Raw genomic sequence first — 69,642 nt, 5'->3', positions numbered from 1 at the left:
AAGATTTATTTTTGTTTTTATTATATGTATGTGAGAATACCCCCAGAGGCCAGAAGAGGCTGTTGAATCCCCTGGCCCTGGAGTCACAGGGGATTGTTTTTTTTTTTTGTATTTGTTTTCTCTGTGGTTTTGGAGCCTGTCCTGGAACTCACTCTGTAGACCAGGCTGGCCTCAAACTCACAGAGATCCACCTGCTTCTGCCTCCTGAGTGCTGGGATTAAAGGCGTGCGCCACCACTGCCAGGCATCACAGGGGATTGTGAGCTGCCATGTAGTTGTTGGGGTCTGAACTAGGAACCTCTGGAAAAGCAGTATGTGCCTTTAATAGCTTAGCTACTTCTCCAGCCCCATGGTGACTATTTTTAATTGAGAAGTGATGGGAGATGTCATTCTGTATATGTTTCTCATACTGGTTAATGAATAAAGCACTGTTGGCCAATAGGAAAGCAAGATAGGCGGAACTAGGAGACAAGGAGGAAAGACAAAGTAGGTAGGAGGGGTCAAGATGGAGAGTCTGGAGAAAACAGAATGCCGGCCGGCTCCCCGGTAAGAGAAATACATAGATCAGCAGAAATGAGTTAATACTTAAGACAGAGCTAGCTGATAAGAAACTAGTAGCTGGCCAACAGAATTATATCTAATACAGAGTCTCAGTGTGTTATTTGGGGCTGGCATGGCAGCGGGACAAGACCAGGGGGCAGGCGGAAAAAGCCATACTCCTTACAGAGAAGAATCACGAAATGGGAGCCCAATCAGAATGATAATCCTGGGCTGGACCCCTTTACTCATTGGCCCTTGGAAAGTGACATTTTATTGTTTTTTGGCCTTCCTTGATCTAATGTCACTATGACCAAGTCAATGAAGAGCACGTGATTCTGCAATTTAGTCTGATCCATTCATTCCAGAGTGGCCTCCTCAGTAGTGCAACTGACATTCTGCTCCCCTCTACCCCAGTCCACCCTTCCTGTGTCATTGAGAACCAGAGGCTAAGCATGATTTAATACACAGGCAGAAAGATCACAATGAAGTTGCACCTAGATTTTAGTTAAAATTTGTCTTCATAGTTAAGCTCTTTGTTGGCCTCTAATGTTTGTGATGATTATATTTGGTTGGATACTGTGACTTCCCTTAGTTCTGGTCAGAGATTTTATTGGAGAAAATTTAGTGTCACTGCCCTGTGACACCTCAGTTCAATTCTGAGGTCTTGTTATTCCCTACGTTATTGAGGTTTAATAAGGATCAGGAGACACAAATAGGCCAAATAGATGTTTATTCAAGGAGAAATAACTTACAATGTAGACAGATGAACCAGCAGGTTCCTGGTCCCAAAGATGCCTCCAGATGTTCTCCTGACTCTGAGCTGCAAGCAAGAGAGTTCTCGGGGCCCCCTCCTCAGACTTAGTTCCCCCAGGTAACATCCACTCCTGTCCCTACCCCCAATGGCATGGTCTGTGCCACAGGTGTGGACAAAGTGAATATCTCACTACACTACGTGAGTTTCCCTCTTTGCAGTACAAGAATAAGAACAACAACAACGGAAAACTGTCTAGCTGGGTGTGGTGATGCACACTTTCAATCCCAGCACTTGGGAGGCAGAGGCAGGTGGGGTTCTGTGAGTACAAGGTCAACCTGGTCTACAGAGTGAGTTTCAGGGCAACCAGAGATACACAGAGAAAACCTGTCTCAAAACAACAACAACAAAACCAAGAGAACTGTTTTACAAGAATTAATTCAGTTAACACAGGCAAGGCACTTAGGACAAGGCCTGGTGTGTAGCAAGCTCTTGGTGACATGTTCTTACTGGACTTGATGCTGACATATTTTTTAATTCATTTTCTTTCCTTTTAAAAATGTCTTCATTTATTCCTTGATAATTTCATACAATATATTTTGACCACATTTTTCCTCTCCTAACTCCTCCCAGATCCTGCCCCAATGCCCTTTCTTTTTAATTAACTCTTTAACTTAACATACAAAGTAGTGGATTTCCTCATTCAAATGAAAAGACTGTCTAGGGACTGGAGATGGTTAGAATCTACTTGGTGGCTCACAACCATCTATACTTACAGTTCCAGGGGATCTGATGTCCTCCTTGGTCACCAGGCACACATGTGGTACACAGACGTACATTTGAGCTATAAATTCATACACATAAAATAAACATTCTTTCATATGAGAAAATCAAAGGACCTAGAAAATATCAAGGAACTATGGAGAACAAAATTTCGGGTCTAACACTATATGATTTTCAAATGTACTATATAACCACAGTAATCTAGTTAATGTCTCATTGCTCTGAAAACAGTAAAGATCAGGCACGGTGGCTCATGCCTTTTTTCTATTACCCTCCTTCTCTTCTTTAGGCAAGGTCTATTTAGATCTGGAAATAACGACATATGTAGGGCCCTACATGGACCCCCAAGGCACCTTGGGCAAGCCTGAAGCTGTTGACTGGAACTCCTTACCCCAAAGCTGTTTTGGGTACTCTTCCTGTTTTGATAACACACACCTCGTGATAACACACACCTCTTGGGGATGAGCTAATCCTGAAAATCCTGTTATTTTCCACTGTGCTGTATTTAAGCCAGTTCTATTCCCTCAATAAACAGCATTTGGCATTCGGCGTTCTAACATTGCCATTGAACAAATGACCTGCTGTCTTGTCTCTTTATTTCAATCTCTAGGCCTTCTCCTGATTCATGGAACAGATCATAGCGCAGGTGCTACAGATATAGACCAGGCTCTTTTGAACTCACAGAGATCTGTTTGCCTCAAATAAATCTTTAAAAATAAACTTATATGTGTATATGCAATGGATCGATAGAACAGAGCCCAAAAAATAGCACTCCCAAATGTGTAGACACCTGATTTTATACAAAGTTACCAAAGTAATTCACTTGGAGTTGACTTATAGTCTGTTAATCCCTGTATTCCAGAGTCTGATGCAGGAGGATTGTGAATCCATGACAAGTCTAGGCTACATAGTGAGACTCCATTTCAAAAATTATAAAAAGAAGTAAACTTTGACTTACACATTCCATAATATGAAAGCAGTTATTAATAGTTCTCAGACTTGATGAGCCTGAAACTGCAAACATCTCCAATTTACACATTGTTGCTTTCTTTTTTTCTTTCTACTGCCATAGGGTTGTCACTGTATTGTTAATACTTTGGTAAAGTTGATCTGTTCTTAGCATTTTAGTTAGGATTGATAACAGTAGTGTGTTACCTACTCATTTATCTCATCCCTTCCTTCCTCCTTCCTTCTTTCCTTCCTTCCTTTAGTGTGTGTGTGTGTGTGTGTGTGTGTGTGTGTGTGTGCGCACGCATGCACGTGAACACCACCTGTTTATGTTTCCAGGACTGTACTGTGCTCCCTCCAGCTTTTGCGCTCTGCTTCACTAAGCAGTCACCACTGGAAACATATTTCTTCTCCAAATTGCCTTATTTCAACTTCCTACACATTCTCCAAGTTTTCTGCCCACATGTCAACATGAGCCTGCTTGTTATGTTAGTCGTCTTTTTTTGTTGGAGACTAGCATTTAGAACTCGAAATGAACACACTGTAATTCCTTGAGAATTGGTGTTGATGGCTGTGCTGAAGTTCACAGCATAAGCCTCTTGAGCGGGCTCTTTCAGGCATGGTACACGGGTTTTACACCTCAGTCATGAGTCCAGAGATGTTCCTGTGGTGACACTTGCTCGTTTTAAAGTGTATGCAATTGGTGACAATCTGACATCCACTTCACAGTGCAGACAACACTAAGCCAACACTTTCAGGAGTGTGACCAGGGTGTGTCATTGTCACTTGGTGGGAGTAGGAGGAAGTACAAGAAGACCTCCTACTGCTACATCTGTGTATAGGGTTACCCTTCTGTCATGTTCTGCGTGCTACCCTGACGTAAACTAATTTTAAATTTTAAGCCACCCTCTGCCAAGAATCAATATTCCTATAAACCTTGTGAATATTACTCAAGCAATGATCTAACTTACAGTATCACAATTATAAATTCTCTCCACCAGGAGAGGACAAGGGCATTTTCTTTCTTTGAAAAAGCAATTCCCATTATTTATATATTTATTTGTGCGCAGGAAATGTGCATGTGTTCAGAGGACAACTTATAGGAGTTGGTTCTCTCTTTCCACCATGTAGGTCCCATGGATTTAATGTAGGTCATCAGTCTTGGCAGCAAGTGCCTTTACCTGTGGAGCCATCTTGCTGGCCCAAGGGAAGTTTCCTTCACTTTTATTTCTAGCATATAACAACCTTCCCTTTTGTTTTGGAGTGTGTTCCTTACCTATAATATTGGCTTATAATTTGCTATGCTAATTATGATGAATTTTAGCACATGTTGCATTACAGATTCCTTCCTGGGTTTATAATTATTGCATCCATGACAACAAATCGGCCTCCTTAAACACTGCACAACTTTTAGGAGTCAAAATATCTCCAGGCCAAGCCCTCCTTTCAGTAGCTGCATCTTCTAACAACTGCCCAGCCAGGACACAGTGACAGGTGAAGATGGCAGATTGGTTCCGGCTGCTGGATCCTTCCTATTAAACCAGTCTTGAGTAAAACTTGAATGAGAGGGCAGCACAGGCTCCTGGAACTCAGTACTGCATACTAACCTATGCAGAAGCCCCTTCAGAAGCTAGAGTCTGGGATGAGCTAGGACGTGAGGAAAGGGGTAGGAGAAGATATGAAGCAGAGGGCACTGAGGTCCTGGTAGGAATCTAAAGGGAGGATAGGCAGGCAAGACTTCTTTTCAAACGTATTTATTTGTTTACTTAATGTGTACTTTGCCTTCACACATGTATACACACCATCTGCATGCCTGGTGTCCTCAACAGATCCCCTGGAACTGGAGCTACAGATGGTTGTGGATTGTGAGCTGCCACGTGGGTGTTGGGAAGAGAAGCCAAGCACTCTGCATGTACAAGGGTTCAACACTCCACTGAGTCATCTCTCCAGCCCCAAGAGAAGCTTCTCACAGTGCTTTTCCTTGCTGCAAGCTTGCTTTGGGATAGTCACTGCCCGCTCCTTCACAGCAAAAACTGCTGAAAATTAATTCATTGAGATTTCATCATGAAAGGATCTTGTTTGTTTTTTTCCTTATGCTTCTTCAGCATCTGTTAAGATGATCACATGGATTTTGTCTTTCATTATATTAATGTGGCATACATACTGATTTATGTATATCTTGCATACCAGGAGTAAATTCCCCACTTAACCATGGTGAATAACCCTTTTAATGTGCTAAGGAATTCAGCTTACAAGTATGTTGTTGAGGATGTATGCCTCTGTAGTCTTCAGGATGGTAGTATATATATATGTGTGTGTGTGTGTGTGTGTGTGTGTGTGTGTGTGTGTGTGTGTATGTATGTGTGTATATATATATATATATATATATATTGGTGTAGTGTCCTTGTCTGACTTTGTTGCCAAGGTAATTCTGGCTCCATATAAAGACTTTGGATCATGGGAAAAGAGGTAGAAATGATGTAAAGGCCAGAGGATGAAGGGGGTTATGAAATATTGTCCTCTGGACATGCCATAGCTATCACACTCATGAACTCAACCACCATGGTCACTTGAACAAGATCAAGCCAGCTAAAATTCTGGCACAAACGGGAAGAGGTCCTTCAGGCCCACTCTACTGAGAAGCTAGATAAACCCTGGCTTTTGTCAAATTGACCAGAAAACTTACCAGCACAGATATCATAGTGTATTCTCTTGCGTCGTTATTGGTCTGTTTGTATTTTCTATTTCTTCACTTTTTAAAGGGTTATTTTATTTTTAATCATGGATGTATGTATGTATATGTACATGTGTGTGTATGTCTATGTGAGCATAAGCCACATTTGTGTGGTTGCCTGCAGAGGCCAGAGGTATCAGATTCCTTAGAGCTAGAGTAACATGTGCTCTAACGTCTGGCTCCCAGGTCTTTCATGTAATTGCTCACAACAGCCTCCAGACTGTATTTCTGTGGTAACACAGCCTTTACAGCCTTTACTACAATGAAGTGTGAGCTTTCTGCCCCCAGTTTCTTCAGGGCTCCTATCATGAAGACATTTTGAATTTTTAAAAAAGATTTGTTTATTTCATGTATGAATTTCTATCTGTATGTATGTCTTTACACCAGAAGAGGGCATCAAATTCCACTACAAATGGTTGTGAGCCACCAACCATGCGGTTGCTGGGAATTGAACCTGGGTCCTCTGGAAAAGCAGTCAGTGCTCTTAACCTCTCAGCCCCATGCTGAATTTTTGTAAGAAGTTTAAGATTTAGTTTTATTTATGTGTCTCTGTGTGTGTACATAGGCATCAGTAGGGACCAGAAAAAAAGTTGTCAGATCTCCTGGAGCCAGAGTTACATGTGGTTGTCAGCCACCTGATTGATGGGGGGTTCTGGGAAATGAACTTGGGTCCTCTGGAAGACCAGTATGTGCCTTTAACAGCTGAGCACCTCTCTAGCTATAGTTGTTGAGTTTTTATAAGATTTTGTTCTTCATATATGTCAAAGAGCTTATCTTTAAATATAGATTATATGTTTATTATGTATTATTCTATTTCATCTATATTATGTATGTTTACTACATAAAACACATACAGTGATCTATGGGTATAAGCAGAAATATAGAGGGTAGTTTGACACTGTCATTTCAGCAAAACTGCAGTAATTTTTGGAGGAGTTACCCTGTCTTGGGTTTTATGTTTCTTACACTACTGAGTTGGGAGTTATATTTCTGGTGTTACTTGCTTGCTTGGCTCATTTTTAAAAATCAGCTGTATTATTTCAGTGAAAGTATTTGTTGTGTTTATGTGGGACTTGGTTGAGCATGTAGACCAGAGAATACTCCCTCAGTCCAGGAGCTCTGGGTACCTGGTGTAAACTCTATGTTAATCTCTAAGTAGATGTGATTAAGAAAGCAACCACCGATGCTGGATATTCCCAGTACGCAAATGTTGTACTAACCAGTTAGTAACAGTGGCCCCTGCAGCTTCAATAACTGCTGGAAGTTAAACACCTAAGGAAAGTAGGGAGTGTGCTCCCATTTAAGTTAATAAAATCAAAATCAGGAGGGAATAAATAAAGATAAAATATTATATTAACTCTGAAAAGAAAAAGATTGAAATAGCTAAAGTAGCTAGAAGTGAATTTTAGAGATTATTAAAGCTAAGGAAGATTATAGCTAAGAAGTAAAAAGAGGCCCGGCATAGTGGCACACCCCTTTAATCCCAGCAGTCAGGAGACAGAGGCAGGAGGAACTGTGAGCTCGAGGCCAGCATGGTCTACACAGTGAGTTCTAGTCCAGGATAGTCAGGGGGGAAAAGAGCTGGGATGGTCAAGAGCACTGGCAGCTCTTCCAGAGGACCTGGGTTCTATTCCAGCACCCACATGGTGGCTCACAACTGTCTGTCACTCCAGTTGCAGGTATCTTTTTGGGGGTGGAGAGGGGTAGTTCGAGACAGTTTCTCTGTACTGCTTTGGAGGTTGTTCTGGAACTTGAGGCTGGCCTCGAACTCACAGAGACCCTCCTGCCTCTGCCTCCCTAGTGTTGGCATTAAACTGCCAACGGCCAGCAGTTCCAGGTATCTTAGTTGTTTCCTATTGCTGTGATAGACACCATGACAGAAAACGTTTAGTTTGAGGATCATGGTTCCAGAGGTTTAATGACCAGCATGGCTGCAGGCAGGCAGGCACTGGGACAGTAGCTGAGTGCTACAAGCAGGGGCAGAGAACTAACTGGGAATCCTTTGGAACCTCAACCCTGCTCCCCAGTGACAAACTTTCTCCAACAAGGCCACACCTCCTGATCCCCAAACAGTTCCACCAACCTGCCCAAATATTCAAACACATGAGCTTATTGAGGCTGTTCTCATCTACAGGGGATCCAGTGCCCTCTTCCGACCTCCACAGGCATTACATGCATATGGTACATAGGCAAACATATGTAACATAAGTAAACCCAAAAATAGTTTTTAAAACATAACAAAGAGGACGAATTAAGGATGAAAGAGGAGGAGATGTAGTAACAAGAACGAGAATGTGCATGAAGTATAAGAGAAGCAGTAAAACATATGGGGGGCGGTATATAAAGAATGACTTATTACCCAGCGGTGGTGGTGCACACTTTCAGTTCCAGCACTTGGGAGGCAGAGGTAGGCAGATCTCTGAGTTCCAGGCCAGCCTGGTCTACAGAGCTACAGATTTGTCAACCCTGTCTTGAAAAACCAAACCAAAAAAAAAAAGGACTTGTTTAGACTGGTTCAAGACACAGCATTACTAAAACCTAACTGAGCAGGAAACAGACACAAGCAAAAGCATTCCAAGACACATGTTCAAGAGCAGAAATTAAATAACTGAAAATAAGAAATTAAAGGAACGTGTGTGGAGCTGATTGCTGGCCTGAGGTGAAAAGGGAAGTACTCAGATCTCTTTGGCTCTAGCAGGCTGCATGGTGTTGTGCCAGGGAGGGAATAGGGACAAGCTGTCTCAGTGTTCCTGGAGTCTTGACAAGCCAGGAAAGGAAGGTTGCAAATTCTTTCCTGGTAGACCCCTAGAACAACCTCCCACCTACCCTCACCCCCTCAGCACCCCATGGGACCTTTTCCGGTGCTTCAGGACAGGTGGGGTGTGTGGGAGGAACAGCTAGCTCTCTCCGGGTCAGCTTTATCCAGCAAGGGCTGGATTGTTAGGTGTGTCCTGCCATGCTCAACTCAACCACCTGTTCTTGATAAAGGAGCCAAAAATATCCATCAGGAAAAGGTCAACATCTTTAAAAATGATGCCAAGGAAACAGGATATTCACACACAAAAGAGGTGAAAATAGGTTCCTCTTTCCCTGTACAAAAATGAATTCAAAACTTATCAAAGCCCTTAATGTAGGGCTTTGGAAGGCTAGGGGACTCAGGCATAGGCAGGGTTGTGAATGGAGCTCACCCCAAATAATCGCCCAAGAATCGACAGAGGACAATACATCAAATTTGAAAGTTTCTGGTAACAAAGAAAACAATTACAGACAGAAGACAGCCTACCAAATGGGAAGAAATCTTTGTCAGCTCTCCAATATATAAGAACTGGAACTCCAAAAATTAAATAAATAAATAAAGATAAAAAGCAACAATCCAATCAATAAGTGGACAGATGAGACAGTTCTCAAAGGAAGAAAACACAGCTGGGTGTGGTGGCTCACACTGGTAGTTCTTAGTTCCTACACTGCATGGTCTACAAGCATGAGGCAGTCTATTCTACTAGCTAAGCGCAACACCTATCTAGACAACAGCAAATCCTATCTTGAAAAGAAAACTAAACAAAAACAAAAAGGAAAGAAAGGTAAGGATGAGGGAAAAGGAAGAGGAATCCCACCAATAAACCCATGAAGAAACTGCTGCCTTCACCCGCCAGGGAAATGCAAGCCAAACTGTGCCCAGAGTCCAGCTCTCACTAGAAAGGATGACTAACATCCAAGAAAACAAACGAAGCTGGAGAAACGACTCACCCACTAAGAGCACTTGCAGAGGACTGGGGGTCAGTTCCCAGGATATGGTAGTTCACAATCATCTGTGTCTCCAGTTCCAGGAGATCCAATGCCCTCTTTGGGCACTGAACACACCATGCACAGACATACATGTCAGCAAACACTCATACACATAAAAATTAATAAAGAAAAGAAACCGCACCGGCCTAGGATATATTAGGTTAAACGTCTAGCACAAACACACAAACAATACAGGCAAAGAGGAGCCTTAATCTATGTTTCATGGAACTTGTTAGCCATCTGTATGTCTGCTTCATAGAATTGTTCTGGTGGAAGCTCCCCCCCCAGCCCCTGGCATCCACATACCCAAAGAGTCTGGAATGTTCTGATGGAAGTTCCACCCAAGCCCCTCCCCCCATCTTTCTCCAAACCCTTCTGCATCTCAGAAAGCCCATCAAATGATGACCCCTTCCCCAAAGATACTCAAGCCCACTTCCACAGGGTATTAAAACTGTCCCAGGAAACAGACACGTGGTTTTCCATCTCTTTTTCCTGTCTCCTCTCTGGAGGGCTGGAAGGCCAGTCAGGAGCCTCGTATCCATTAAATGTGGGCTTTTTCTAATTCGGATTGATTTGGCCTGATTTGGGTTGCTGCGTCGGTGGAGAGGCTTATCGGGATGTAGAAACTTTTCAAGAATGTCTATTCAATCCTTTGTTCACTTTCAAATTGGATGGACGGTATTGTTTTAAATTAAAATCTTTTGGAATGTATGACGTGTGTGTAAGCAGGATTTGGGGCCGGGTATGTATGTCGAGGTGAATATGTGGAAGCCAGAAAGTGTTCGTGGGTACTGGTCCACACTTCCACCTTGTGTATGGCAGGATCGCTTTGGTGCTTTTCTGCTTCATGCTCCAGGTTAGCTCCATATACCAGGTAAGCTGCATAAACCAGGTTAGCTTCATACACCAGGTTAGCTTCATGTGCAGTTAGCTCCACATGCCAGGGAAGCTGCTCGTGCCAGGTTAGACATATGCACTATATTAGCTTGTGCTCGAGTTTCTGGAGATTCTTCTGTTTTTGCCTCCTATTTCACGGTAGGGCACTGGGATTACACATTTGGGATCACACCCGGTTTTACTTAGGTCCTGGATATTGGGACAATAGTTTTCATATTTATACATCAAATTAATTAACCACTGAACCATTTGCCTTCTTCTCATCATTCAACATAGAAATATACACCTTACTCTCTCATTTTCATCCTACTATATTTTATTATTTATCTTAATATTTATTATTTATTTAAAAATAAATCTTGGGCTAGAGACATGGCTCAGAGGTTAAGAGCCCTGACTGCTCTTCCAGAGATCCTGAGTTCAATTCCCAGAAACCACAAGATGGCTCACAATCATCTGTAATGAGATCTGGTGCCCTCTTCTGGCCTGCAGGCATCTGTAAGGCAGAACACTGTATGCATAATAAATAAATCTTTGAAAACATAAAGAAAAAAAAATAAATTTTGCTGAGCAGCGGTGGTGCATGCCATTAATTCCAACATGCACTAGGCAGAGGCAGGTGGACCTGTGGGTTCAAAACCAGCCTGGTCTACATAGTGAGTTCCAGGACAGCCAGAGCTACAGAGAGAAATCCTGTCTTGAAAAAACATAACGGTAATAATAATAATAATAATAATAATAATAATAATAATAAATAAAATCTCTTGACTTCTAGATATTTACCTTGCCCTCTTATAGCTTTAAAATTAATGCTATAATGTACTTTTCATTAAGCACGTCCATGTATGTATAGGTTCAAGACTGAGAAAAATTTTTAAAAAGCAGAATTTCTAGGGGTAAGTCACGTGTGTGTGCTCTGTGTGTGTATGCATTCTCTCTCTCTCTCTCTCTCTCTCTCTCTCTGTGTGTGTGTGTGTGTGTGTGTGTGTGTGTGTGCATGAGGATGGAGGCCAGAGGTGTACCAGCTGCCTCATTCAATTGGTCTCCTCCTCATTTTTGTTTGTTTCTGATAGGGCCTCTGCTGAAACTGGAGCTCACCAGTTTGGCTAGGCTGGCTGGTTAGTGTGCCTTGGTGATTCTTGCGTTCCCATGTTTCCAGCACCGGGTTTACTGGCCTGTGTCACCATCATGCCTTATCTTTTAAGTAGGTGCTGGGATCTGAACTCAGGTGCTTAAGCTTGTGTAGCAAGCATTTTGCCAGCTGAGTAATCTTCTCAGACCCTGGGTTTTGTTTTTGAGACAAGGTTTTGCTATATAGCTAAGACTGTTCTGTGATTCAATGTGTAACCCGGACTGACCTTAGACTCTATTGTTTCAGCCTCCCTAATGCTAGATTATAGTTTTGTACTTCCATGCATAGGGACAGAGTACATTTCTTAAACTGTAGGCATATGTTGTTAAATTGCTTCTTATTATGGATGCACCCACTTGTTGTCTTTCTATAAGTCTCAAAAAAAAATGCCCATTTCCTTGAATACTTACCAATAATGAGTTTTACATGTTTAAAAGTTTGATAAGCTGACTTGTATAAAATGGCATTTTATGGCTTTAAATTTCACTTTACTTAACACTGCAAATACAAAATTTTCACAGATTATTAGGCATTAAAATTTTTTATTTCTTTTTGATAAATTAGTTGTTCCTTAAAATAATTTAATTTAACTCTTTTACGTGGCGCCTCCTAGGCGGTCGGCTGTGCGAAGATGAAGCTGAATATTTCCTTCCCCGCCACCGGCTGCCAGAACCTATCGAAGTGGACGATGAGTGCAAGCTTCGTACATTCTATGAGAAGCGCATGGCCACAGAAGTAGCTGCTGATGCTCTGGGTGAAGAGTGGAAGTGTTAACGTGGTCCGAATCAGTGGTGGGAATGACAAACAAGGTTTTCCCATGAAGCAAGGTGTTTTGACCCATGGCAGAGTACGCCTGCTGTTGAGTAAGGGGCATTCTTGTTATAGACCAAGGAGAAGTGGAGAGAGGAAGCACAAGTCTGTTCCAGGATGTATCGTGGATGCCAATCTGAGCGTTCTCAACTTGGTCATAGAAAAAAAAAGGAAAGAAGGATATTCCTGGACTGACAGATACTACCGGTCCTCGTAGGTTGGGACCTAAAAGAGCTAGCAAAATCCGAAAGCTTTTTAATCTCTCTAAAGATGATGTCCGCCAATATGTCGTGAGAAAGCCTTTAAACAAAGAAGGTAAGAAGCCCAGGACCAAAGCGCCCAAGATTCAGCGTCTTGTTACTCCACATGTCCTGCAACACAAAACAACGTACAAAAAAAAAAATAATAATAAGGAGGAGGCTGCAGAATATGTTAAACTTTTGGCCAAGAGAATGAAGGAAGCCAAAGAAAAGCTCCAGGAACAGATCGCCAAAAGACATAGGCTGTCCTCTCTGAGAGCTTCTACTTCCAAGTCTGAGTCCAGTCAAAAATAAGTCTTTAAGGGTAACAAATAAATAATCATACATTGAAAAAAATTTAATTTATCTTATGCACATGGATGTTCTGCCTACACATATGTGCAACGTGTGAATGCCTGGTACCAGCAGAGACCTAAAGAGAGCACTGGATTCCCTGGCACAGGAGCTATGAAAAGCTGTGAACTACCACGTGGGGGATTGGAATCAGACCCTGCATAAGTGACCATAACCGCTGAGCCATTTCTTCAGCTCCAATTGCTTTTCCCAGTGTTCCTAGTCTCATCAGTATTAAGATTAGCTATCTTCTAATATAAGCTAACCTTTGCTATCCTGCTTCAAATTCTCTTCATGAGTCATAATCACTAGAGGATGGGGTAGGGTTGCTTATTCGTTTTGTTGTCATTTTTTTTTTTTTTTTTTTAATGTTTCACTACGTAGCATTGGCTAGTCTGGAAATTATATTGGCCTTGAACTCATGTTGATTCCCCGGCCTCAGACTCACAAGTGCTGAGATTATTGATGTATGCCACCACCCTTGACCTTACTGAATTTCTTATTTGCACTTCATCTTTGTGACAATTATTTTGGTACAGGGAATCAAATGAAAACTTTATTTACTTCCTTGTTCATTTTGAGACATGGACTCAAAATGTTGCCCAGGTTGGTCGTGAACTCCAAATCCTTTTATGTCAGCCTCCCCAGAGCCTGGATTTCAGGCCTGTGCCAGCATCTCTGGCTTCAAAGGAAAATTTTAGTGTGGACTATCTCAGTTTTCATTTGGTCTCTTCACTACAGCTGCTTTCCTTAGAAAGCTCTCATCTGAGCTTGGGTGGTAGAGGCAGGCTGACCTCTGTTAGTTCGAGACCAGCCTGGTCTACAAGAGCTAGTGCCAGGACAGCCTCCAAAGCCACAGAAAAACCCTGTCTCAGAAAAAAAAAAAAAAAAAAAAAAAAAAGGATGGGGAACAAGTCAGTAAGCAGTATTTCCCTGATCTCTGCTCAGTTCCTACTTCCAGGTTCCAGGTTCTTGCCTTGAGGTCCTTCCCTGACTTTCTTTCATGATGGACAATGACTGACTTGTTTAAGATAGGAATAATTTGTTAGTCTCCAAGTTGCTTTTCCTCAGGATGCTTTTATCTCAGCAACAGAGGCTAAGACACTGTTAGAGGGTCTGCTTTATTTGATTCATTTGTTGTAGAATAACCATTGAGACCAAGGTAAATCTTGAAATAGTGGCTCTGGAAATTGAGAGCTGCTAACATTCATTCCAGTGAAGCTTCCAGTTCTAATCCAGCCACCTACTGTTTGACTACTTCTTTTCCCAGTGGTGTCATTATCACCAATGTTTAGACATATGCTTGATAATAGTATTTTACACAGGATATTTTATTTGTGTTGCCTTTTGTTTTGTTGAGACAAGGTTTCTCTATGCCTTCCTGGCTGTCCCGGAACTCACTACGTAGATCAGGCAGTCCTCGAACTCACAGAGACCCACCTGCCTCTGCCTCTGCCTCCCTAGTGCTGGGATTAAAGGAGTGTACCGCAATGCCTGGCCAAAAGAATTTGTTAAGTTATATGTCTGGGTCTCTCAAGGGTTCTTTGTGAATCTGTTTTGCTGTAATAAAATACCCAATGCTGAGTATTTTATAAACAACAGACATCTCTTTCTCATTGTTCTGTAAAGTTGGAGGATCCAAGATCAAGGAACCAATAGACTTAGTGTCTGGTGAGGGTCTGTACTCTGCTTTCAAAATGACACTTTTTGGTGTGTCCTCCAGAAAAGATAAAAGCTGTTTCCTCGCATGTCAGAAGCAGAAGAGAAGGCAAAGAGGGTTGCAGAGATGGCTCAGTGGTTAAGCACCCCACATTGGTGGGGATGTTTCTGTGCATGTTTCTCTTATTGGTTGATGAATAAAACACTGTGGCCAATAGGGCAGCAAGATAGGTGGGACTAAGAGATGAGGAGGATGCTGGGAAGTGTAGGTAGAGAGGAGTCATCATGTGATCCCAAGAAGAGAGGATGCAAGTGAGGTGTTCTCTGGTAAGATAAGACCATGTAGAAATACATGATTAATAGTCATGGGTTAATAATTAAGACAGAACTAGTCAATAAGAAGCCCAAGCCAACCACCAACAGTTTCATAATATAGTGTCTGTATGTTCATTTGGGGCTGATGCAGTTGAGGGCCAGGCTGGTGGGAAGAATGTCTGTAACACTACATGGAGGCTCACAAACCTCTGTAACTCATTCCAGGGAATCTGATACCCTCTTCTGACCTCTTTGAGTAGCAGGCACACACAGTACACTTACATGCAAACAAAGCACTCATACATATTGCCATTGTTCTTGATTATCTTCTGGAACCTTATTGCTAAAGACGCTACATACCTGGGTTCTTTTAGAGAAATCAAGCAGGTAGTGACCTGAAATCTTCATTCCAGCTGTCAAGCTTTCATAGTGTTGGTAGTGATATCATACTACTGGAGGAAAAAAGTAATCATCAATCATACCCAGATGTGAACCCTACACAATAATGGCTGGCCTGGCAAAATGCCTACTGGTGTAATAGTGGCATGAATGTCAGGAGAGTGATAATCCAGTTTCTGATCACGCCATAGGATGAAACCACTATCAGGGCCAAGAACCCATGGCTGGAAAGATCATAGGCCTTAGGGGAGAACCTACTATATTATGGTGCTAAATGGGCAAAGCATTAAACTGACTCCTAGTCACTTACCATTGTACCTATAAATGAATGCATCTCTCAACTGAGAAGCCCCTGCTTGCAGTATACCATGACACATACAAGTAGCCAAGGTACAGGGTATAAGAAACTGAAGAATCCTCAGTCCTAAATGGACCATATATACCTCACTTCCTCCTCCCAAGGCTCAGGGACTACTGCAGAGAGGGGGCAGAAAGTATGAAAGCCAGAGCTGGTGTATGACCACAAGGAAACATTATTTTCTCAATGCAGCTGCCCATATAAAGAGCAGTGGTTTCAAAAGCATGTACAAAACCTGTGCAAGCCCAAGGTAAAACAAATCCCAGCATGAAGGGGGGGGTAGTTGGGCACACAGTCTCACTCTTAGCCATGGTGCTATTAGCAATTCTTATCTGCTAGGAAAGGGAAAGACAGTTTTCTCTAAGCATATAGTCCCTGGTAAGCTGGCCACTCTCCAGTAAAAGACCACTATCTAAGAATATCTGGCCTGATCAAACTGGCCTTTATGGGGAGAGAGAGGGACAGACAGACAGACAGACATATGTGAACATACACACATACAGAGAGAGAGAGAGACATGGGTGCACACAGAGAGAGAGAGAGAGAGAGAGAGAGAGAGAGAGAGGGACAGACATGGGTACACACAGACAGACAGACAGACAGACAGAGAGAGAGAGAGAGAGAGAGAGAGAGAGAGAGAGAGTGTGTGTGTGTGTGTGTGTGTGTGTGTGTAGGTAGGTAGATAGTGAAGAGGGTTGGTTGGGTCTGGGAAGAGTTGGGGACTGGAATGTCATCCAAATGTGTGAAACTCTGAAAATGAATAAAAATAAGAAATAAAAGGTAAATTGGGTGTGATGGCATACACTTTTAGTATAGCCGTGCCGTGTGGGTGCAGGGCATCAAACTTAGGTCCTCAGGGAGAGTATCAAGTGCTCTTAGTCACTGAACCATCTCTCCATCCCTCTGGCCTTGAATTCTTAGCCAGGTATGGTAGCTCATTTCTTTCATCCCAGGACTCGGGAGGGAGAGGCAGGTGGATCTCTGTGAGTTTGAGGCCAGCCTGGTCTACAGACAAAGTTCCGGGACAGCCAGGGATACACAGAGAAACCCTGTATCACAAAACCAAAAATAAAATAAAAAGTAAACATAGCCAGTTCAGGTCAACCTGAGCTGCACGGGGAGTTTCTGTCTCACAATAAACAGACAGGTTCTTTCTGTTAGTACATAAGGGGTAATTTTAATAAAGTGAAAGTTTAGAACTGTATCTGGGAGCTCCAGTGGCACAATCAGTTAGCACTCAGTACTTACACAGAACTGTATCTGGAACACTAAGGGGATCTGAGTAGCATAATCATGGTGACACAAGAGGCCACGGGAGCTTCCCAAAGTGGATGAGGACTGAGCAGATGGAACACTGAAGGATGGAAACAGCAACTGCTAACTGGCTAGGACTGGATACAACAGCTTGACTGAGACTTGGAAGTAAACATATATGCAAAGTGAGAATTTTTGAGTCAGCTATTTTGACATGATTTGATTTCCCACTAGTGTTTTGTTTTAACATCTCTCTAATATATGCAACAAACAGTCCTGACCCTGCCCTGCCTCAGCCAGTGGCTGAGTCATTGCTGCCATCATCATTGAACTAATCAAAAAGGGACTGAGAAAAGGCAGAGGTATTTGGCATGCATATAAATAATTTTACAATATTTTTAATCTTCTTTTCAATGATGTGTCCATTTTTCTGTGTGTGAGTAGGCATATGCACGAGCGAGGGCAGAAGCCTATGGAAACCACAGGAGATTATCAGATCCCCCGGAGCCAGGGGTTACAAGCAGGTGTGATCTACTATGCAGATGCTGGGAATAGGTCTTCTGTAAGAGAAGTGCATGCTCCTAACACTGAGCAATCTCTCCAGCCTCCAAACAGTTTCTAATGATTTAAGGTTCTATGTTAATGCTACCTTCTTCAAGTTAGCAAATTGTGACAGTCAAGGAAAGGGGTGTGAGAGATGACATGGAAACTATGTAGGAATCAGATCACAAAGGCAGTGCCCCATTTGAAAAGGGTTGGACTTGATCTTTTGGATGACAGGAAGGACTGAAGGGCTTTTAATCATAGTCACACTTATTTGCTGACATGAAAGATGCATCAGAGGAGAGCAAGTGCACAAGCATAGAAACGGATTCTGAATTTGCAATGCTGCTGGAGCAAGTGCTTCAAGAGCAGGAGGAAATGTTATAAAAATGTGGTTGTGCTTGGCTATTAGAAATGAAGGCAAGGTGTATAACGTTGAGCAGTGTGGCAGATTTGCAACACAAGGCAGAAAACTAGAGAAGCAGTAACTAGAGAGATGGCTCGGTGGTTAAGGGCACTTGCTGTTCTTGCAGGAGACCTGGGTTTGATTCCCAGCACACACAGGTGGCTCACAATAGTCTATAACTCCAGTTCCAAGAGAACTAGCCTCTGAGGGCACCAGAGTGCAGTGCAGATACAAATATATAGGCAAAAAACACCCATATATAAAAAATAAATCTTAAAGGGCAGGAGGGGCTGGAGAGCACTTAAGAAAACTGGCTGCTTTTCTAGAGGACCCAGGTTCAATTCCCATCACCACATGGCAACTCACTACTGTCTGTAACTCCAGTTCCAGGAGACCTGATGCCCTCTTCTGGCCTCAATGGGCATTCTGGTCATGTGATACGCTTTGCAACATGCATGCAAAACACGCATACACATAAAAACACATTAAAATTTTTTAATTAGACAGGCAGTGATGGCCCATGCCTTTAATTTCAGCACCCAGGAGGCAGAAACAGGCAGATCTCTGTGAGTTCGAGGCCAGCATGGTCTACAGAGCAAGCTCCAGGACAGTCAAGACTATACAGAAAAGCCCTGTCTTGGAAAACAAAACAAAACTTTAAATAGAAAACAAACAAAACCTTGGAAGAGGCAAAGGAGGAGCAGCAGAAGCCAGACAGAAGTGTAGACATCTGGGTGCGCTGTTTGTTCTCCTATGCCTCTTTACACACAAGAATCTTTTGTTTGTTTGTTTGTTTGTTTATAAGACAAAAATTTAATGAAAATTGGTAAGTGGGTATATATGATCCATGGTGCTAGTAATATGAAACTGTCACAGAAATGTAAAACAGAAGAGATGATGAAGAAAATGTTACATATTATCATCATCGGATTCATCTTCTTCCTTCAAAGATTCCTTGACATATTTCTCTGCTTCCTCCCTTATATCTTTTGGAACAATTTCATGTCTTCCTTTAGTTAATTCACTAACCCAGGTGAGCTCTAGTTCAAAAGCTTTGTCCTTAACTTCATAATGCACTATATAAATTATTTTTGCATCATCTTTAACTGCATCACGGCAAGTCATTTCTTTCTTCTGAAGCTTTTCTATTTCTGTCTTTGCAGCTTGCCTGGCTTTGCCAATGGCACAGCCCCAGTAACCATATGAAACACCGGAGGGATCAATCATATAAAGCCGTGCACCATCATTCAAACTGTAAGACCCTAACATGAAACTGCAGCCAGAAGGTCTAACAGCACTGTAGAGTGTATAAGCATGTACATACATGGCCACTCTGTCTGCAAGATGTTTTAGAGGAATGGCATAGCCAAAGTTAGACCTAAGTTGGATGCTTCTTCCCTTGCTATGTCTGCTAAGAAATGAGCATCTGCCAGCAGACCTGCGACTGCCATTCCAACATGTCGATCAACATTAAAAAGTCATTTATTGGAATCTTCTTCATAAAGTTTAGAAAGGACTAATTTTTCTACTTCAGACACAACACCATTTTTACATCTGATCCCAATAGCTGTGCTACTGTTTTCCACAGCCTTCATAGCATACTCAACTTGAAAGACTCTTCCATCAGGAGAGAACGTAGAGGCTGACAGGTCATACCCAGTCCCAGTGGAGCTCATGGTTCCGACCCTGGAGACCGTACAGTGCTCCTAGGCATCCTACACACAAGAATCTTGAGAACGGTAACATCTTATATCCTCCTAAGACATGGCATTGCAAAGCAGGGTAGAGTGATTTGCTGCTTTGGGCACTAACTAACTGGCCAAGCTTGGAAACGTTTTTTGGTTGTCACAGTAGTGGGGAGGCCAAGTAGGTAGAGGTGAGTAGTGAGGGCCAGCACACAGCAGCCTTCCACCACAAAAATCCCTATGATCCAAATACAGTAATGTCAAAATGAGAACCTGTTTTGGGAGGATCAGCCACCTCATGTTACAGTTTTGTCCAGGGCCAGCTGTTCTGATTGGAGAGTATGGGCGCATCAACTAGAAAATATTGAAGAGGGAGATGACTCAGCAGTTAAGAGCACTTGATGCTCTTGAAGAGGACCGGTCTTCAGTTCCCAGGATTCACACAGCAGTTCACAGTTATCCACATAGCGGTTCACAACCATCCATAATTCTAGTTCCGGGGGATCTGAAGCCGTCTTCTGGCCTTCTTAGGCACCAGGCACACATGGTAAACATACGTATACACACAGGCAAAACAGTTCCTCTTGTAGAGGAACTGAGAGGCACAGACAAATGGATCTCTGTAAATTTGAGGCTAGTCTGGCTTATATAGAGATTTCCAGATCAGTCAGGATTACATAGTGGAAGCACATTTCAGAAGGAAAAAAAAAAAAAAAAAAAAAAAAAAGACCAACTAGGTATGATGATACACATCTGTCATTCCAGCACTCAGGAGGCAGAGACAGGAGGATCACAGTGAGTTTGAAGACAGCCTGGTCTTCAGAGTGAGTTCTGGGCCAGCCTGGGCAATGATACCCTTTCTTAAAAACTTTAAAAAATAAAATAAAAAATTAAACACTACTGAGGAACCAACAGAGCCTGAGTGTTGAAAGAGAAGTGAAAAGCCACCTAATTCAGCCAGTGATAGTGAATATTTGCTTTAGCAAACTGTCAATGCGTGAGAAGGTGCACTTTGCAAACCCCAGCATAGCCATGTGTTATTCAAAACAAGCCCCTCTTTGGAAATTGGCCCTGTCTCTTACCTTTTTTTGGTTAAAAACTAGCCCCTCATGGGTAGCTTCACATATTAGGATTATGAAGGACAATTTCTCTTCAGCATAATTTGAAATTTACAAAGGCAAAAATCTTGTTTGTCTTATGCCACTATGCTTAGTATTCTTACCAAAGCTTAGAAGTGGACATATTACATCGTACACAAGAGGGGTGCGTAATTATGAAGCTACAAAACAAATTACACCTTGGGATAAGAATCAATAGAGAAACTTTATTAACAATGTACAGAAATAAGGTTGGGGGTAAAAAAAAAGGGAAAGAAGGAAAACAAAAGAACAGATGATACCCATCTACTGGATATATTATTTTTTAATATTATTATTATTATTATTACTATTATTATTATTTGGCTTTTCGAGACAGGGTTTCTCTGTGGGTTTGGAGGCTGTCCTGGAACTCACTCTGTAGACCAGGCTGGCCTCGAACTCACAGAGATCCGTCTGCCTCTGCCTCCCGAGTGCTGGGACTAAAGGCGTGTGCCACTACCTTTCTGCCCCTGTATTATTAGGTAGTGGGACAACAAACAAACAATTCATAGTAAATCATCGCTAGTTATGGCTACTCAGTCCTGGCCAGTAGTCTAGGAAATTACACCAGCAGGCCCTTTCCTCTCAATTATAAGGAGAAAACAGGTTAAGACAGACATCTGTACACACCCACCTTCTGTTTATATAGCCCAGCCTAGGTTTGAACTCAAGGTCCTTCTATGTTAGGCTCATGAGTGCTGGGATTTCAGGCCCATGATGCCACACTCAGCTCCTCTTTTAGTAGAAGGCTAAGGCTGGACATCATGAAGGATGGGCAGTAAGATGAGCCAATGGGGGACAGTTCTAAGACTGTTTGTGTTAGTAACTTTCTAAAAAGCTTTTCATTTACTTGTGTGTCTGTGTATGAGCCTGCCTGAGTATGTATGTACCATGTGCAGAAACAAAGTTACAGGGAGTTGTGAGCCACCATACATGTGCTGGCAGCTGTTATGAGCCTTCTTTTAACCACTAGCACCAGCCCCAGCAACTGGTGTTTTCTGAATGCTGGTATTTTAGATACTATCTGAATATTATAATGAAAACAGAAATAGCACTAACTAAACATCCTTTCCCGAAAGCAAGTCATTGCATGATTGTCCTGTAGTCCTGCTTGGGGTAGTCACCCAGTCCCCTGGTGATAGACCTTAATCACTATTGCAGACCCCTTTGTACTAACTGGCACTATGGGATCACAGCACTACCTACCATCCTGCTCAGCACATTGACAGAATATGGAATCTGAAGTAGCTGAGCCAGCCCAGAAAAACTGGATATGGGCATAGAGCAACAAAAAGCAGGCCTAGACAAGATCATGGCGCCAGACACCACACGGGGGTGCTCTCACAGGAGAATCCCGGTCCAGGCGCGTTAATTAGGCCAAACAGGCAGGTCCACCTTCCACTGGGGCTAGGCATCTGAGTTTACAGATCTAGTGACCAGAAATGTATAGCCTAGTGGAGGTCCAACGGGGTTCGGACGACCAGAAGGTCTAGTGCCTCTTACCGGGAGGCCAGGTTTCCCCGCAGCCCAATGGCTAGGGTAGGGGTGGGGAAATCTGGTGTGGCTTCACGAAGTATAGAGGAAATTCTTTGCCCCAACTAAGCCACTTTCTAACGCCATTTCTAGAAGGAAGACACTTCGCGAGACCTCAACCCAGGCAACATGAGCCCACGAGATGGCAGCAGAGGACTCAACCCGAGACTTAAAATCCAAACCAAAAAACAGGTCGAGAAATGGAAAAGAAGTCACTTGGGAAATATCGTCAGTTGTATTCAATGTATTCAGAGTTAGGATAAACGACTGAATCTCGTAGAAATGAGAATCGAATTCGTCAGAACCCCAACTCTCTCAGGCTTAAGATGCATATGAAGTCACCCAACATGAAATATCTCCTCAATGGGTAAAACCAAGAGAATAGGGGTGTCATGACCTTTAAAAACTGACGTCAGCAGGCGCCTTGCCACAATCTCTTTTTGTTGAGTTCTGATTCAAATAAAATGGGTGACCTCCATAGAGGCTGCCAGATTGGTACTGACGGAGTGGTCACTAGGAGCATGGCAGAAATGCAGAATGCTGTTCCAGAGCAGCCAGGCACTCTGGTCAGTCAGTATGGAGGGAGAGGAATGCAGAAAGCTCAGTTTTGGCTTGCAGCAGGCAAAAGGTACAGGCCAGAGGAGGAGCATTAGTGGCAATCTCCTGATTGATATGCTAATGTACCTGCCATTCCACATTCCCTTACCACCCCCACCCTCAGTTGACCATCAAAAAATCTCTTCAAATATGCGAAATATCCCCAGCAGACAAAACGACCCTTTCCTGAAGAGCAACGCTGTGGAGAGGTGACTTCATGTTTAACCCCTCCCAACACTCTTATATTTCACAAGAGCTACACACACCATGTTGTACACCCTCAAAACAGAATTCTTTTTGTGTTGTTGCTGGTTTTGGTTTCTCAAGACAGTGTTTCCCTGTGTATTCCTGGCTGTCTTAAAACTCACTCTGCAGACCAAGCTGGCCTCAAGTGCATAGTGCTCCTCCTGCTTCTGCCTCCTGAGTGCTGGGATTCAAACCAAATTCTTACAATATTATTTGCATAATGCAGAAACTGACTTTTAAATCTACAGAACTACAGGCTGAATCAGACCCTTGAATTAAAAAATATTTCATTATTAATATTTTAAAATCAGAATATTTTACACACAAAGTCAGAATTTCTGACTCCCATTCAAAAATGTGGCATTCCTACAATCACGTGTGGCAGTAGTTGGTGGAGTTGAGTACACACATCATTCACACCTGTAGTGTGTACTACTGAGTTCCCTCCAGCCCTGTTGCCTGGTCCCTATCCACTTCATTAATATTCACCATTATCTGCCTTCTTTGACTTATTTTTAACCTCTCTAGCGCCTCATAATTTTAAAGTACTTTCCTTGTGTGATGCTATTTTACTTGCGCTGCAGTAAGGGGAAGAGGATAAATAGGCTATAATGGCTATGTGAACAAAGTATAGTCCAGACAGATTTTACTTGCCCATGCAACAGAACCAGCATCTAGGTTTTCCTGACACCCAGTCTTGTTTTTTTTTTTTTTCCCATCAAGAATTTCATGTAGAAGTTTGCTGAACTAAACAAGTAGAAACAGGTATAACTGCTAAATAGACACATTTCAACTATTTGGCGATTCAGGGTTCAAATTCCTAACCTTTTCCTTAAATTATTTCTGCTTTCCCTCATCTTCCACAATACCTTCCCTATGATGACACTGTTGTGATTTGTTTTGATCAATGGACTGTGATGAAAGTTAACATGCATCTATTTGGGGAAAACCATTGCAGAATTCACGAACAATTCTTCATGCTTTGTTCACATTGTTGGTAAGGGCGTGTGTGTGTGTGTGTGTGTGTGTGTGTGTTGTGTGTGTGTGTGTGCAAACTTCATGGTGACACATGCCTTTAATTCCAGCACTCACAAACACGTGGATCAAATGGGAGTTCAAGGACAGACTGATCTACATGGCAAGTTCCAGGCAGCCAATGAGATAAAAAAAGCGATCCTCGGCATCTAAGAGATCTTAATAATTTACAATGAGCAAAGCCCGTTGCCAGTTACTTCGGACAACAAATGAGAAATAAAACCACTGGGATCTTGGCCTTGAGTATTCAGCATTGTTAAAGGACTCGTTCATTGAGCATCTCTTAAGATCCGGAATGCAATTCCCAGGCTTCTGATCACAACAGTAAAGGCTGGAAGACAGCAAATTGCTGATTCCTCCTAATTCCTCCTATAGTTTCTTTGGCCACCACGTTCTGACTTTGAAGAAAAATATTCTTTTCAGGGCCCTCCACACATGATTTCTGCAGTTTGATTGGGGGAGAGAAGAAATGGGGGAGGCCCAGATTGGGTTCTCTCCATTCCAGAGCCTGATCCCAGAACTGTCTCCACCCACTAATACTCACACGTAACTTTGTCATAGGGCGACTATTACCACTCCCAAGGTGTCACAAACAGAAAGGATCTGCAGCTGGCGCCACTGCAATGTCAAGGCAAGCCAGGCAGGCTGCGCTCTAGCCTCACTGGTACCTGGGCTTGCCTGAGCCCGGAGAAGCAGCATTTTCTAGGGGAAAGAAGCCTTCTCAAGTGGGAACAAAAATGTGAGGCGAACACCCATCCCGGGCACTATGTGAATTTGGGGTGAGTTCTCTTAGGCCTAGTTCATTTCTACTTTTCAACGGCTACTAAGCTGCCCCCTGGTGTTATCGGGATCCACCATTTTTCTGGGCTTTCCCCCAAACCACCGAGCCTGTCATCTTTGTACACTCGCAGAGGTCATAAGTGGTGTGGGCTCAGTGCAAGCAGTTTCAGCGACCATATCGCAGCAGGGATCAAAGGCCCGCCGGGGGCTGCTAAGAGCCTGAGCCTGCGCAGTCCTGCTCCCGCCTTGGACAGGGTGGCGGCCACGCGGGCTCGGTCCACCAGCGTGCTCGCTAGAGGCGGGAAAGTCCTAGGTCGGTACCCCGCCTGCCCAGCCAGCCAGCCTGTCCTCTCCAGCGCCGGGTCCTGGGGGGAGGGGGCGAGAAGGGCCGGCGCCACTGACTCATCATCTCCAACCCCCTTCTCGCGCGCGCTCCAAGTCTCAGGACTTTGAACCTGGGCACTGGCGCGAGGGGCGCGGCGGCAGCACCTGGGGAAGCGCGGCTCGGCCAGGCGCCGGCCCCCAGCCTTTGCTAGTGTCGGCAGCTGCAGGCAGGAGGGCTCGAGACCCCCAGCCGAATGCGGTTGCCTGGCCGCGGTGGTGGCACCCCTGTGCGCGACAGCCCGCCCGGCTCCTCCCTGCACGCGGGGCCAGTGGTCGCGTCCGAGGAAACTCGGCTAGGCCCTGCTCCCAGCGCCTCGCGTCACTCAGCAGATGCACAGCGCCCCCGCCGCCGAGGGAAGGCTCTTTATTTTCCAGTAGGTCACGGGGTGGCGGGGCATCCTGGGATTTGTAGTCTCCGTTGTATTAGGCAGGACCCGGATCCAAGGGAGACCTGGAGCACAACCGACGCGGATTCTGGGTTGGCGGGTGCAGCAGCCGGGCTCGGAATGGATGGGATTGTGAAAAGGTGAACAGACGGAAACAGTGAGATGAGGCAGATGTGAAGCTGGATGGAGAGGCAGGGAGGAAGAAGCATGTCAAGTGAGGTGACATCTTCCTCTCATGGGGAAGAAAAGAGATTTGGGCCTGGTTTGAAGGGAAACTGAGGGCACGCCTTCGGCCTTCATGCACATCTCTGAGGAGTTCAGTTACAGTCCGAGGGAGGGACATAACGCAGAAGTGTTTGGAGAATGCCCCCCTTGGAGTAGGAGGACAGTGGCACCTGTCTTACCCACTCACTCATCTGTTGTTTCCTGTGCTAGCCACCACGGGACCATTCTCCAAACCAGAAACCTCCTCCACCTCCGAGAGACCCTGAAACAGATATGAGCAAAATTTAGGGTCAAGAAAGGAGAAACCCCAGGTAGAAGCAAAACCCTCCCAGTTTTTCGTGTCTGTCCAATAATAATAATATTAAGGTAGCTTATTAATGTTTGTGCACTTGTAGTCCCAATCATTAAATACCCAATTTCTTTCCATCCATCATTAGGGGGACTAACGTTCAGTGCCAGAAAGGCAGTCAGTTTCAACCCTTCATTTCTCTACAGCCCCACTGTTTGCCCCTAAGTGGTATTGACTAGTACAGCCAGAAGAAAAGTTAGCAGGAAGCTTGCTGCTTCATGTTTCCTCCCTGCACTCCGTACCTCTTGTAGCTCCTGGTAGTGCAGACTTGATCTTGTGAAGCATCCTGGCTTCCTCTGGCTCAGCAAGAATAAGGCATATGTTGAGACCAGCACTCCTCCTAGGGTGAAGGCCTCAGCACTGAGCTCTAGCACCAGTAACCCTGTCAACTGCAGGTATCAGGGTGAGGATGCTTTGGGAGGTACAGTCCCTACTTTCTCCTGCCCTTTCTTCCCTGTACCGTTCTCCCCCAGCAGTACCTGGGAGGGGGCAATACGGGCAGATCCCAATGCTGTCTTCATCACCTCGATCACCAGCACGATGAAGCCCAAGATCAGGTTGAAGGTGTTGGATATCATCATGGCCCGCACCTACCAGTGAGCCAACTCAGCCCTGCCCAGCCTAGGGGACTCAATACAAGCTCAAACTCCACCTACAGCCTAGCTAAACACAAAACTCAGAGGCAGCAGGACTGGTGGTATAGATAGGCCTGTAATCCTTGACACCTAGGAGGCAGAGGCAGGGGGATCAAAAATTCTAGACCTGACTGGACTCCAGAATATGTTCAAGACCATCCTGAGTGAACTTATTAGGGGGAAAAAAAGCTGGGGCTTTAGCTCAGGGGTAGTGTTTGCCTATTGTGCATGTGGCTCTAGGTTCAATCCCCAGCAACACACACACACACACACACACAGGGAGAGAGAGAGGAGGAGAGAGAGAGAGAGGCTTACAACCTTCTGCTCCTATTTTACTTTCTTGCTTTGGTCAGGACAAACAGCTGAGAGGATAATTGCTCTTTGTTTGAGGTGTGTGTGCACCCATGAGTGTGTGTGTGTGTGTGCACCCAATGAGTGTGTGTGTGTGTGCACCCAATGAGTGTGTGTGTGTGTGTGCACCCAATGAGTGTGTGTGTGTGTGTGCACCCAATGAGTGTGTGTGTGTGTGTGCACCCAATGAGTGTGTGTGTGTGTGTGTGTGTGTGTGTGTGTGTGTTGGGCAGTAGTAGGGGCAGGCCTGTGTTCTCTCCTCTCACCTTCCAGATACAAGGTGCTCTCCGAAGCTCAAGGGTGATAATCCCAGTGAGGAAACCCTAAATGGTGAGAAGAGCAATTTGTGAACTCCAGTCTTATTAGAGAGAGACCCCTAGGACCCTCCTTCCTTTCACCCCTTGTGGTGGATCTTACCGAGGCTCCAGGCCAGAGTGGTAGTGCCGTGGCCATATGACAAGCAGAGCTCAAGCATGCAACGGAGATAGTAAAGGGCACCATGGCTGTCGCCAGCCATAGCTGGCTCACCTGGAGGCCAGAGTTGGGTCATTAGAGGGGACTGTCAGATCCTTTCTCCTCACAAAGTGTTTTCATCTTTTCCATACCAGTAATTGGGATACGTGCCCGGTAGAGGAAAGTTTAAAAAGGGCAGTTAAAAAGGTGAAATTAGATGACGTTTTTTCTTCTGTCTCATTTTATAGTTTTCTTACCTTTATGTTTTCCCCAAAGGTAAAGGCAAGCTACCTTTGGAAATGAATGGTTTTACCTTACTAATTTCTACATGCCTCCTCCCCCCCCTCCTAGGCCTAACACTGTATCTAGTACATGGTATGTATTCACTGAATATGAATGGAATTGAACTGGGTATAGTTCGCCAAAGCCTGAAGCAGGGCAACCTGGCCTCACCGCCACCACCAATAGGTGTCCACTTTGCCTGTGTCTTGCCCAGTGCTGTAGCTTTTCCAGACGGAGGCTGGGTCTCTCCTGCCTTGGCAGGTCAGCAGTATGATCCATGGTTCCCTTGACTATAAGAGTGGTGCTTCCTAGATTGGAAAAATTCATCACGGGACCATTCAGGAAATGAGAACACATAGCATCTCTTTCACTTACCCCTGTGCCGACTGCCAATTCAGAGTTTTCGGCCCGGAACGTTACACCTACCTAGTCTGAAGCAGCCACTCCAAAGTGTTGGATCTCGGCTGGGTCCCAGTACTCCTTAGGGCCTTGGTAGCTCAGTGCAGACAACAAAATTTTCCTGGCACATAGTCTGTCAGAGCTGAGGTGTGGTGGGGCAAAGATCACTATGAGGGCCTAAGGATCCAGGGAGTGGCCCCACGCCACAGACATCAGCCTCGATTCACCCCACAGGCCACCCAGGCCTGCCTTACCCGCCACACTTCCTGTTGTCCTGTTTCTCCCCATCTTCTTCAGGCCTCACTTACTTCATCCCTATGTGCATGATCGCCCCAGACCTCAGTCTCCCCTTATTTCCATCTAGTCTTTGTTCTTTGGCTCCCTCCTCAGATTACCTGTTCTGCCCTAGTGAGATTGTGTGTTACTGTGTGGATTGCTCCTCCTGGAACCGTTCCCGAGCAGTTTGTGTTCTCTGGCTTTTCTGGACAGCTTCTCCCTCCTCTTTGCATCTTTCTCGAAGGGCAGCACTAGGGATTCATCCCTGGGCTTTGTGTGCCCTAGGCAAGCTCTCTACCACCCAGCTAAGCCCTTGCTCCTCCCTTTCTTGAAGGCTTTTTGTGAATTGGACATTGACAAATGGGTTAAATGGAGGGAGAGCCCTGTATATAAGTGTAGTTTGTTTCTGACTCAGGTGCCCAAATGTGATGTGCAGTCTTGAAAAGGATACTACAGCAACAATGTTTTTGAAAGAAAAAGGTTCCTGTAGCCTCAGCTCTGCCATTTTTACAGGTTGGTGACCTTGGGTACATTATTGTGACATTAATTTACCTATTTGAACTTCAGTTTATTTCCTGAGAAAACAGAATTAACAATATGCCCCAATGGGTAGCTGACTCCAGGGTGACTGGAGCAGCATTACAGGTGCTTGCTGAGAAGGCCATGCAGATGGACCTGTTGTCCATTTTCTGTAGGGCTTACTCCGAAGTTAAGGGGAGGATATTTATTTCCACACTAAGAGAACCAACTGGCCTGACTGTATACTTTACAGATCAAATGCAGGAAAGAGCCTGAGGTCTTGAGATGAGACTACCTGTGCTTGTGTCCCTGATCTTTCTGGCTGACCTTAGTGAAGTTGCTTAATCTGTTTCCTTATCTGTAAAGAGAAATTAATAATACCAATCTTGTGGGGTTGCCTTGAGCATTAAGAGAAACGCTTATGAATTAGTTTAACCCAGCACATAGCACATTAAAAAAAGGTGGCTATTATTATTTATAACCACGGGGTGGGGGAGGGGAGACTGAGCCAGAAGATCCCTGGGAGTTGAGGCCCAGGAGAAAGGGAAGAAAAGTGTCTTTCCTCATGAGCCACTTCTGCCCTACCTCACTGCTGAGCCAAAATCACAGGAGCACTGTGTCCACGCTGATTTCTTGGGCACAGGGAATCGCAGTTTAAAGGGAACCAGACATCTGTTTGTGCCTGGTTCTTCTCTTTTCAATCACCAAGAGTGTTGACTTTATTTAATGGCAGGGTTGAGAGGTAGGCCTGGCGGTGAGGATACCTGAATTCGCAGGTCAGTGGAAGGAGAGACTTCGAGCACCTTTGTCTTACCTGTAAATGGGAGCTTATAATAGAGGATTACTGGAAAGATCTCATGCTGCTAAATACGTGAACAAGCATCGAGTAAATATTGACTAAATCTGAGTATGCCACTTAGGAGTGTGCAGCCTCTGTTTGGGCTATAATCGCGTCGGGAGAAAGTATCACATCCCCCTCCTCTCTGCATCTCCCCCAGTGTTGAGCACAGCACGGGTGCTTGGTGAGCACTCAGTAAATATTGTTGCATTGAAGAGCCATTAAAGTGTCTTAAAGAACGGAAAATAGAATTCGTGAGGCAGGAGCGAGAAGTGTTTATCAAGAACGGCAAAGGCGGAAGAGTAACTTTAATAATGTTTCTTGTACGGCAGACATTAACTATCTCTATAATCGCCCCTCCTCCTCTCCCAAAAGAGAGACAAATTGTAAGGGAGAGGCTTTGAGATAAAACCCCAGGAAGAACTTCCCGAGCCTGTGCATGTTGGGGCAGAGGCAGCGGCAGAGCCAACTCCTTCCCTGGTATGTCCGGGTCTAGGGTGGGAGGGGCAGTCCTGCTTGGAGGCTGGGGGAAGGACGAGATGACCTTTCACAATCTCCTCCAGTCCCCTCGAGGAACGGTCTGCGCGCCCCACCCCCGCCCCCTCCTCCTCGCGCGACGCCCCCGGCCCCCCCAAGGCCCGCACCCCCTGGCGGCCGCCTCTTGCCGCTCCGGGGGTCCCCCGGCCCCGGAGCCCGAGCGCGCAGCCCGCCGCGCCGCCCCCCGCATGCTAATGGCCGGGCCGCCTCCCGCCGAACACAATGCGGGCCGGGCCGGGGGCGGAGGGCCGGGGAGGGGCGGGGGCCGGGCCGGGGGCGGGGGGCCGGGGCCCGGCGCATCTCCCCCGGCCCCACGTAACGCTGACGCCCGCGCCGCCGGCCCGCCGCCGCCGCCGCCCGCCCGCGCCGCCGCCCGCCGGGGCTCGTGAGTAGCCGCTCCCCCCGCGCCCCCCCGCCGCCCTCCCCGCCCCTCCCGGAGGGGGCGCGCGGGAGCAGGTGCAGGGGGCGGGGGCGGGGGAGGGGCGCCGCGCGGCCCCGGCAAACTTCGCCCGCAGCTCCGGGGGGCGGGGTGGGGGCGGCGGGGCAGGCGTGAGAGTTGGGGGGGCCCGGGGGAGGGGGTCAGGTGGGGGAGCCGGGAGCCCGGCACGGAGGGGAGAGCCGCGGCGCGGGGCGGGGGCGCGCGGCTTTGTAGGGGCCGTGAGGCCGGGCGCCGCGGCCTGGGGTGCGGGGGGCCTGGGGTGCGCGGTGGGAGAACGGTGAGCAGAGTGGAGGTGCTCCCCGGCCCAGGTGCAGCCGGCGGGGGTGGGGAAGGGGCCCAAAGTCTCCGGGACCGGGCTGGGCACGGGGGGGGGGGGAGGGGAGAGGATGGGGGTGCTTCTCTCTGTGTCCCAAACAAAGTGTCACAAAGAGCTCGGCCCGCGGCAGCCGCGGAGGCGGCTGTAACTCTGCTTTTGTTCTCCTGGCCCGGGGTAGCTGAGCTCTGGCCTCCCTATCTCCCGACCCTGCCCCCATCATCCTGGATTATTTTCCGCGGGTGGAGTGTGGGGTGAGCGAGCTGGTGGAGTCCCTCGTGTGAGATCACAGGTCCTGCTCTGCTTGCCTACCAGTTTTTGCGAGGGCTATTTTCCCAGAGGGGCTCCTACCCACCTCCCAGCCTGAGAACCGAGGCTCTTACAGGCACTAACACCGACTTTTTAGGGCCCGCTCTAGTTAAAGGGACTTAAGGCTGTATATATGTGCGTCCCCCTCCCCCATCCAGGCTCCTCAGAACTTTCAGAATCGGGGTCAAGTTAGGACATGCTAGAACATGGGTCTAGGATATGATTGTGTGTGTGTAGGGGGGGATTGTACCTCCCTCTCACCTCTCGATAGTTATTTGGGAGCCCATGACTGAAATTTCATGCCCCCCTATCTCTAAAAGGTGTCAAGGTTCAGTGTAGTGTGTGTTTGAAGCAGCTTTTAGAATAGTGAGGTTCACAGAACCATGAAGAGACCATCAAAGTGAGCTGTTGGCATGTATGTATTCTCCAGGTGGTCTCAACTGTAGACAGTCCCTGCCCATTTATTCTCATCTATCCAAGTGGTTCGTATTCATTAGCTGATTTAGGAGAGGAGAGATTACTAAAAAGGGGGAAAAAGTCGTGTGTTGGGGATAACCAGAGGCAAAGGCCTACTTACAACTAGGCCCCAGAGACTCTGATCCTTTGCTACTGAACACTTGACCTTAAAATATTTGGAATCACATGATTTGGGGTGGGGGGTGGGAGAATCTTCTTGGACCTTCGTTTAGCTGATTTTTCTGTAAGTCTTTTCACCATCAGTTCATCCTCCATAAGATTTGGTGGTCTTGGCCTGTTGCTTTGGAAATATTTCTAATTTGTAACACATCTCCGCAAAAAAATACACACAGGAGCAAGATAACCCCTGATTCCCACTGGGTGTGGAAAGTAGGTCAGCGCTACTCTCTGGCCAAAGCTCAGGGGTGGTGTTTAAGCCTTGAGTACAGAAAAATGTGAGGATTGTCCACAGACAATACATGTCTGACATAGGTTCCACACCAGGTCACAGACTGTCTCTGCTGGTGCTCTCCCCTATTGAGAGCGATTTATGAGCGAGACCTGGTTTGATGGAGAGATGACGGAAGCCATCTTGACTGGGCCTAGGAGGTCCCGGTGGATTTTACTGATTTTAGGCCACCTTCTGGGAAGCTTCCCCTGAGGAGAAATTCAGATTCCATTTTTGCTTTCTTAGGTGTCACAGCTTTCCATCCTGGAAACTGCTACATGCAAGAGTGTGGGATCTGTTGTTCGGGGGAGGAAGCCTTGAGGTGTTTCTGCTCCTTTTGCCTCAGATATTAGGCCATTTTCCTTTGAGACATTTTTGCTTGGTGTTTTACAGGCAATTTTAGAGGCCCTAGAATCTCCTCAGGATCAGAATATGTGCCCATAGGTTAGTCAGCTATGACCGTGCAGTATTCTCACACACATACACACCCCTCCCAGCCATCTGCTTCCTCTGAATATACCAGATTGGCTGTACACCAGGATGTTCCGGGAATCCCCAGGAAAGCAACAGAATGTGATGGACTCAAGTACGATGCCTCAGTAACTCATTCCAGGATGCACAAACTGTAACTGTTATGACATTCTGTATAGCTAATTAAAAATTTTCTAGGTATGTGTATTTTCTATTCTATTTTCAGTGACACCCAAAAGGCCATAGTTTCCTTGATACTCCCCCCACCCATAGTTCCCAAATAGGACTTTTTTCTTCCTCACCCACTAGTTTCTGTGTCCTCTCTTTGGCGCTAAGATGGCCAATGTGACCTCTAGCACTTCCTAGCTCTATCTGTGGTACTGAGGTAGCCAAAGTGGAGGTTCTAGTAGCCCACTGCACTCTCCATGGTACTGAAGGAATGGCCATCTGTTTTAATGTCTCTTGGGGGCCAGAAGTCTTGGGACTTAATATCAGACAACTGTCGAGTTGGCAGGGACTACAAATGTAAGGTTATTATAACTCATTGTCATAGACGTAAACTGAGAGATTCAGCGATTTACGCAAGGTTGTAAGACACAGGCTTACAATAGCCTTCTACCCCTTAGTTCTATTCTAATTCACCTTTATGCAGTTTTCAGTGAGCCTGATCAGACTGTTGGTCCCAGTGAAGGGCTTATTTGGAGGGTTCATAGGACAAGAATAGATGCCTCAATTTGGACCCACAGAAACACACACATTAAGTGACAGTGGCTGTCCAGTGACACTTGGGCAGGACCTTTTGTTAATGTATCTGATAATGCTCTCAAAGGTCAGAGTCTGCATGTAACAGGTGTTTGCCCCTTGGTAGTAGAGTCTTGCCACATCCACTCGATGTGGAAAATGCGCTTTAAAGCCCCAGACTTTTCTCTGCTGATAAGCAGGGCTCACTCCTGGCCCAGTTCACTTCAATTAAAGATTTGTAAGTAAAGTAATGCTTGAGTCCTTTTCTTTCTTAGTAATTCAGTTTCATAAGTCTCATTGTAAGGAAGTTCTTTATCAAATATTATGTCTGAGGTTAAAAAAAAAAAAGCTAGGCCCAAGTTCATCTAGCCTGAACAAGATACAAGGAGGAAGGCAAGAGTGGGTGACTTGTGGCCATCCACTGAAGTCTAATTCCATGACCTTGCCAGGAGACCCTCCCCTCACCATCCTCTCCCTCAACTCTCCTCCCTGCCCTGTACAGCACTTGTCAGGGATAGGGAATTTTAGATGGAGAATTTTAACCCTTTCCTGCTCAGAGCATGTGTGGATCCCCCTATCTGTGCAGATGGCAAGGCCCCGCCCCCCGTCCCTCACTCCAGCCTCTTGAGCTCAGAGCCAGTGTAATCCTCCTCTTGTGTGAGGAAGCCTCTCCCCTGCAGAGAGGAGGAAAGCCTGCCTCGGAACAGCTCTGGACAAAGGGGCTGAGATGCCCCATCAAACCACTGGCTCCAAGGTTTGAAACGGGGTGAAACCTAAATGGGATCTGCCGTTTTTAACCCCTTCCCTAGGCTGCTAGTGCCCCTTAACTTCCACGCCTCCCCCAACTCTCTTCATTCCCTCTGTAGCTGGCTCTCCCTTCACGCCCCTCCCCCTCCGTCTCCAGACTCTGCTGCTGGGAGGTGTTTCTCTCCCATGCATGAATGAGTCTCTGTAATGAATGGAAATGAATGGATCAGGAATCCAGGAAGGGGGAGGGGGAAGAGGAAAGACCAGAAGACTGGGTGCCGGCAAAAGCAAGGAGGAGGAACCTGGAGGGATTTTGGCTGGCTGGGCCTGGGTCTGAGGAGCTGGTACCACTTGGATAACAGGAGTATGGCTAGCCCTCCACATTTGTTTATCCAGTGGCACAGCCCAATGCAAGTGGAAGAGGGGTATACTATGATGGCCTCCCACATTGTGTGTGTGTAGGGGGGTGTTTTCGGACTAGGTGTTTAAAACATCATTTGGGGGAGGAATTCTTGGTTTGTCATACAAATTGGCTGATAAAAGAGTGCAAGTTTTGAGGACAGCAAACAAGAAGCATGTGATACCTCAAGGTTCAAGTAGGGAGAAGGGATGGGTTTTAAGAATACAGGCTGCAAAGCGGGGTGGCTTTACTGCTGAAAGCCAGGGCTCATCTTTCCTCCAATCAATCTGTCTTGTTTTAGCACCTCCGCACCTGTTGCCTTCATTAGCAGCTTTCCTTCCTCCTCCTTCCAACCCTCAGAACCAAAGAATGTGAAGGGGTCCATGGAGGTGAGTGAAGCTCTGTCCTTGACCTGCAAGTACCTTCAACGGTACTCCCTCTCCTGTCCGCGTTTTCACTTCTTAGTGTAGTAATATATGTTATTAACTTGGCCCCAGTATCTAACTTCCATCTATCCCACTTCTGGAGGTGAGAGGCACCAGTGTACCCAGGTCGGGTCCCAGCCTGCTACACACTCTTATTTTCCGTTCTTCGCGCCCTCGATACCTTTGCGTTTTCCATAGATAGGCCCTTTCCACCCTCTCCTCTATGTACATCTTTCCCTACAGGGCTCACGTCCCCGCATCTTGGTCGGCCACCTAGAGCCTTCCCCACCAGCCTTCGACGGCGAGCTGGATCTACAGCACTACTCCAACGGACCGGGTGTGAGCACCGGGTCGCCTGGGATGGGAGCAGTGGGCTGGTCTGAGACTCGTGCAGGCGAAAGGCGCTTCCCCTGTCCTGTGTGCGGAAAGCGCTTCCGATTCAATTCCATCCTGGCTTTGCACCTGCGAGCCCACCCCGGCGCCCAAGCCTTCCAGTGCCCACATTGTGGCCACCGCGCGGCTCAGCGGGCCCTGCTGCGCTCACATCTCCGAACGCACCAACCTGAGCGTCCACGAAGCCCTGCTGCACGCCTGTTGCTGGAGTTGGAGGAACGTGCCCTGCTGCGTGAAGCCCAACTGGGGAGAGCCAGAAGCTCAGGGGGCATGCAGGCCACCCCAGTCACAGAGGGCGTGGCACGCCCTCAGGTTCCTTCCTCGTCTGCCTTCCGTTGCCCTTTCTGCAAAGGCAAGTTTCGCACCTCAGCGGAGAGGGAACGCCACCTGCACATCCTGCACAGGCCCTGGAAGTGCAGCTTGTGCAGTTTTGGCTCCAGCCAGGAGGAGGAGTTGCTGCACCACAGTCTGACGGCCCATGGGGCTTCCGAGCGCCCCCTGGCGGCTACTTCGACGCCAGAACCCCAGCCTCCACCCCAGCCAGAACCCAGATCTGCCCTTGAGCCTGAGCCTGAACCTGAACCTAGGCCCGAGCCTGAACGTGAGGCGAACCCTGCCCCAACTCCTGCACCTCCGGAGGAACCCCCTGCGCCACCTGAGTTCCGTTGCCAGGTGTGCGGCCAGAGCTTTACACAGTCCTGGTTCCTCAAGGGTCATATGCGCAAGCACAAGGCCTCTTTTGATCATGCGTGCCCCGTGTGTGGCCGCTGCTTCAAGGAGCCCTGGTTCCTTAAGAACCACATGAAGGTGCACACCAGCAAGCTGGGCCCTTTGCGTTCCCCGGGGCCTGGCTCTACCCCTGCCAGGGCCCCTCAGCCTCCTGACCTGAGCCTGCTGGCTTATGAGCCTCTGGGCCCTGCGCTCCTACTGGCCCCAGCACCCACCCCGGCTGAGCGCCGAGAGCCCCCAAGCCTCTTAGGCTACCTGAGTGTACGAGCTGGGGAAGTACGACCCAATGGTGAGGGTGCGGACCCTGGAGCTGGCCGAAGCTATGGAGGAGGATTCCGCCCGCTGCCTTCAGCTCTTCCCAATCGTGCCCGGCGACACCGTACAGAGGAACCAGAGGAGGAGGAAGAGGTGGTGGAGGCGGAAGAGGAGAGCTGGGCCCGGGGCAGGTCGCTGGGCACTCTGACTTCCCTGCACCCCCACCCAGGTGAGGGGTCAGGACAACCTGCACCTGCCATGGGGACCCAGGCAAGACCTACGGCCACCCAAGGTATGTCCACACTTATTTCTCTCTGGGTTGCCCGCATTTGGTCAACACTTGGGCCACCACTCCTATAGTTTCCTTTCCAAAAGACCTGTCTTCGATGTCTTCTGGGCTTTTTTTTTTTTCCTACTGGGAAGCTTTGTGGCCCCCTAAGGGTGCTAATTCTTTTAACAAATCTACTTTCCCCTAAACCTCTTGGGCCTAGAGAGATGGTGGGTGTAATGGTCTACCTGACTGGGACAAGATAGTGAGACACTATAATTTCTTTTAACGTGTTACAGAAGAAAATGGGCTGCTGGTTGGAGGGACCCGATCCGAAGCGGGCCGTGGGGCCACTGGCAAAGACTGCCCCTTCTGTGGAAAATCTTTCCGCTCGGCGCATCACCTGAAAGTGCATCTTCGTGTGCACACAGGTGAGGAAGCATTCCTCATGGGGGAGGGGGTCTAGGAGAGGAAAGGTCCAGAAGGCAGGAGGTCATGCTGGGCAGCTTTCATATTCTTATAAATCACTTACTGGGGAATCAGCATTTGCTCTTGGGCCTTGGAATGAAGTTTGTAAATTGAGCAAAATGCCTGTGTGTGTGTGTGTGTGTGTGTGTGTGTGTGTGTGTGTGAGTGTGAGTGATGGGGGTACGCGCGCACTTGATAGTGACCCCATAACCTACTGTTAATCCGCTCTTCCCAGGTGAGCGTCCCTACAAGTGTCCACACTGCGACTATGCAGGTACCCAATCAGGCTCGCTCAAGTATCACCTTCAGCGTCACCACCGAGAGCAAAGGAGCAGTGCAGGGCCTGGGCCTCCTCCAGAACCCCCGCCCCCTTCCCCACGGGGCTCTGCCTCACTGCAGCCGCAGTCAGGAGCCAAGCCAACTCAGGCCTCTGCCACCTGGGTGGAGGGCACTGCAAGTACCCGGCCTTCTTCAAGCAGCACCGGAGCAGGGTCCCGTAGGAAGCCTGCCAGCCCTGGGAGGACCCTGCGCAACGGGAGAGGTGGTGAGGCCGAGCCCCTGGACCTGTCCCTACGGGCAGGCCCGGGAGGTGAAGCCGGATCAGGGGGTGCCCTTCACCGCTGCCTCTTCTGCCCCTTTGCCACTGGAGCTCCTGAGCTCATGGCCTTGCATCTGCAAGTACACCACAGCCGTCGGGCTCGGGGCCGCCGGCAGCCCCGGCCTGACACATCTCCACCCTATGCCCGAGCACCATCAGGAGAAACGCCTCCCAGCCCTCCACTAGAAGAGGAGGGCAGCCCTGGGCTGTCTAGATCTGGGGAGGCAGGTCTTGGGGGGCAGGAACGGTAGGGAGCCCTGTTAGGAGTGATTAGCTTAGTAAGCTTACCCCGCAGGAGCAGGGAAGCGCTAGAGGTAGTTGGGTAGAGCAGCCAGCAGGGAGCAGTGTGGGACCCGTATCCCAGCCCAAGGTGGACCAAGAGATAAAGTGGGCAGTGGGTGAAGGAGGGTGGGCAAGCAGTACCCACCCAGCCCAGGGGAGTCACAGTGCCTTAGAAGTGGCAGAGGTGAGGGTCAAAGAACGGGGTCCTAGGGCTGGTAGAGGATGTGTTCCTGGTGAGGAACCACTCTGCCAGTTTCTGCTGGTCCATAGGCATGAGAGTTTATTTTTGTATAAGGGGTGGGGGTGGGGGGCACTGTACCCTTCTAGCCCTGTCAGGGGCCCTGTAGACGTTGCTATTTTTGGTACGATTCCTGTCATCCCTGTTGAAGAGTCATGTCCCCAATAAACAGGTGTCTTGAGGCACAAGGCCCTGTGTGTCTGCCCGTGTTTTGGTCTCCCTAGGCGTTCTCATTATCAAAAAACTTGATTAAGGATGCAAAATTTGCTTTAGCTCCAGACTTCAGATTCAGTAACTCTGGGTGGGCCCTAAGAATTAGCATTGGAAACCAGTAGCCTAAGGGTCCCCCCCCCACCCCCCCCCCACCCCCCGCCTGATGGCCTCACTAGACAACTGCATTATGCTGGACCCACCTGACCATCTCAGCCTCAAGAAGTGGGTACAAAATGGAGAAGGAACTTCAAAGAGTTCATTGAGCTTGCAGCCTCTGAGGGGGAGGTGCCTTCTCCCACACTCATGCACTATCAGTTTTGGGCCAGTAAAGGGGAGAACAGCTTACTCTCTGGCCTTGGTTTTATTTTCTGAATTCTAGTTAGTGGTTATAGGGAAGTATTCAAGTTCATTCAGACACCTTAATGCAGAGGCCTGCTCTGGCCCTCAGGAGGCACAATGAGAGTAAATACATTTAATATAACAATAGTATAACAGTAATTACATATATAACGTTTGCAACGCCCACCCCATCTGCTTCAATGGCTTATAACACTTCACATCCCATGATACCCCAGAATGGAATTCCATCCGACCTGGCAGAGATGGATCTTCCGGGAGAGTTGGGATGGGAAGAGAAGCAGGCTGTCAGCAGCAAGTGTCCCGCAGTTGTGCAGTAGCACAGGATGGTGGGGGAGGGGGCTGGAAGAGGGATGGGTCCCTGTACCCAGGGCATAAAGGCAAGCACACAGGGCCACTCTGGTTCCTGCAGCAGAAGGCACCAAGCAGGGGAGAGCTAGAGATAGCAGTGGCAGGGGAAACTCTGGTCCTTGCCCTCTGCTCTGTCCAGGAAGCAGAGGGAGGGAATTGAGAGCTTAGTCCTCCATTATGTCCCATTGGCATATCAGCCTAAAAGTGCTGGCAAGGGGCTGCAGCCAAGTTCTGGATCTTCTCTGGAAGCCAGGAAAGAAGAGGGAGATGGGTTGGGAGAGGCAAGAAGCTGACTTGTGTGCATCTGAGGTCAGGAACGAAGGTCCTCAAAATCGGGGAAGGCATGCTGGATGTAGGAGAACGGGGTGCTGACTTACCAGGTTACAGGGGCGTGGTGGGATCACTCAGGGCTCGGGAATGACTCTGAGGACACAGAAATTGCAGTGTGTTTAGACATGTTCTCTATTGTGCATGTCTCTCCCTGCTTCTTAAAGCTTTTTTTTTTTTACCTCTGACCTTGATGCTTCTCAGCCAGGCCTAGGGGAGAGGAGAAAGGCAGACTGGATAATAAACCCAATCTGTGGCATCAGCTGAGAGTGGTAACAATTAGTTCCTCTACTCCCCAGTTTGTCAGATGATCAGAAAAGCCTACCCAGAAAGAGACCACCTGCTCCCAGCCTTATTGCAGGGACTTACCTGTCGGGCTAGCCCTAAGATCCCTCCACTGGCCAGAGTGGGAGTGCTGCTCCCATGGTGCGGAGGCTGCAGGCTGGGGCTGTTTCTCGGTCCTGGGGACACATCTCCGGAAGAGTCAAGTGTTTCTGAGGCTGGAGGGGAAGCTTGGGTGAGAGTAAGGTATAAATCCCTTCCCGATTACCTTCAGTAACCAAGCTCCTCCGGCAGAGAAGAAGAAGCTCCATAGCAACAGGAAGCTGTGAGTCACCATAGCAATTCAGTTGCAAGAGAACCCCCCTACCAAGAGGCAGGAAATTGTCAGCAGCATCATTAGAGCAACCAGGGAAGAAGCAACAGGAAACTAAGAATTGCCGTGGTGAACCAGGAGGGTACAACAGGAAGCTGAGGCAGTTTCCATAGAAACTCAAGGAGAGCTAGAGAGAAAGGTACAGAAGAAGTGCTTCTTAGTAAAAGGCTGCTGTAAGCATCTCCCTAGCAACCAGATGGAAGGCTCTTTTAGCAATGGGGAAGCTGTATGTAGTTGTCATGGCAACCGGGCTACTTGGCTAGAAAAAGGAATTGCTCAGCAATAGGCAGCCTGAACATCACCATGACCCAGCGGTTGGGGGCCACCCCTTGAGAGGTGCCTCACCCAGGGAAATCTGCTTGACGTCCAGATCCCAGGCCTCCTCCTCGACGCGGGCAGGCAGGGAGCAGGCTCCCGGTGAGAGGCCGGGAAGGGACGGGCCAGCATGCTCAAAAGATGACACGGCTACGGAGGCCCGGGTGCGGGCGGCTGCAGAGAGTGGGGAGTTGGGGTGGTGGGGTGCTGGTGTGGAAAAGTCCTCCTGGCTCCCTGGAATAGCTCACAGAGGGCTTCCCAGGGAGTCCCCACGTTGGGAAGAGATGCCCACTCAGCACTCAGTGTCCTTCCTGGCATCTCCCCATTGCTTTTATATCATCAGTCAAGGCCTGACTTGTGGGAGCACCCCCCAGCACCCTGGACCTCACCTCTTCCAGTGAGCAGGGCACTCAGTGTCCGTTCCCCCAGGGCTTTAATGTCCAGGAAAGGTTTATTGCCAATGCCCATGGAAACCATCTGCTGCACTCGGAGCTCTAGGGAACAGAGACCCTGTTTGCAACCTTCTCTTGGCCCTCATGCCTTGGTGTTAGCACATCCCTGTTGATTCTCTTTCCCAGCTCTTAACCACGCTTCCCTCCTGGCATCTCCCCTTGACTATCATGGCATGCATAGATTGTGAGGGTGATATTTGACCTCTTCAGACATGCATCTGTTCTCTGCTATACACTTCATCCTGCCCATTTAGCCTCCTAACCACCTGATTAGTGTACAAGATGAGTGTGCATTTGCACATCTGGATGCGAAGGTAGGCGCAAACATTTGGAGGTTAGAGGACACATTAGGTAATGGCTAATCTTCACTTGCCACCTTGTTTTATGGCTGATCTCTTAACCATTTTGGTGTGCATGTGCCAGGCTGGCTGTCTAGCAAGCTTCTGGGGGAAATTCCTGTCTTCACCTCCCATGTGCTCTTTAACAGTGATGAGATTACAGATGTTCCTGTTTTACTACATCTGCAGTACTTACTGCTGGCTTTTATGTGGGTTCTGGGGATTTGAACTCAGGTCTTCACACTTGCATGACAAACACTTTTACCCAGTGAGCTATGTTCCTGGCCAGTCAGTTCATAGAACACTCAGCTTCCCTTTGTCATGGACATTAAGAGCAAAAGTCATGCTTTTGCACATCTCTTCTGTATGTGTCAACCTACTCGAGCCTCCCTGTCACACAGATCAAAAAAGTACTATGCCTTTTTCAGATTAACAGAACAATTCAGAGAATTACAACAACAACAACAACAAACCAAATCAAAACCCAGTACCAACCAACACCAAAGAAAAGCTATTAGTCCAGGTCACACAGCAAGTAAGTGGCACCAGTCTTCCTTAAGCCCAATCTGGTAAGCAGTTTTGCACCTCTTTTGTGGAGACATCTGCTCTTGTTCCTTGGAAATTTGGAGCTTTCTCTTTTCTTCTGGCTAATTCTGTCTCAGCTATATCTCTTGAACCAGACTTTGAATAGTCTCTTAAGGCATCTTTCCTACCATCTTCCATACTCTCCAGTAAACCTGTAACCCATCCCAAGCACAACTCCTCTATGATCTATCAGTTACCCTTGTTGTGGGCTGCCTGTCTCCATAGAAGCTGGGCAATAGAACTAGTCCACTTGAGTTTGATCTCTGGTGAGGTAGCCTGCAAAGTGTATGCTTCTCGTGCACGCCGCCGCCGAAACCAAAGCTCAAAACAGAGTCCACTGTCCCCAATGTTTTCTGTCAGCCCCATGTCAGCAGTCTGAGGAGGGGAAGGAGAAAGAGGGATGAAGATAGAGGTGTCCTTGCTAGGTGGCACCACACTGGCAAGCGCCATGTTTAGCTTGGTAGATGTTCAACATCTGTCAGAGATACCAGGCACTCTGCACAATAACAGCTTTGGTTTACAAAGGGAAAAGGAGACTGTCTGAGACACGAAGCAGCTTACTAGAGCAAACACAGACCCTTCCCTCTGTCCTATCTTTGCAGAGCTGGAACTAATACAAGGACAGTTTGGAAACTATTATTTCACCTGATCCAGGACTGTGGGTTGCTATGAATGTTTATTTCTGGCTAGATGCCCAAAGCAAGTTCTGTTTAGTTCAGTGAAATCAAAGGGTGTGTGTGTGTGTGTGTGTGTGTGTGTGCTGCCCTTTCAGGGACCACCTCTAACTCAAAAGACATGTGGGTTTTTTTTTTTTTTTCTAGACAGGGTTTCTCTGAGTAGCCCTGGCTATCCTGGGAATGGGTTTTGTAAACCAGTCTGGCCTGGAACTCAGAGATCCCCCTGCCTCTGCTTCCTTAGTGCTGGGATTAAAGGTGTGTGTCACCACTGTCCAGAAGACATGCGTGTTCTCATTGGGAAGGTTGTTTTCCATTCTGCCTTGAAATGCCTCCTTGAATTATATGGAAGGCCCAAAGGGGTTGACCAATGGAGGGCTTTCTTTCACCTTCTGATACCCTAAAATTGATGACCAATTGTAGGCCAAAACCTGTTTTAGGTGATGAAGATTCTGAACCTGCTTGAGACTGAACTTCCAGAACAATCTGAGTTCTCATGTTGAACATGGTACAATACCCCGACTCCATGCCACATACCTTGAAAGCCTGCTTGTAAACAAAGGTCTCAGACCCTCCCTCGGAGCCCTTTAACTTGCTGAATAAGAGCAGATCCTCAAAGAGAAAGACATGGCGGAGGCACTTTTTCCGGCCACAGATGACAGTGAATGGGTCCCGATGCAAGAGTTGTCCCTGTTCCTTCAAATCTATCTGGAGAAAGAGAAGGGAAAGCTGGTCCAGGGGCCTTTGTGAAATTGTGAGATGTAAGAGATTTAGCGGGAAGGGGCCCAATGTACTTGCTGTTGGCAGGCTCAGGAAGTCAGGGAGGGCCTCACCCTCACCCTACCCACTCCCACTGCTTCTCATGCACAACTGTCTAGCAGCAGTCACTCTTCCACATCAGTACCCAGCCTGCCATGGTGAAGGCTTTGCATACTGGAGATGCAGAAAGAGAACCAGCAAAGAACGCGGGCAGGTCTGTCTAGACCAGTGGTTCTCACCCTTCTTAATGCCGAGACACTTGGATGCAGTTCCTCATGTTGTGGTGACCCCCAACCATAAAATTATTTCCATTGCTACTTTACAGCTGTAATTTTGCTGCTGTTATGAATTGTAATAAATATCTGTATTTTCTGATGGTCTTACAGGTTGAGAACCACCAATCTAGAGAGAGTACTACTCCAGCTTAATCTGGAATCAGTGTTAGAAAGAGGAAAACAATGTAGGCTAGAAAGGTAGAAGCAAAAATGGAAGAAGAATAAGGAAAGGAACAGATAACGCACGAGGCACACATGGGGAGAAAAGAGGATGCTGGGCTTAGATGAGGCAACTAAGGGCTAGGCAGAGCCTAGGGCCCTCAGACTTCAGGTCTGGTTTTATGGTCACCAGCCTACACTGTTTCAAAGGCCACAGAGTTACACAGTTTGAGCAAGAGTCAGTGGAGGCCAGACCTTACCTCACAGCCTCGCACAGCTTCTACCGCTAGCAAATCTCTGCCTCGGGCCTCTTGTTCCTGGAGCAACTGTACAGCAGCCCTGAGGGCCTGGCGCTCAGAGCTTAGCTCAGGCCCAGCTTCCCTCAGTAGCTCCTCCAGGAGCTGTCCATACCGAGCCAGCTGCTCCAGGGGCTGTTGTAGGGCCCGGGGCAAGCAAGGGCTGCTCTCCATGGAACCCTAGGATGGAACCATAGCCAGGAATGAGAAGAGGGGCTACGGCTTGTAGGAGCCAAAATACGAGGTCAGGAATGTGATAGGTTGGGTACAGGCTTTGGGGAACAGAGGAAGACCAGGTACTCTTAAAGGGAAAGAAAGGAGCCTGCAAGATGGCTCAGTAGGTAGAGGTGCTTTCCACTAAGCCTGATGACCTGTGTCCAATCCCTGGGACCTGTGTGGCAGAAAGAATTGACTCAGGGTGTTTCTCCTCTGGCCCCACATGGGCACTAGAGTGCATGTGTGAGTTCATGTGTGCACCCCCCCCCACACACAAATAATAAAAACATAACATTTTTTTTAAGAGGAAAAATAACACAGAGGTCAAAGAGATGGTCCAGAAGCTAATGGGATTTGTCATCAAGCCTGGGAACCAAGTTCTGTCCCTGGAACCCACGTGATGGAAGGAGAGAACCGGCTCTCTCTCTCTCTCTCTCTCTCTCTCTCTCTCTCTCACACACACACACACACACACACACACACACACACACACAGGCAGGGACCTCTGGGAGACGCAGCCATCCTGGCTGAAGGGGAAGCCAGGTAATAACAGCTTTTGCCCTCTGGCTTTTATAGTTACTTTCACATCTTTTCACATGAAATAATTTGACCCTCAAGCTCCCCAGGATTTGGACAAAGTGCATACTGCCCGTGTTTACCATAAGGAGAAACAGGCTTAGGGCTGAGAGATGGCTGGGCAGTTAGGAGCACTTACTGCTCCTGCAGAGGACCTGGGTTCAGTTCCTAGCACCCACAGTGTCTTACAAGTCTAAAAATCCACTTTCAGGTAATCTGATATCTTCTTCTGGTCTCCTTGTGCACTAGGCACAGTGCAATACATACCTGAAGACAGTCACATATAAAATAAATCTTAACAAAACTAAGAAACAAGAACAACAACAAAAACAAATCAGAGGCCCAAGGAATCAGAGTTTTACCCAGATTCCCTTTTGTGGGGACCTCAGGTAAGAGTCCAGCCTCCTCTGGCTCTCAGTGTAATGCTAGGAGACCCTACTGACTCCTAGATGGCAGTCTGAGGGACTACTGGAAATTTTTGGTGAATGTTCCCGGGTGTATTCATGAAAGACCATTTTCTCTGAGAGTTCAAGGTGGGGTGAGTTTTTAGGTCTTCCTGGTCCTTTCTCTCTCTTAAAAAAAAAAAAAAAAAAAAAAAAAAAAAGATTTATTTATTTATTATGTATGCAGTATTCTCCACCATGTATGCAGGCAGTCCAGAAGGGGGCATCAGATCTTATTATAGATGGCTGTGAGCCAACATGTAGGTGCTGGGAATTGAACTCAGGACCTCTGGAAGAGTAGCTAGTACTCTTAACCTCTGGGCCATCTCTCCAACCCCCGTGGTCCTTTCTCTTAAAAAAAAAAAAAAACATTTTCTTGTTCTACGTGTGTGCGCGCGTGCGCATGCGAGCAATCAGTCAGAAAACACCTCATCTGCAGGAGTCAGTTAGTTCTTTCATTATACCATGTTTCTGGGATGGAACTCAGTTGACAGTCTTAGAGGCAAGCATCCTGTTAAGCCATCTCACTGACTCAATTTTCAGAGTTAAAGAAAAGTTTACCTTGGCTGAGGGGGTGAGGGCAGCCAGACCACTCTCCAGTTTATGCCTGTGCTTCACGAACTGTGCATAGAGGTTGAACTGATCCCCCTGTGTCAGTAAGGAAGAGATAGTAAGTGTCCCTGGTGAGGGACCTGTGGACTCTTCTCCAATCCCCACTGCCCACGGAGGGATAAGCAGGCAGCACTCAGCTTGCCAGGGGTTATAAAGGCTCTTTGAAGAGACAGTGAAGTTCACCCAACACTTGAAGACAAGTAACACAAGGGCCAAGTTGAGGGACCCCACAAGAGGGAGAGGGGTGGTGACAGAGAAGTGAGGGGGGTAGATAGGGCAGAACACGGGAAGGGAGAAGGTCTGGAAATTCACATTGCTCACATGGCGAAGGAAGCAGGCCCCAATGCGCAAAGGATGGGTGGTGCAGCCCTGAAGCTCTTGCAGAAAGTGTGTCCCGTGGAAGCTGCGAAGTCTCTCTCGGGCACTCAGGGCTGCGGCCCAGGTGCACCGAAGCTCAGGAGTTAGCTCGGGCCCGGGCGGCAGCACTGGCTCATTCAGAGTGGATATGTATTCTTGCTCACAGGCAATCAGTTCAGACACTATTCGCTGCTGGGCACTGTAGGCACGACCAGAGTAGCAGAGGTGTCACTTTGGCGTGGAAAAGAGTCACTACCCCCAACAGTTCTTTCCTGTTTGCCTACTAGACAATTGGTCTGAACTCACCTGATGCTTCGTTTGCGCTCCATTCGAGGGGTACCTATTCCCCAGGGCCCATCTGGTCCTCCAGCCCGACCCAACAGCACATGTTCTCGGGGTGAACATGTCCTGTCTACCACTTCAGTACTGGTGACCTCCAGGCCTCGGATCAGCACAGCCCTTGGAGGTCTTCCATCTGCTTCTGGAGCTAGCTCAAGACCTTCCTCCTCATAGTCCTCCCCACATGGGGTCAGAGAGCAGTGTGATGGGGCTGCCCGTGGCCCAGGACTGCTGGGGAGAAGCAGGGAGCTGAGGCTGGGTGAAGGGCTATGGGCTCCATGCTGGGCCCCTGAGCTGCTGGCACTGTCTGCCCGTCGTCGTCTGTGGCCTCGAGGACTGGCCTCCTCTCCCAACTGCTGCTGAATCCTTCTTTCCAGCTCTTGGCAGCGCGCTCGGCATCGGCCCCATTCTCGAAGGGCTGCCGGGCTGCCCAGGTCCAGAGCCAGGGCTCGCATCTCCTGGAAGGTGCCTGCACTGGGCTCTGGGGCCCGCCGTAGGGCTAGGGCTGCTAGCACTGCTTCACGACCCGGCCCAGCCCCTGCCAGCCGAGCAGAGCCCTCATCTACCCATTCGTGTGCCTACAAAAGCCAAACAGGTTGGAGGCAGAGAAAAAAGGTAAGGACACAAGCCACTCCCAAACACGTATCCCATTGCCGATGGCTCCCTGGGGGCCACCACCTACCTGCTCCTCCCTCTGCCCCAGTGTCATAGTATAGCCATGTTACTTGGAGATGGCAGGGGCACGCAGGAGCACGCAGGAGCTGCTACTTACTTACACACATGGCACTGAGTCAGGTTGTACTAATGCCTTCACACAGTGCCTCACCTAACTTTCACAGTAGATGTGCAAATGTCTACAAGGGACCTATCTCAGATCGTTTAGCCTGGGCAAGCTGAAAGTCAAAGCTGAGGTACCACTCTGAGCAACTGCTGAAGAGAGAAGATGGCTCCGAAGGGTGCCCTGTACCCACCTGCTGGAAAAAGCGCTGGAGCCGTAGAGCCCGATGGAGACCACTCTCAACCTGCTCCAGGCGCTGTTCAAAAATATCCAGAACTTTCTGGGAGGCTATGTCCTCCTCCAGAGCCAAAGCTTCCCGGGCCAGGACTAGGCGCTCCTGGAGAAAGGGATCTGTGCTCAGACCTGGCCCTCTACCAGTGACCCCACCCCCATCTCCTCTCCGTCCTTACCTGCACCTCACTGCTAAAAGCCCGGAATCGCAGTTCTGTCTCTTGCAAGACTGAGAGTGAGTTCCCAGGCATGGCAAAGCTGGCCAGCTGCTCTTCCCCTGGGCCAGAGAGCCACTGTAACACCTGGGACAGAGTGAAAGGCTGTGAGGAAAGAGGAGTTGTAAAGTGGCTAAGATCCACTCAGCTGCCATCACCCCAGATGTTGAAAACCTTTGTCATCCCATCTTGTCTCACTGGTGCTGTGGGACTGATAATAGTTCCTACAGGGCACTGGGTATGCCATCTCTGGTAAAGTGCCATATGAACAGAGTTGGCAGGAGACACAGGTTATTGTGCCAGGGCAAGGCCAGGATGAGGAAACAGATAAAAGTGACATGAACCAAAGAAAGAAGGATGAAATTCCTCTTGGATAATAGGACCAAGAGGAATTCCACATCCAATGAGCCTTGCTGAGTGGTGAGCAGGAAACCTAAGCACCAGGCCTGAAGGATGAATGGCCCAGGAGATGGTGTGTATGTGAGTGGATATCCAGTTCAACTTTCCAACCATAGGGCATCTCCTACTTGTTCTGAGATGTCTGACTAATTTTTCCCTCTGAAGAAAGTCTGGAAGCTAGGTGGAGCAGCTGGAAAACAAGAAGCCTCAGAATGTTCCTAAAAGGCAATGTCAACAAAAGCCACTTTTAGAGTCCTCTTCTGACTTCACTCCCCACCCTATCCACCTGTGTGTGCATAGGAATGGGCAACTCAGCAGCACATCTAATACCTAGCAGAGCTAGATCCCAAAGCTAAGCACTTTCACCTCCAAATTCTGTTTCTAAAATAAGATTTTAAACTGGCAGGGATATCTATTCAGTAGGAGACACCTCTTAGATGAACAGCAGAAGCCAACCAGCAGCCCTGGAACACAAAGCCCTGGCCCCTCTTTAACACTGACTTTGAGGTGACCCTCCCCATGAGGTGTAAATATCCACAACTGTAGAGCTGAGGAAAAACAACAGATTTTAAAGTCCCCCTTCCCTTCACAGTGAGCAGACAGCCAGTCCCTACAAGACTGAAGTCCCGAAATGAGAATCAAGGTGCAGAGAGGCCAGTCTGATTTTCGAACTTTAAGAGGTCCGTGGTTCCTCTCAGTGGCTGGCAATGCAGGAGACTGGGCCTTTTCAAAAGCCTCCATTTTGGAGGACGATAATGTATAAGAAGTTGAGGCAAAATGTGGAGCCAAAGAGCTCTATCAGTAGAGATTTATCAATAGGTATTTATTACCAGGCTTCATGATTAGGCCTGGTGGTGAAGGCAGGAGCATAAGGAGTTTCAAGGCCAGCACCAGCTACATAGTGAGTTCCCAGCCAACCTGGAACTATATCAGCCCCTGGCTCAGAAAACTCCTAAACAAAAACAAAACATTTATTATCTTTACACTAAGGAGGTACATTGTATCCTGAGCTGCCCAGCTGATTCCAGAGTTCCCTTTTGGTCATATCTAAAGATCCTGACCAAAGTTAGGCAGAAGGTTGACCTCCAGGCTTCTTTCTGCTGGTGCTGAGATGCTCTTGCCCTCATGCTGAATCTCACACTTCTACGACAAACCTCTAGGGGACAGACAGGGAAGCTCGAAGGGTGCCACCCACTCTTAGTATCAGCAGAGATGGCACTAAGCAGGGGCTAGGCTCCCAGGCTGAGTAAGGATGCGGAAGCATCTCCCTACCTGCTGGAGTTGGCGCAGGCGTTGGCATTGTTCCTGCTGCTGCACGCGTAGGTTGGAGAGACGCACAAGTTGGTGGATGGCCTCATCTACCTCCTGGTATAGCATAGCTGGGCCTGGACCCTCTAGCCTGGGGAAAAAGAGGTGACGTTGAGTCTCTACCCTTGTCAAGCTTTCCACTTCTCTCTGTGTATGCTCAGGGATGCAAACATTTGAGATGTCATGACAGTGAGAACCAAGACTTGCACTGTAACTCCCCTTACTGAATTAGCTTGGCAGAGACACTTAGTATCTCTGGTCCTCCGAGTCCACATCTGTAATCATAACTAGCACATGTGAGGTTATAAGTGCAAAGACACAGTATCTTGTCCAGATAAGTGCAGAGTAAGAATTATCTGTCACTTAAGGTTTAGGACAGCTCTCTGCTATCTCCCCCCTATTTGCCTCTGCACACCCGTTTCTCATACTTGCTGCTATGGGTGGATCGCAGCCGCATCAGGATGGCTCCTCCAGTCCTCTGTAGTGCCGTCAGCCGAGGATCAGCCAGCACTTTTTGCAGGGGCTCAGGCATTCCTGCTGCCTCCTTGGGACAAGGAAACACATCTGGAGTCCCCTAGAGTGCCCACCCCAGCCCCATCCCTTTCACACCTGCCTTTATTCCACCTCATTCCATACCTCTTCCTGTGGTTCTGCTGCTCCCTCTAGCTCCTCAATGGCCTGCCGTACAGAGGTCAACACACCTTGGCACAAGCTGCACAGCCTTGCCACTTCCTGAAATCCACATACAGAGATGGAGCTAAAGGCCAGGGTTTAGGATAAGAAATAAGCCAGACGTGGTGGGCCTTTCTTTAATCTTAGCACTCGGAAGGCAGAGATGGGTGGATCTCTGAGTTTGAGGCCAGCCTGGTCTACATAGTGAGTTCCAGGATAGCCAGGGTTATGAAGAGAGACCCTGTCTTGAAAGCCAAAGAGAGAAAGAGAGAGAAGAGAGAAAAGGAGAAAGGAAGGGAGGAGAGAGGGAAGGAGGAATGAATGAATGAATGAACGAACGAAGGTAGGTTAGCCACAGGAGGAAAATGGGGGTCTGGAGACTTTTGTGGAAATAATGGAGGCTTAGTTTCTGACTTTGTTGCTTCTAAGTTATACAATACTGGGCAAGCCCACAAACCCTAAAAGTCATTTTATTTAATACTGTTATAATAAAAGATGATTTTGTAAAATTTAAGGGAATGATATCAGCTTGGCACCGAGCTAGTTGTGGCAAATGGTACAGCTTAGTATGAATATCCTTTGCCTTCTTGCCTCTGGTCTTCACCCTCTTCCAGCTCTCCATATCTGCTTTCGCTAGGAACTCCTGTTTGTAGTCAGCTGTGACCACGTTGATTCTTCTATTCCTAAACTCACTACACTGAGGTTTGTCGAAGCATAAAAGTAAGTGATGGAGGCTCTGCAGAGGCCATGCACAAATGGTGCATCTGATGGGAGTAGATCCTATTCTTTGTGGACACTGGTGTAAGGAGCAGGTACAGCAAGGACACCATCTCCAGAAGTGAGGGAAGTAACTTGCCAGCCACTTGGAACCAACTTCTCCACTCTCAGCACTTTCTAGAAACCCACAAAGCTATCATGAACCCTTCTCTACTTGTTTTATGATCTCTTAATAGCTCCCACTAGAAAGCACACATTACTTAATGTCATATTAATAATTTGACAATCTCAGGGGGTAGAAAGCTGGAAAGAGTAAGCATTTTTCTTCCAGAGGACTCAAGTTTGATTACCAATGCTCACATGTAGCTCACAACTGCTTGTAACTCCAGATTCAGGGGTGCTGATGCCTACAGCTTCTAAGGACACCCACACACATGGCATTTATTCACATAGGCACACAGGCATATATACATGCTCAAAAATAAAATGAAACTTAAAAGAATATTACAAATTCGGTTGGTAACTGGAAAGATGTTGCTCTGGCAAAAGACTGGCTTGCAACTGTAATTCTACTTCCAGGGGATCTGATGCCCTCTTCTGACTTTTAAGATACCAGGCACATGTGTGCCCAAAAATATATGTATGTAAAGCACTGAGCAGGCAAAACAGTCATATACATAAAATAAAAAATAAAAAAGAATTTAACAAACTCCTCCCATCTTTCCTGTGTCCAGCAATATTTGTTCAAGACTCACGAGTCAGAACTATTTTCTGAATTGAATAGAACTGTACCTTTCCCAGCCCCATGGCTATGTCTGTCTCTGTCTTTTCTCCTAGATATCTAGTTGCCAGGTTCCTAAGGGCTGAAGGAGTTTACCTGATGTATCTCTACCCAGTGGTTGGGGGAGAGGTCTTTGTGACCTCCTAAGTCCCATGGCAGCTCCTCTGGCTTGGCCACTCTCTTTAGGTCCTTCTCTGACAGCAACTCAGCTCCCTGTAGACATATGAAAGTCGGAGTTTTCTGCACAGGCCCCTTGTGATTCAGACCAATCTGAGAGAGCAGTAAGCTTTCCCTTACCTTTCCATGACTGACAGGGCTGGTGGGAGAACCTACCTGAAATCCACAGAGTTCAGCCGGAGGCTCTTCATGAATGAGAATCACCAGCCGCTGAATAAGCGGAGAGTTGCCTGAGTCCTAAGTGCAAAGAAGAATATCCCTAAACATTGTACAGTTGGATGGCTTGGAATGGCTGCCACTGGAGAGAAGTGAGGGCCCAGGGGACGTGCCTGTCTCAAGGAGCTGATTACCTGAAGCTGACTCAAGGCAGGGATAAGTGCTGGAGGCAGTGTGGGTGCCTTGCGAAGGTCAAGCAGGATAGTTAGCCCCAATAACTGCAAATCAGGCCTGTGGAGGCAAGGAGAGCCAAAGATGTGTGTGTTTATGTCTCCCTCTCCCTCTCCCTCTCCCTCTCCCTCTCTCTCTCTCTCTCTCTCTCTCTCTGTGTGTGTGTGTGTGTGTGTGTGTGTGTGTGTCTGCACATGTGGGCACTGGGGAGACAGTAAAGAGAGAACAAGGAAGAAAGAACACAGGTCTTCTGACCTAGTGCTAACAGTCTTCAGATGTTAGGACTACTATATTTGGAAAGCAATGAGCAAACGGTCGATGTCTGGGACATGTGCCCAGTAGGCAACCTAGCCATCAAGAACCTACATTGACATAGTTATTTGGTTAGAGGACTAGAACTTTATGTGCTAGAATGGTATACGCTCAAGGCCTTAGCATTTGTCTGATAGGTACTCAATGTTCACAAAATATTTGTGGATGAATGAGTCTGTGCACTGATCATCTGGGAGCTATTGTGGAGTACTGAGAGTCAGCAGTGTTGACTTTAAAGACCATGAAGATATCCTGGGAGTTAGAATTGCTAAGGTCAAGGTCGATGGCTTGAAAATCTGAGGGTTGAAGTAGTAGGCCAGTGCCTTAAGAAAGAATGTCTCCTGACTGCATGCTAATGCCCAGGGTGCTGAAGTTTGCCATGCTTACCTAAGCAGTGAGTGGAGGTAACGCAGAGCAGTGTCCAGCATCTCTTGGGAGGGTGAGGACTCCTCAGGAAGGCAGGGAGGCGGTGGCGTAATCATCAGCAAAGCTCTCCCAGTCTGATCGACCCCTCCTGAAGACAAAAAACGGCCAGGCTGTCCTGGCTGGGAGCAATCTTTGACTACCTTCCCTACACCTTTCTTCCTTCCCAAGTGCACTTTCTCAGAGCCCCTTCCCAGCTACCCTGCATGTGTTTGACATGTCCTTGTTTGTGTGTGTGCACACGTGTATACATGTGTGTAGAGGCCAGAGGTCAATGTAAGATCTTTGTCAATCATTTCCTACCTTACTATTATTATTTTTGGGTTTTCGAGACAGGGTTTCTCTGTGTAGCCCTGGGTGTCCTGGAACTTACTCTGTAGATCAGGATGGCCTTGATCTCACAGAGATCCTCCTGCCTCTGCCTCCCGAGTACTGGGATTAATGGCATGTGTCACCACCGCCTGGCTCCACCTTACTTTTTTAAAGACAGGATCTCTCACTGAACCTGGAGAATCTCTGGCTCGACTGGACTGGCTGACCAATGAATGCTGGAAACCCACTTATCTTAATCTTCCCCTTTCTTTCCAGCTGGGGTTATAGATCCATGCCACACCCAGATCTTATGTGGATGCTGGAGACCCGAAATCAATCCCCTTGCTTGCAAAGCAGGCTCTTTACCAACTGAGTCATCTCCCCAGCCCCTTTCTTTTTACCCATAGATGCCCACTGACCAGTCAGAACGAGGAATCCGGATGCCATCAAGTCCCAAGCTATAGGTGGGTCATCCAAGATGGAAACGGAGGGAGTTTCTTCTGGAATGCTGTCTCCTTTTACATCCTGCACAGTCTCCAGGGGCTGTGTTGGGGGGTCAGATGGGAGCCATCCTGGACCTGTGGATCCTGTGCAGATAGAGGCAGAGAGTTACTCTGTTCCCAGCCAAACTACAGCTTCTCCTGGTCCCCTTCCATAGGCCCAGCATGCCCTGCACCTTGCTGGTGGACCTCACCGTCACCTCACCTGCCTTGCAGACCGGGATCAACCCCTCTTGTTCGCTCTCTCTGATCCCATCTTCTTGAGGCTCACAGTCTTCTGGGGGTGCAGGCTCGAGTTCTTCTTTTGATTCAGACTCTGGCTTCCCAGAATCCTCTTCCTCCTTAACTGGGCTGCATTCTTCAGGTTCCTGTTCACTGGGTGAGGGCAGACTGACAAGGACTTCCTGCTGTCTAGTCTCTTCCTTGTCCCTGGGGCTGAGTGGAGTACTCTCCACTTTTACAGCAGCTCTGCTGGCAGCTCTTTTCTTTCTTCTGTTTCCCTTGCCTGTTCTTCGAGGGGTACCAGGTGGTCCTTCCGTCCCCTGGCCCATTCCTCCCCCAGCCTCCCCTGACAGGAGGCAGGATTCAGAGGTCTCCCCCAGAGCCTCTGCTGGAGGCTCAGATGATACCAGGACTGTTACATCTGGGTCCGCCTCAGCCCCTAGGGGTGAGTCAGAAGAGGCCCCAGTGCTACTCCCCTCACCAGGAGGCCGTGACCCATCCTGGTCCCGAGACCCCAGTCCTTTCTGGTGCATCCACGCCCTGTGTCTCCGGTGCCGGCCCTTCCCTCCAGTGCTCTTACGGGTGGGGACTGTGCGGGTCCTGGAGAGGCCCGGGGCCTCAGCATCTATGGGGCGTCCCCTCATATGAGGCAGTGTCACCTCCAAGAGTTCCACATATTCACCCTCAGGACCTTCTGCAGGAGCGTTGTGTCCATCCCCAGGACTCCGGGTACCCAGCACCTCCTCAGGGAGTGGAGAGCTAGGAAGCCCTGGAGGTCCAGAGGGCAGCTCTGGAGGCAGTGTGCTTGGCTGATGTCCAACCATGAGGCCCTCTTTGTGCACAAATCTTGGGCAGATGAGCTCAGCCCAGGGTAGCCGCTGAATTCCAGAAGGTGCAGATAGAAGGCAGGTGCTGAGGCGCCCCGTTGGCCGGTCCTTGTTAATGCCTTGTAGCCACTCCGGTGTGAATAGGTAGGCACAGGCTTCACTGGGCACTGGCAGCTCCTGTACCCGTCCACCTCCTGGGGCCAGACATTTCAGTGCCAGACGGGGAGCTTGGGCTGCCGAGGGTACCACCTGCAGATAGAAGTCGCCAGGGCGCAGCAGCTGCCAGGGAAGAGCTGCTAGCTGCACTACGACTTGCTCATGCAAGCAGAGTGGCCAGCCCTCATGGAAGAAGAGAAATCCACTATACTGGGCCTGGAGAGAGAAGTAAGAGGCTATACTCAAGGCCACTGCTGAAGAAATCAGCAAGGGGGCGGGGTTGGGGAGCTATGAGAATGAGTCCACACTAGGCAGGGCTGGCCTTATGTCTGGTGAGTTAAAACCCTTCGGGAACAGTAAAGGAGGTCATGTGGCAGGGAAAAGAACGGAAACCATCGATCCTTTGGTGGAAGGAGCTTTCCTAGAACGCTGGCTGTACACTTGGAAAGGTAAGGACCTAGTCATACAGCGACCTGGTCAACAGATGCCATTGTATCTGTAGAAGTGGAGACTGTTTCCTGAATCGTGTCTGAGTCTGAGGGAGTAAGACATTCTTGGGGAGGTAATATTTGGAAATTGTTCTGGAAAAGTCAGGGTCTTTTTGGGGAAGTCAATGTTTGTTAAGAGTCAATATTTAAGGAAAATTCATACACCTGCATATGTGTTAGTGTTTGAGTAGTCACAATCAGTGGGAGGTCCGCAAATGAGACCTAAGGGTTCCTGTGGAGAACAGTATTGGGAAGCCTGTGTCTCTAAGTGGGAGGAAATTAGCCTGGCAGAAAATGTTTGACAGCCACTCACACAGGCTTCCTGCTGGACCTTGGCAAGCAGGTGTTTAGCAGGTACCAGGAAGTCCAGCGTGTACCTCAGTGCATCCTCCTGGTAAGTCCTCTCCACCACCTGGAATACTTGGCCCAACAGGGTTGGGGCTGTAGCTTCAAAGGGTGGGTACAAGGCAGCGAGTGTGCTCTGCACACAGTCCTCCACTGGTTCAGGCTCCTGGGAGAGACAATACCAAGCTATAGATAACTTCAGATTATACACGCATGGCTCCTTGGGACTTGGATGGTCCGCAGATAGCTATGTCCTATACCATATGAGCACAGCAGGTAATCAGAAAAGCTGGCTGAATCAGCCAAGGATAGGAGTGGGGGCCTGGCCAGTTGGTATATACAGGCTTCCCATTTAAGCTCTGAGATCTTGGCTTTAGAGATCCAGGGGGTATTTGTTATGCATAACTCTGATCAAGACTGTCCTGGGTACTGTAAATTGGGGTGACTGCATAGGTTCACCTGCACAGGCTGGGCCACTGGACCCAGCTGATGGTCAAGAATTCGTAGACAGGGTTGGGTATGGAGTTTCTACATAGCAATCTTGCCAGTAGATTCTCCCAGAGCTCACCATCCAGATACCTTTATCACAAGTGGAGATGTGCCCACCCACAAGCCACTGCATCCTAGAGATGATTGATTGACAGGTGGGAAGAAAAAAGACAGGAAGACTGTGGCTATCTCAGGTCTTTGTAGCATCCCTTTCTTCCATTCACAGAGTCTGTTCGATTGGCTATAATGAATTGGGTAGGGCCATTTGGAGAAGAGAGGAGGAGGTCTTGATCCTATGCATTCCAGTTTAATTTTACCTGGATCCACTGTCTCAAAGACTAAGCCATGTCCTGTTCTGACACACTTCCCTAGGTGAATCACTGGGCTATCTTTCTTTCCTCATTCCCTAAACAAAATCCCTTGGGTCTATTTCTTTGTAAATCTTTCAAGATGGCTTTTTTAGTTCCTTTTATCAGAGGTCTTTGTTGTAAATGAGGAAAGGGACATTATGAAATATTTACCGAGCTCTCTACCCATTGCAAACAGTCCTGGTTTCAGCTCAAGTCATAAATTGCTTATTTTACTCCTAAATCTCTCTGGCCAGAGTTGCTTAATCCCGGCTGTTTGAGAAGATTAGGGTATTCAGTCACCCCAGAGACCAGCATTCTGTGTTATCAGCGCGCAGCCTCGGGCCCAAGGTGTGGGCGAGCAGACAGACCCTCAGTGTTGCTGGGACTGCGTACGTGGGTGGGAAAAAGGGTAGGGGTGGGGTTGAGTGGGCCTCGGCTCAGAAGTTAAGATCGGGGTGCTACAGCTTGAGCAGCGAAGCAGCTGCAACCCATTAGGGGCGGTGAGCTCATGGCTGAACAAGAGTCGCAGCTACAGGAAACGGCCTCAGCAGGAGGGGAGGAGGGGTCTGGAGCAGGCGGAGGTGGGCAGGAGCCCAAGACACCAGGCCTCTGGTCGGCTGGGACCAAAAAGACGAATGAGACTGAGTCAGCTCTCATTGGCCTAGTTTCTGTCTAGCTCCAAACCCCTGAGCAAGGAGATGCCTCCCGGGCTTTCTCCGTAGGCATCGCCCGGGCAGAGCCTCTCCCCATCCTCCACTCTGCAGTGAGCGCGGTAGGCTGCAGCCGCCTGGGCAGTGGGCGCCCTCGCTAGCAGAGCCCACTCCTGCCGAAGGTGTGAGTACTTCTGGCCGGAAAGTTCCAGGCTCAGTGTTCGATCCCGTTGATATGGGCTTCTGGTACCCTGAGCTGCTGCCCTCGGAGACACTGCCTCATGCAGAGGATTCCATCCAGTTCCCTCCCTGCAGCGGGAGTGCCCTGAGGCAGCATCCCGTTCCCTGCAGTGGCGTAAGCCTTGGGGAACTTTGTCCCCAAACTCTGGTTTTGCCTCTGGAAACGTCACGCCCACTGGTACTTCGGAACACCCCTTACCCACCCTCAAAACAGCCCCCTTTCTGTGAGGGAATTTCCCTTTGGACATGCCCTTTGGCCCTGGCCCAGCCACAGCTGTGACTAGTCCCTCAGGGCCGGATGGGTGGGCCCACCTCACCGGGTTGGGGACAGGGATGGAAAATGGTGGTTCCAGGCAGGTCAGTTCTCATGACCCGAGGCAGTGCCCTTTCCCGGGCTGCGGCCAGACCAACTCGCAGAGGGTCCCCAGCAGTTAAAAGCTAGGATAGGAGGGGGAGGGAAAGCCCAGGGAAAGAAGACTAGGTAGGATCGAGAAGGCCGGCGCTGGGCTGTGTGCAAAGAGCACGGAGGGATGGGGAGGCGACAAAGGAGAAAGGAAGGGTCATGGCAATACTCGGTGGGGACTGGGCAGGCAGCGGGCCGGCAGACAGAAGAAAAGAAGGGGGGATGGGAGGCCGGAGAGTCTCCGGGGCGCGGAACAGCGCTAGGCGGGCACAGGAGGCACGGGGCTGGGGGCCCGGAGCGGGCTGCGCGAAGGCCGAGGGGACACGCGATGCGACGCGGGACTCACCATGGCTCGGCGTCGGGAGGCGTCCGACTCTCAGGCGGGCGGGGCGGCTCGGCCACCGCCTCCCTCCCGGCTCTCCGTCTCGCCGGGTCTGGCTGCAGGACCGCTCGCACCGCGGCCGCGGCTCTGCCCGCTCGCTCGGGCGCCCAGGCCGCGGGGCCCCGCCAGGGAGGCCCGAGACGGCCGCCTGCACCGCCCCGCCCAGCCTGGGACCCCAGCCGAGACGCCCCCTCCGTCGCAAGCCTCGCCTCCGCTCCTCTAGCTGCCCGCTGCCAGCCCGCCCCGCCCCGCCCCGCCCCGCACCCTCCGAGAACCGCCCCGCAGAGGACGCCCCGGCTTTCCCGCGTCTTCTCGCTCTGCGGGGTCGGAGCAGTCTTAGCTCTGTACTCTGCAGAGGTCTCCCGCCTAGGACCGAGGTTGTCGGGCACCCAGAAGCCTTCTTGCATCTCTAAGACTCATGCGCTTCTCCCATCCCCACCCCCCGTCCGTGGCCAGGCTTGGCAAAAGGTCCTGGGGCCCAGATCGACCCACACGGTTTGGTTCCTTTTAGGTACAGCTGAAGGCAGAGAAAGTTGGGGATTTCCCCCAAGCCTTGGGCGTTTGCCCGCCCTTCTTCCCCTTCCACCTTCTTGGGTCTCGAGCCTGCAGGCAACTACAATGGGCTCCTGTGTGCTGACTGGGGAGGGCGGGGGATGAGGGGAATTACGGAGAAGTAAAGGCTTGGCATGGGGGGGTGTGTGGGGTGTCATGCCCCGGAATCAGGATCCTTCTGTAGAGCATAGGGACGTTTTCGGAGTTGCTCCTCGCTGCCTTTTTCTGAACCTTATTCCCCTGTTGCTTTCCCGATAGAGGAAGGGAAGCAGCAGCTCCTGGATTGGAACTCCACTCTTTGGTACTGATGTTTTGGTACTAGATCTTTCTTGTTGCAGAGCGATTGAGGCCCACCACCACTAGGGCTCTCGGCGGTGGCTATTTTCTTATACTGCAGACAAAAGGAGCTAGGCTCCTTTAAAAAGTTCTAGCCTCGACCCTTCTGCCCCACCGACAAACTGCCAAACTGCTAGTATAGCTTCTGCGTGGGAATGAAGGCCTGGTGGGATCTCCCAGAAGGGCTTGGAGGACCTCAGCACAGCAAGGGGTTGCCTTGCACGCCTCTGAGTCACAGCGGATTCGTCCAAAAGATGGATATTTGGGGTGCGATCTGAGGGCGTGAAGGCGTTGTCACGTTGAGGGTGGAGTTTACTTAGAAGTTTACTTAGAAGATGTGCGATACAGTGAATACAGTCAGATGAGGCTGGAAAGACCGAGCTTGGGCAACAGCAGGAGAGGGAAGGGCCGCGATGACAAGTGATGCCTCTTGCTGCAGGAGAAACTCAGCCTTTTCTCCTCTGGGTCTGGAGAAGGGAGAAACTTAATTCATAAGGATGGGAAGAGCCCTCTGTTTCTTAGGGTTAAAACAGACTCTCGGGATGGGAAACCCTGTGAACCGTAGGCTAGAACTATGAAGTTGGAGCTCTTTCCAACCTTCCAGTCAAGCTAGACTCACCAGTTTCCTCGTAATTAGTGACCAGAAGCCAAGAGAGTGAGATTTTGCTACCCCCTGGTGTCTGCCGGGTAAATACTGCCTGGTAGCAGGCTGTAGAGGCCTTAGGACACTTTCTTAGAGGACATCCTGTGAACCTTGCTCACCACTGCCTCAAATCTAGCTTGCCTATTCTTGGTCTGGAAAGACTGAACTCCACATTCCGTATACTACAATCATTTGGTAGAATCCAAGGTTCTCCACAGCTAGGCAATGAAATGTAGACACACACAATGGAAAAAGGATCCATAAAAGGGATTTGAACTGGTGAATGAAGGAGTTTGGGTTTAGGTTCTGGGATGCAAGCTACCCCTTCTTTCCAGTAGTTTCAATACATGGTGTGTTTGTGCTTACAGTGGTTAATAGCCCTTTCTCCAGAGACATGTCTTGCCTAGAGGTGTGTGTAGAATGTAATCTGTGATGTGTGTGCTCTTTGATAAGTGCTGTGGAGGGATAAGGTTAAAGTCAGAGATAGGGAAGATAGCAGGCTAACAGGCCCTCTCCTATGTTACACATCCTTTTCACTGTGTTTTATGTAGTTTTCGTTCTTTGGAACTTAGCAAATTCCTATTTCGTAGAATAAGAAGTTTCATTTTATTGAAATTACGTAACTATATGCTGTACAGTAAATGGGAAAGCAGGGCCTGAGCCCAGCTGTCTGACTCCAGGGCTTTCGTTCTTAATCAAGTGTTAAATTATAGTGCTTTAGCTGTCAAAGTACATTAAAGAACTGTAATACCACCTTTTCTACCCCCTCCACTGTTCATATATATATATATATATATATATATATATACATATATATATGTATATATATATATATAAAATTTGCTTTTGTAGTAGTCGGTGCTGAGTGTCTAAAAGTGATGAATGTTTCTCTGTGGGCCAGAGAAGAAAGTATACTTCTATCTAGGCTTGGTATAGAATAATAGTGAAATTAATTCCTAAGAAGTTTTCAATATGGTTCTGGTGGAAAAGTAATACTATTCATAGTGGTACCCTATGAGGCAGAAGAAACAGCGGTGTCTGTAATGATTATTGCCTAGTTAATGAGCTGCAACACAACAGCCAGGCCATAGAGGATTGGTACTTAGGCTGCTCCCTAATGTTTAGCCACCTGGGGAGAAGCTGTGGCAAGGGTTCACAGGACTGGACCTTAGGTCAAGAGGAAATTGAAGGACCATAAAAGGGAATTTTAGGGTCAGATGTGAAAGAATATGTTCTTGTTAGCTCTGCTTCCAAGGAAATTGGGTACCAAACCTCAGTTGCTTTATGATACTCATATATAAAAATTATATCAATTCTGTTTTGGTGTGATTTTTTTCATTACTTTTGATTTTTATTTGATTGATAACATTCCTTTCACAGTTTATAACTTTGGTTAAGAGCACTCATTGCTCCTGTAGTGGACCTGGGTTCAGTTCCCAGAATCCACATGGTGGTTCACAACTGCCTGTAAGTCCAGTTGTAGTGGATTTGTTATTTTCTCCTGACTTCCCTGGGTTTCAGGCATACAAGTGGCACATGTACACACATAAATTAAATAAATCTATTATAACTCGTTTTCTTCCCTGACATAGGTGCCACCAAAACCATACCACTAATTAATGCTGGTACATAAGTTTCTTTACTCGTCTACTGACCCTGCTTTGACCTTCTGATAAGTCATTCTCTGCACTCTGAGCGAACATTTTAAATATGAGTCAGGGCCCATTACGTGGCTCAGTCAGTACAGGTGCTTGCCTCCAAGCCTGACAACCTGAATTCTGTCCCCCAGGTCCATGGAGTGGAAGGAATGAACCAACCTCCATAAGTTATCCTGTAACTCCATATGTGCGCGCGCGCACACACACACACACACACACAAATAAATAATAAGAAATAAAAATGTGAACCAGGGCCTGGGAATGTCACTCAGTGGGTAGAATACTTGCCTAGCAAGCACAAAGCCCTGGACTGTATCCTCAGCTTGACAAAAAATAATTAAGTAAAAATCCAAGTCATAGCTTGGCAGCCCCTTGTAACAACCCCATGTGTAGTTGGTAACTTGTTCACGGCCTCTCCAGCCTTTTTCTACCCACCCCAAAGTGTGGGCAGCCACGGGAGACCACAGCCACAGTCACTTTCCAGTTATATACACATGACTTATTTCCTTTTCCTTTTGTCTTGTGTCCATGATTTTAGTGGTTCTCTCATCCTTTGGGTCTGTGTTAAAGTGTTGTTATCTCAAAGCTCTTCCCTGACTAGCCAATCTGAAGTGGTCTCTTACTCTATTATTCACACCGTTCATATCGATCTTACTAGGTGTTTATTGGTCCATTTATCACCTGTCTCTTGCTTAGACAGACCTACTTCCTATCACGTATATCTAGAAATAAACTTGAGAAGTTAGGAACCATATCTGTGTTTTCACTGATCCTTCCTAACTAGTGTCTGACCAATCCTTCAAAGATACTGACAACCCAGGTGCTGACTGTAAGGAGAGCAAAACCCCAGTGGGACAGGAATGGGGGTAGGAGCATGGGAAAGGTAGAAACTGGTTACGGATGGAAGTTGGAGGCTTAGGGTCAGCTGCAGATCTTTCCCACTTTCCTGAATTTGACCCTCACTGTTCTGTCCTCTTGAGGTTAGTTCCAAGCAGAGGATACACAGGACAATTACAAACAAAAGGGTACATCTGTGGATCAGATGTAAGTTCATTGCTTTTATGAGAGTTGGACAAAGCTTGAAGACTGGCCTGAAATTCAGAGATCAGCTTGCCTTTGCCTCCTGAGTGCTGGAACTAAAGGTGTGTGCCACCACTGCCCAGCTGAAGGCTTCGGAAGACTGAAGATTTATTTATGGGCTTGGGTAATGTATGAGCACACTAATCCTTTTATATAGCTTATTGCATTTAGAAGTATACTATTTATTTATTTATTTATAAATTTATTTATTTTTAGGTTTAGGTGTCTTGCCTGTATGTGTATCTGTGTACCACATGCACATGGCCTGGTGGTTGTGGAGGCCAGAAGAAGGTGTGGGAGTGTGGGAGTGGGAGCTACGTGTGGGAGTGGGAGCTACGGATGGTTGTGAGCTATCATGTGTGTGCTGGAAATGGAATCTGGGCTCTCTGGAAGGGCAGCTAGCATGGTTTAATTACTGAGCCATCTCTCCAGCCCTGTGTTCTGTTTCTTCATATACTATTGTGTATCATATTCCCATGCACTGAGGTAGCTCTCAGGTCAGCTATGATAGCACATACTTATAATCCCAGCACTCAGGAAGCAGAAGAATCATTAAGTCTGAGGCCAGCCTGAGCTACGTGGCAAGTTCGAGGCCAACCTGTGCTACATTGGAAGATCCTGTCTCAATGAGATTTTTACACATGCTGTCTTTAATAAAAGCATCAAGTAAGATACCTATCCTTTGTTTAGCTGTATTCAACTTTAGGAAGTTTTCTCGTTTTAAGTTTTTCTCTGTTTGGTGAAGGGAAGTATAACACAAATTGTACAAATGTACTCCTATTTTGAGCTATTCCTACCTGGCATATCTTACAAACTGGAATTACTGGGTCAGACAGTAGGAGCCATTTTATAGGTCATTGTGATGATTCATCCTGGTTGTTATCTTGACTGAATGTATTATCAACTAAAACACAAGCCTCCGGGATTCTTGGTCAGATTATTTGAACAGTGAGACCCACCCGAGATGTGGTATCAGTCCAGATAAAAGAATGTGATAGAGAAAGCTGCCTTTTGCACAATTGCCTTCACTCCCCTGGATGGTCCTTCTGTCCTGTCGCTGTGGTGACCCTTTGATGATAGCACAACATAGACCAAAGACCAGTGTCTCTTCAGGGATCCCTGAGGTCTTCAGCACTAGACTGGAAATGCTGAGACTTGAACTCTTGGTGACTGAGCAATTCTGGGATTCTCAGCTTCAGTGTGAGGCAGTCACTGCCAGACTGCCAGGGCCTCATTCTGTAAGGCAGTGTAGTAAACCCCCTTGTAATAAATGTGCTCATTCTAGCAGGTCCCTCTAGAGAACTCTGACTAACAGCTGTCTTATTGCCAGGTGAGGCATCATTTGGAGGTCAGGAGCCATGAGAACTCTTAAAGCATTCAAAGGTTGGCTGCAAGGAACAAGACATATTTTGACTGGCCCAAAGTGGCAGTGCATCCATGAACTGTTGCAGTTAAGCAGAGAAATGATTAGGTTCCATTTAAGGGGCTGTGAACATTTAGAAATGTCCGAAATGGGACAGCATCTCCTGAAGTGGTCAATGAAAACTTTTATGCACAGTGGAGGAGTTTTTAGAGTAACTGTTTCATAAGCTTTCCATGTTTGTGGTCCATATATTTTACGAGTCTGATTCTTCTGTTCCAAGAATAAGTTTTATTAAGTGAATATATATTAAAATGGAAAACATGGCTAAGCATGGGGACAAATACCTTTAATTCCAGCACCCAGAAGGCAGAGGCAGGCAGATGTCTGTGAGTTGCAGGCCAGCTGGTCCACATAGTTCCAGCCAGGTAGATACATTAGTAGTAGTAGTAGCAGCACTCTCAAACCCTCACTGCAGACAGAGTTGGACTCTCCTGAGCAGGCAATCTGGAGATTAGGGCAGAAATGAACACCCAAAAATGAACTGCCAAACAGGTAGGTTCAAGTTTATTTTAGTTCCTTTTTATCTTTTTATTTCTTTTCTGAGACGCAGTCTAAGTACACAACCAAGAAAGGCTTCTTCCTTCCTTCCTTCCTTCCTTCCTTCCTTCTTTTCTTTCTTTTTCCCCCTCCCTTTCAACCCCCCACCCCACTTTTTTTGTCTTGTTTTGTCTTTCAAGACAGTGTTTCTCCATGTAGCACTGGCTGTCCTGGAACTCATTCTGTAGAGTAGGCTGGCCTCCAAGTCACAGATCTGCCTGCCTCTGCCTCCCAAGTGCTGGGACTTAAAGGTGTGCACCACCATGCCCAGCTCAGAACAGTTTCTAAATCATGATTTTTGCCACCAGAGTCCTGGAGATATAGGAGTGCCTGGTTGACCTGGCAAAGATGAGAGGAGGGATTCATTCCTTTGAAAATGTTGATTTGTTGCTTTTTTTTTTTTTTTTTTTTTTTTTGACAAGCTGTCACCCCTCTCTGCTTAGTACTCACTGTATAACCCAGGGTAGCCTCAAACTCATGGAGTTCTGCTTCAAACCTGGTCTTCTCTAGTTCCCTGACTCTTCATGTTCATTGCTTACCTCCAGGTCTTTACTTTTCTGTTGCTGTGACAAAACACCAAGCCCAAGGCAACGTATAAAGAAAACACTTAATTTGCAGGCTCATGGGAGTTCATGACTATCATGGCAAGGAGTGTGGCAGCAAACAGGCAGATATGGCACTAGATCAGTAGCTGAAAGTTTATACATGACCCACAAACATGAGAAAGAAAGAGACGGAGAGGTAACTGGGAATGGTATAGGCTTTTGAAACCCCAAAGCCCACCACTACCCCTAGTGACACACTGCCTACAAAAACCCTTCCAAATAACCCTTCCCAAATAGTTCTACTAACCGGAAACCAAACATTCAAATAACGAAGCCTATGGGGGCTGTCTCACTCAGACCAACACAAGGTCTCTGCTGTGTTATGCTTACTCACAGGACCTTTGTCATAAAGCTCTTTATGCTGGACCAGGTAGCAAGTGGTTCTGGAGCCAACACTAGCACCTAAGTGGTCAATTCCAAGTACTGTTACATTTAGGCTGTTGGTTTTTTTCCTTGAAAAAAGATATTTGCATTTCCGATGAGGATTCTGAATTGTGAGGAATCTGTAGTTGGTAGACTATTACATACTTTGATTAATATGAATCTACTGTTTTATATGAACATGTGCTTACACACATACACGCACATAGAAAGAGGGAGTGTGTGTGTGTGTGTGTGTGTGTGTGTGTGTGTGTGTGTGTGTTAGCTCTGGGCAGGCATTCTAATTTATGGAAAGAACTGATTGCTTAACCATCTGTTGTGGTTTTTATTTGTTTGTTTTTGCCACCCAACAAAACTCCAAACTTGGTGGGGATATAACTTAGTTGATAGTGTTTGCCTGGCCCTGAATTCCATCCCTAGGACCATATTAATCCAGGAACACTTAGGAGGTAGAGGCAGGTTGGTCAGATGTTTAAAGTCATCCTTGAGCACAAAGTCCAAGACTACAGACCTCTGAAACAATGAAAAACAAATTCAAGTTTGACCAAGAAGAAAAAATCCCTATGCTGATTTTTTTTTTATTATGTTGAGGATGGTGACTCAACTATAGGCTGAATTTTAACTTTTCTTGCAGTGTATTTTACGGGCCTTTTCTGCCATCACTATCAGTGGCCTCAAAGAAGACCTGCTTCCTTTCTCAGTTATTCCAGAAGCCAATGGGAGACAGTCTTTATCTCAGAATAACTCACCAGGAGCAGCATGGAGAGGAGGGAGAGGAATCCTTAGGACGAGCCTGGGTTCACTTCTGGTCTCACCAATGTCTATAATATGCCTGTGAGCCTTAGCTGTTGCTCCTGTGTCAACAGCTGTATCCCTCCTGTCTTAGTCACTGTCCTATTGCTGTGAGGAGACACTATGGCCACAGCAACTCTTATAAAGGAAAACATTTAATTAGGGCTGACTTACAGGTTCAGAGGTTCAGTCCATTATCCTCACATCAGAAGTTCAGTCCATTATCCTCACATGGGAAGCATGGTGGTGTGCATGCAGATGTGCTGGAGAAGGAGCCGAAAGCTCTTTTGCACTTGGATTGGCAGGCAGGAGGAAGAGAGAGTGAGCCACTGGGCCTGGCTTGAGATCCTGAAATCTCAAAACCCACCCCCCAGGGACACACTTTCTCCAATGAGGCCATACTTCCTCCAATGAGGTCACATGCCATAATTCTTTCAAATAACTCCATGCCCTGTGAGCCTATGGGGACCATTTTCATTCAAAACACCACATCTTCCTAAAATGCCCAGCACAAACAAAAACAGAGAATACAGTCAGCAAAGCCAGCACAGCTGAAAACATCTCATAAAATGGACTGGCTTTGTGAGTTCTTAAAATGCTCATTTTGGGGGCTGGACAGAAGGGGCAGTGGTTAATAGCACTGGACATTCTTCCAGAGAACCTGGGTTGGCTGTTACTGCAGTTTCAGGGGATCTGACAGCTTCATCTGGCTTCTGTGAACACATGCACAAGCAGGCAAAACATCCACACACACAAAATTTACACAAACCAACATGAGGGGGCCCTGACGGGAAGGTGTGAGTGAAAACTCGGTTCCGATTGGTGTCACCAACTTGGATCAAGGAATCTTCAGGGAATCTGATGCCAGGCAGTAGTTCATTCCCAACAAACTTTTAAAAATATATTTTTTAAAATTTTATGTGCATTGGGGCTTTGCCTGCATGCATGCTGTATGAGGGTGTCAGATCTTGGAGTTGCAGGCAGTTGTGAGCTGCCATGTGGAATTGAACCTGGGTCCTCTAGAAGAGCAGTCAGCACTCTTAACCTCTGAGCCATTTCTCCAAACTGGCAAACTTGGGCACAGGGTAGTTTAGAAAAACAGTTTTGCTGTAATACAATCCCTGGTGCATATGGAAGCAAGGAAGTATAATAATTACATCAAAACTTGACTCAGAGTACACACCATTTCTTCCAAGAAGATTGTTCCTGGAGATAGGCCTAAGGAAGGGTCTGGCCTGGTCTAGATCATGCAGATAGAAGAGAGGTCATTTGGGTTATTAGCCACCTCTGGTCCTGGTTGTGGGAGCATGGGGAGCTTCTGGCTATAAGGGTAATTTAGATTACTAGCCACCTCCAGTTCTGGTTGTAGGAGTTTGGTATGGCCTGGCCCAACAGAGAACACAGATCACCAGGCTGTTTATCACTCCCAAGTCTCAGCTTTCTGGATGGGAGAACAGGTTTTTCATCTTTCCCATTGGAAAGGCAATCCTGTGTGCCTAACGTTCCCTGTTTCTCTTGAGATGTGTGGGCGCAAGGACATAATGCTATGCTCTCAACACAATCAAAAGAAAACCTTTCAAATGTCCCTTTCATGCCTCGGAAAGAATATTCCAAGGGGCCACTTGAGTAGGAAAAAGAAATTAAGTCCTCTGGGCCATGGAGATGCTTCGGCAGGCAAAAGTACCTGTCACCAAGCCTGATGAGCCGAGTTCTATGACCAGGACCCACACGGTCGAAGGTGAGAAGGACTGCCCCTACTTTCCTCTGACCTCCTCACACATGCTATGACACACATGCATGCATACAATGAAAAAATAAAATGACTAGAAAAAGCTTTCTTTTTAAAAATTTAGGTCTTAGGTCTCAGTGAATGGCTCATTGGGCAAAGGTGTTTGCTGACAAGCCTAAGAACTTTAACTTAATCCCTAGAGCCCAGAGAACTGAATGCTGCAGGTTATCCTTCCTCTGACCTTCTCACCAGTATCATAGCATGCATGTGACCACACATACACGCAAAATAAAATAAATAAATGTAAAAAATATAATAAAAAAAGGCTGGGTGTGGTAAGGTACATTTTTAATCTCAGAACTCCGGGGGGGGGGGGAGCGCAGAGTCAGGTGGACCTCCAAAAGTCTGAGATCAGCATGGTCTATATAGTGAGTTCCAGCCAGTGAGTAAAACCCTGTCTCAGTAGGAAAAACAAGGGGGGGGGGATGTCCCTAGATTGGCGAGATGGTTCAGAAGGTGAAGAAGCTTGCTAAATTAACTTGACTATCTGAGTTCATGTCCTAGATACCACTGTGAGTAAAAAACAAAACAAAACAATTCAAAAAATCTTGAAAGTTGCCTGACCTCCACACACAGGCCATGGTACACACACACTTGCACTATGGAGACACAAACAATAATAATAAAGAAATAAATACTAAGATTCCCAATATTAAAGCTGCAGATCAGAAGGCTGGTTTATGACTAACTTTCAAATTAATTTTAAAAATCATTCTAAAGTTTCAATGGCCATTTCCCCACTTATAAACGTAAGTTAATGAAAATTGAAACAATGAAATATTAAAAGTATATTTTTAAATAAAATTTTCTAAAGATGAATTTTATTTTAATTTTGGGTATGTGTGCCTGGTGCCCTTGGAGACTAGAAGAGAGTATCAGATACCCTGGGCCTGGAGTAACAGGTGGTTCTGAGCCTCCAGGTGTGGGTGCTGGGAATTCCAGACCACTGCAAGAGCAGCAAGTGGGCTCCTCACCCCCCTTTCCGTCCTCCCCCTTCTCTTCCTCTTCCCCCTCCTCCTTATCTTCCTCCTCCTTCTCTTCCTCTTCCCCCTCCTTATCTTCCTCCTCCTCCTTCTCTTCCTCTTCCTCCTTCTTCTCTTCCTCTTCCTCCTCCTTTTTTCCTCTTCCCCCTCCTCCTTCTTCTCTTCCTCTTCCTCCTCCTTTTTTTCTTCTTTCCCCTCCTCCTTCTCTTCCTCCTCCTCCTTCTCTTCCTCTTCCCCCTCCTCCTTCTCTTCCTCCCCCTCCTC

At 47.7% G+C, this 69,642-nt stretch overlaps 3 protein-coding genes and 2 pseudogenes across 22 annotated transcripts; 2 read left to right on the top strand and 3 right to left on the bottom strand.

Moving 5' to 3' along the window:
- The first annotated feature begins 12,177 nt into the window (after positions 1–12,177).
- Positions 12,178–12,976, top strand: LOC127216256 (40S ribosomal protein S6-like; annotated as a pseudogene).
- A 5,722-nt stretch (positions 12,977–18,698) lies between these two features.
- On the bottom strand, positions 18,699–19,586 carry LOC127216203 (proteasome subunit alpha type-3-like; annotated as a pseudogene).
- A 5,135-nt stretch (positions 19,587–24,721) lies between these two features.
- On the top strand, positions 24,722–38,724 carry Znf219 (zinc finger protein 219). Of its 12 annotated transcripts, none has more exons than XM_051176813.1 (5): positions 24,722–24,921; positions 35,182–35,269; positions 35,549–36,974; positions 37,250–37,381; positions 37,654–38,724. In XM_051176813.1, the coding sequence occupies exons 2-5, from the start codon at positions 35,264–35,266 to the stop codon at positions 38,265–38,267; spliced, it is 2,178 nt and encodes a 725-aa protein (XP_051032770.1). In that variant the 5' UTR covers positions 24,722–24,921; positions 35,182–35,263; the 3' UTR covers positions 38,268–38,724. The 12 variants fall into 12 exon arrangements, with proteins under 12 accessions (XP_051032770.1, XP_051032773.1, XP_051032766.1 ...); XM_051176810.1 differs by lacking the exon at positions 24,722–24,921 and adding an exon at positions 25,572–25,680; XM_051176812.1 differs by lacking the exon at positions 24,722–24,921 and adding an exon at positions 25,714–25,832.
- Positions 25,641–28,313, bottom strand: Tmem253 (transmembrane protein 253). Its single transcript, XM_051176819.1, is given in 6 exon segments — positions 25,641–25,871; positions 26,105–26,179; positions 26,509–26,856; positions 27,519–27,575; positions 27,670–27,780; positions 28,159–28,313. Coding segments are annotated over 5 exon segments (699 nt in total). The 5' UTR covers positions 28,267–28,313; the 3' UTR covers positions 25,641–25,871.
- Positions 38,725–39,172: 448 nt separating the features above from the next.
- Arhgef40 (Rho guanine nucleotide exchange factor 40) lies at positions 39,173–58,837 on the bottom strand. 9 transcript variants are annotated; one of them, XM_051176800.1, is made up of 25 exons: positions 58,564–58,837; positions 56,054–56,251; positions 54,253–55,468; positions 53,967–54,134; positions 53,200–53,326; positions 52,464–52,560; positions 52,270–52,350; positions 52,033–52,149; positions 50,403–50,498; positions 50,195–50,310; positions 49,731–49,857; positions 48,024–48,146; positions 47,807–47,950; positions 46,803–47,413; positions 46,461–46,695; positions 46,089–46,175; positions 44,257–44,472; positions 43,341–43,511; positions 42,327–42,504; positions 41,144–41,248; positions 40,785–40,928; positions 40,154–40,296; positions 39,967–39,994; positions 39,835–39,880; positions 39,173–39,699 (listed from the first exon to the last, which is right to left on the bottom strand). In XM_051176800.1, exons 1-24 carry the CDS (start codon positions 58,564–58,566, stop codon positions 39,858–39,860), a joined length of 4,554 nt encoding a protein of 1,517 aa, XP_051032757.1. In that variant the 5' UTR covers positions 58,567–58,837; the 3' UTR covers positions 39,173–39,699; positions 39,835–39,857. The 9 variants fall into 9 exon arrangements, 5 of the variants coding, with proteins under 5 accessions (XP_051032757.1, XP_051032759.1, XP_051032758.1 ...); XM_051176802.1 differs by having other exon boundaries at positions 40,154–40,284; XR_007834003.1 differs by having other exon boundaries at positions 39,835–39,994.
- Positions 58,838–69,642: the final 10,805 nt, after the last annotated feature.

This window comes from Phodopus roborovskii, unplaced genomic scaffold (assembly GCF_943737965.1).
Source record: "Phodopus roborovskii unplaced genomic scaffold, PHOROB, whole genome shotgun sequence".
NCBI classification, from domain to species: Eukaryota; Metazoa; Chordata; class Mammalia; order Rodentia; family Cricetidae; genus Phodopus; species Phodopus roborovskii.
Note: the sequence above shows the minus strand (reverse complement) of the source record. Positions and strands in the feature narration are given on the sequence as shown.

What these genes read in the sequence shown, in the direction of transcription:
- Arhgef40 (XM_051176800.1), bottom strand. An exon ending in CTGCCTTGAGTCAGCTTCAG is followed by an intron (nt 52,351 to 52,463) that starts GTAATCAGCTCC and finishes CTTTGCACTTAG; the next exon opens with GACTCAGGCAACTCTCCGCT. An exon ending in TCTTAGGGCTAGCCCGACAG is followed by an intron (nt 39,995 to 40,153) that starts GTAAGTCCCTGC and finishes CCTCTCCCCTAG; the next exon opens with GCCTGGCTGAGAAGCATCAA.
- Znf219 (XM_051176805.1), top strand. Translation starts at nt 34,688, where the DNA reads ATGAATGGAAATGAATGGATCAGGAATCCAGGAAGGGGGAGGGGGAAG. An exon ending in CCAATGCAAGTGGAAGAGGG is followed by an intron (nt 34,906 to 35,181) that starts GTATACTATGAT and finishes GTCTTGTTTTAG; the next exon opens with CACCTCCGCACCTGTTGCCT. An exon ending in ATGTGAAGGGGTCCATGGAG is followed by an intron (nt 35,270 to 35,548) that starts GTGAGTGAAGCT and finishes CTTTCCCTACAG; the next exon opens with GGCTCACGTCCCCGCATCTT.